This window comes from Zingiber officinale, chromosome 4B (genome assembly GCF_018446385.1).
Source record: "Zingiber officinale cultivar Zhangliang chromosome 4B, Zo_v1.1, whole genome shotgun sequence".
NCBI classification, from domain to species: Eukaryota; Viridiplantae; Streptophyta; class Magnoliopsida; order Zingiberales; family Zingiberaceae; genus Zingiber; species Zingiber officinale.
Genome location: NC_055993.1, coordinates 129,224,152 through 129,284,381, shown reverse-complemented (window position 1 = coordinate 129,284,381; position 60,230 = coordinate 129,224,152). Strand labels below are relative to the sequence as shown.

Here is a 60,230-nt window from a genome sequence, read left to right as displayed (position 1 = left end):
CAGGACCTAACTTAACTTGTTTGATCACATCAAAACACCTTGGGTTTCCAATAATACCCACCTATACCTACCTTCTTACCCACCTTAAGGTGGTCGGCCAAGCCTAGCTTGGAGCCCAAGCTAGGGCCGACCAAACCAAGGTGAGTTGGTTTGCTTAGGTGGCCGGCCCTAGCTTGAACCCAAGCTAAGGTGGTGGTCGGCCACAATAAAAAAATAAAAGGATTTTATTTTTAAAATCTTTTCTTATGTGGAAGCATGTTTTAAAAAAGAGTTTGAAATTTATATCTTTCCTTTTATAGTTTTCTACAAAGGATTAAGAGAAAAATTTGATATCTTTCCTTATTTGTAGTTAAAAGAAATATTTTAATTTTTATAAAACTTTCCATTTTTAACCATGCTCATAATTTCAAAGAGAGTTTAAAAATTATAAATCTTTCCTTTTATAGCTTTCTACAAAAGATTAAGAGAAAATATTTGATATCTTTCCTTATTTGTAGATTGAAAGAAAGATTTTAATTTTGGAGAAAACTTTCTTTTTTGTAATCATCTACATGTTTTAATAGAGAGATTTTAATTTATAAAAGTTTCCTTTTTATAACCAATCATGAAGGGAATTTTTAAAAAGAAATTTTATTTTTAAAATTTTCGGAAATAAATTAGGAAGTTTTAATTTTGTATTTAAAACTTTCCTGGTTTGGAGCTCAAGGTGGTGGCTGGCCATTGAAGTTTAAAAAGGGAATTGTTGTTTAAATTTTCCTTTTGTTGGCAAGGAGAATAAGGAAGTTTTTATTAAAACTTTCCTTATATGCCAAGACCAAGGAATATAAAAGAGAGGGTAGAGGTGCCTCACTTATAACCTAACATCTAGTATTCCCTCTCTTCTCTTCCTTGGTGTGGTCGGCCCCTAGTCTCCTTTTCTCTTCTTCTTTAGTGGCCGGTGGCACCCTCTCTTTGAGCTCTTGTGGTGGTCGAATTTTGCTTGGAGAAGAAGGAGAGAAAGGAGGTTTTGTTCTAGCATCCCTTGGAGCTTGAAGGTGTTGGTGCGGGTAGCACTAACGGTCTAACCCAGGTTTTGATGAATGACAAATAGGTTAAGTTAGTTTTGTTGTTGTCTGACACTTTGATCGAGTGTGCAGGAGAAGTCCAGACAGGTCGACGGGCTGACCGGATGTCTGGCACGAAGTCCAGCTAGGTCGACGGGCTGACCGGATAGCTGGCGAGAAGTCCAAGCGGGTCGACGGGCTGACCGGACGCTTGGCGAGAAGTCCAGCTAGGTCGACGGGCTGACCGGATAGCTGGCGAGAAGTCCAAGCGGGTCGACGGGCTGACCGGACGCTTGGCGAGAAGTCCAGACGGGTTGACGGGCTGACCGAACGTCTGGCAGGTAAGTGAGGTAAGTCACTGGAGGGGAGTGACTGCGAAGACACGTTCCCGGGAAGGGAACATTAGGCGTCGATCCGGCTTAGATCCATTTTGGATGTCTAAGTCGAGATCGTGACTAGATTCCGGTCTCGGAAAGACGGAATCTAAGTCATACTCTTTGCTATTACTTTGTTGAACTTTAATTGTGCTAATAATCTGTTTTACAGGATATATATTTGCCTCCGGACTAACGTTTGTCATGCAGGACGGATTCTGCGAGAAAACAGGGTCCGGGTGCCCGGAAGGAATCCAGGCGCCCGGAAGGGATCCGGGCGCCCGGGAGGCAAACTTTATCCTGATTGCGCATCGCCACGTGGAGCATCTCGGTTTGAACAACTACGTCACATTCCAGGCGCCCGGAAGGGATCCAGGCGCCCGGAACAGCATATAAAAGAAGCCCCAGACAGGAGCTTCACAATTCAATTCATCTGAGAACTCTTCTACTGCTGGTCTTGCTGCTCGACGTTCAGTGCGACGCCAACAACGCTCCGACAAAGTGCTCCTTCGGCTTTTATTTAATTTCCTTGTCGGTATTGCTTTATTTTCACTAGCATTTCCTGTATTCATTCTGTAATCATATTTCGACTTGTTAGTGATTGCCCAACGAAAGTGGTCAAGGACCACGGGCCTTTGAGTAGGAGTCGTCACAGGCTCCGAACGAAGTAAAAAACATTTGTGTCTATTTTACTTTTCCGCTGCGTTTATACTCTAAGTTTTCGAATCGATATTCACCCCCCCCCTCTATCGAATCTAACGGTCCTACAAGTGGTATCAGAGCAGGTACCGCTCTGATTTGGTGCAACCACCAATCAGACTGGGGGTGAAATTCTTTCTTTTTTCGATCTTCAGTTTTACACTCAAAACTCCAAACTAGTTTATAATTTTCTATTATTTTTTTTGGCTAAATTGGTGCAACACCAATCTAGATTTTTCTACTATTTCTCTCTTCCCGCACTACTAATCCAAGATCAAGTCTTGGGATTTTTTTTCGGTTATTTACCTGTGCACAGAATGTCCCAACAAGAAGGATTCAGCACAGTGCGACCTCCACTCTTCAACGGGGACGACTTTCCGTACTGGAAGAAGCGCATGGAGGTCTACCTCAAAACAGACTTCGACCAGTGGATGAGCATTACGAGACCCTACAAAATTCCAGTGGACAACTCCGGGAATCTAGTGGATCCTGAAGACTGGACAGCAGATCTGAAGAAAAAAGCATCAACAGAAAATAAAGCGATCAACACTCTACAGTGCGGATTGACAAGAGAAGAACTGAACAGAGTCGGTCCACACAAAAATGCTAAAGAGCTATAGGACAAGTTGATCGAACTGCACGAGGGAACGTGCGACGCTAAGGTAACAAAACGAGACCTGCTTTTAAATAAAATTTTTAATATAAAAATGCAGGAAGGAGAAACAGCGAATCAACTCCACGCGAGGATCAAGGACATCCTCAACGGGCTTCATGCGATATGCCACCAGATGGAGAACAGAGACTTAATAAGGTACGCATTAAACGCCTTTCCACGTAATAGTTTGTGGGCATCAATAGTGGATGCCTACAAAATTTCTAAGAATCTTTCTGAATTAAAATTAGACGAGCTTTTCTGTGAATTAGAATTACACGAACAAACTAATGCTGGAGCCGAGAAAGGTATAGCTCTATTTGCAGGTTCCTCCAAAGAAAAGAAAAGCAAGCCTGAATTTGAAGAAGAATCTGACCAAGACTCCGAAGACGAAGAACACCTGGTGAACTTGGTAAGAAAAATGTTCACCAGGAGAAAGAGGAGCTTCAGCAAAAAGGACCTTCAAAAGATCAGCTCTCCCTCAGAACAAAAGAACGTGACTTGCTACGGCTGCAACAAAAAGGGACATTACAAGAACGAATGCCCAAAACTGAAGTTCGACAAACCAAAGCCAACCAAAAAGAAGGCACTCAAAGCAACGTGGGACGACTCCTCGGACGAATCGGAGGAAGAAGAGCAGAAACATCAGAGCCACCTCGCACTGATGGCCCACAAAGAAAATGAGTCGGAAGATGAAGACGGGTCTGAACCCGAAACAAGCCACGAGTCCATACTCATTTCCGAAGGCTCGAATGAGGTATATTTTAATTTAAACAAAAAGTTTTTTAGAATCATCTCTTGTTTAAATAGTAAATTAACTAAAGTAGAAAATGAAAACAAATCACTTCTTGAGGAAAATCAAAACCTCAAGGAACAAATCAAAAATTCAAATCCAACTCAAGATCTAACACTTGAGGAGGAGAATCTATCATTAAAAAATGATGTTAAAAATTTAAAAGAAATGCCAGAAAAATTTACAACAAGATCAAAAAATTTAGACTTAATCCTAAATAATCAAAAAGCATGTTATAATAAAACCGGACTAGGATATAAGTCGAATTCAAATAAAACCTTCAAATCATTAATAACCCAATACAAATCAACCAATCTAGCTTGGGTTCCGAAAGCGTGTCTGACCACGCAAGTAGGACTTAATCAATATTATCTACCTAAAGAAAAAATACATTATATAAAATCGAATAAACCAAACCAAAATCCAAAATACAAACCTAAATCAAATTCAAAATCTAAACAGTTTAAAAATCAACAAAATTATCACCAAGTTAACCATAACTATAAAAAGAATCGACACAAGCCTAAAATCAAAATTTATTAAAGGCCAATAATTCAGGGGGAGGCTCCAGAATAGCTGGCACCTCCAAAACTAACTTACCCGACAGGGTAACCCAAAATTTACCAACCCGGCAGGGTAATTAAGATTAGTTAAAAAGAGACAAGTTTAACTTGAATCATGGTACTGGTGAAATTTTTGGATGATAGTACGTTAGGGAAGCTTGGGCATCGCATGTCTAGAAAGATATGGCTTCGATCTGGTGCATTTGGCTAAGTGGAACTGACCGAAGCTACCCTTAAATGAATCCTAACCAGTTAGACCAAGATTTAGTACTAAGTTCCGTGGATAGGACTATTCGGAAAACCTCGAAAGGTTGGTTACTTCTAATGATGTCCATGTGACTCACCAAGCTTAGAAGTTTATCCGAAGAATGCCTATTTGTGGAAACCAAAACTAAATCTGAATCTAACACACGTTAAACCAAAACTCCATAATTAAAAATCCAATTTCATCTCACGAAATCATAGGATTCCCTGATTGAAAATATAGATCGGGTGAGATGAATAAGGCTTCAAAAATTTTAATTTTAAACTTAAAAATTTTAATTTCAAAATTTTAATTTTAAACTTAAAAATTATTCTCAAAATTTTAAACTTAAAAATTAATTTCAAAATTCTAATTTTAAACTTAAAAAATTATTTTCAAAATTTTAAACTTAAAAATTATTTTCAAAATTTTAAACTTAAAAATTTTAATTTCAAAATTTTAATTTTAAACTTAAAAATTATTCTCAAAATTATAAACTTAAAAATTAATTTCAAAATTCTAATTTTAAACTTAAAAAATTATTTTCAAAATTTTAAACTTAAAAATTATTTTCAAAATTTTAAACTTAAAAATTATTTTCAAAATTTTAAACTTAAAAATTATTCTCAAAATTTTAAACTTAAAAATTAATTTCAAACTTAAAAAAATTATTTTCAAAATTTTAAACTTAAAAATTATTTTCAAAATTTTAAACTTAAAAATTATTTTCAAAATTTTAAACTTAAAAATTATTTTCAAAATTTTAAACTTAAAAATTATTCTCAAAATTTTAACTTAAAAATTAATTTCAAAATTCTAATTTTAAACTTAAAAATTTATTTTCAAAATTTTAAACTTAAAAATTATATTCAAAATCTTAAACTTAAAAAATTCTTTTCAAAATTTTAAACATAAAAATTAATTTCAAAATTCTAATTTTAAACATAAAAAATTATTTTCAAAATTTTAAACTTAAAAAATTATTTTCAAAATTTTAAACTTAAAAATTATTTTCAAAATTTTAAACTTAAAAATTATTTTCAAAATTTTAAACTTAAAAATTATTTTCAAAATTTTAAACTTAAAAATTATTTTCAAAATTTTAACTTAAAAATTATTCTCAAAATTTTAAACAAAAAAATTAATTTCAAAATTTTAATTTTAAACTTAAAAATTAATTTCAAAAATTTTAATTTTAGACTTAAAAATTTTAATTTCAAATTTTTTTTTCAAAATTTTAAATTTAAAAATTATTTTCAAAATTTTAAACTTAAAAATTATTTTCAACATTTTAACTTAAAAATTAATTTCAAAATTCTAATTTTAAACTTAAAAATTATTTTCAAAATTTTAAACTTAAAAAATTATTTTCAAAATTTTAAACTTAAAAATTATTTTCAAAATTTTAAACTTAAAAATTATTTTCAAAATTTTAAACTTAAAAATTATTCTCAAAATTTTAAACAAAAAAAATTATTTTCAAAATTTTAAACTTAAAAATTATTTTTCAAAATTTTAAACTTAAAAATTATTTTCAAAATTTTAAACTTAAAAATTATTTTCAAAATTTTAAACTTAAAAATTATTTTCAAAATTTTAAACTTAAATTATTCTCAAAATTTTAAACTTAAAAATTATTTTCAAAATTTTAAACTTAAAAATTATTCTCAAAATTTTAAACAAAAAAATTATTTTCAAAATTTTAAACTTAAAAAATTATTTTCAAAATTTTAAACTTAAAAATTATTTTCAAAATTTTAAACTTAAAAAAAAATTATTTTCAAAATTTTAAACTTAAAAATTATTTTCAAAATTTTAAACTTAAAAATTATTTTCAAAATTTTAAACTTAAAAATTATTCTCAAAATTTTAAACAAAAAAATTAATTTCAAAATTTTAATTTTAAACTTAAAAATTAATCTCAAAATTTTAATCTTAAATTTAAAAAATTAATTTCAAAATTTTATTTTTAAACTTAAAAATTTTAATTTTAAACTTAAAAATTAATTTCAAAATTCTAATTTTAAACTTAAAAATTTATTTTCAAAATTTTAAACTTAAAAATTATTTTCAAAATTTTAAACTTAAAACTTAACTTCAAACCTAATTTCCAAAAAAAAAAAAAAAAAAATCAAAAACCAGGGGCGGGCGCCCCTGGTTTTCCCCTCCGGGGCGCCCGGAAGGGGATCTGGGCGCCCCGCCCTAAAGCAACCCCGGGCGCCCGGAGTCCCCTATAAATAAGGGGCAGCAGGCGCCCCCAACCTTTGCCCAACCAATTCTCACTTTTGCCAAGGTTCACTCCGAACCTCAATGCGAAAGTACTCTAAATCAAAATTTTCTTGCGGTGAAGACGCTGTTGCGATTCAACCGAGGTCGTCAAGTCTATATTTGTCGATGGCTCCTCGGTAAAAATTCTTCCCCTCTCTATAAAATTTTATTAGAATTTGTCTTCTCATTTTTTCTTAGAATATTCTTTTATTTATATACAGTAGGAAACGAATAAATACTGGTGCTGGACCCTCCAATGCTAGTACAGACCCTAGGTTTCCCACAGACGAACTTAGGATTAAGTTTGAGTCAACCATTTATAAGGCCATTAGGACTACCTGCATAGATAGATCGTTCTTTCTAAGGTCTTGTCCCTCCGCTTTAGAGGTTATAGGCCACTATAACTTAAGGAATGTACCAGTCCAATAAACATAAGTCTGTGTGCCGAATTTTGCAATAACCTAGTGAAAGTAGACGATCTCACCTATACCACTAGGGCAGCAGGCACTGATATCACATTTTCCCCTACGACTATCCGAGAGTTTTTAGAGTTGCGTCCATCTACTTGTTCTTTTTTGTGCTATCCTCCGAGGGATCTACCATTCGGAGATCCCTACACACATATTACTCTCGATACGATTTATTCGTATTTTTTTGAGGGAGAGAGAGATCCCACTGTGACACAGTTTAGGTCAGTAGAACTTCGGGTCCAGGACTACGCTCTTTATAGGGTTGTAGTCCTTTGCATTTTACCACTGACTACTCGGGACATCGCTGTGATGCGTCCATTCCATTCATTCTTACTCTATGCCATGATTCATAGGTTAGACATTGACATCAGCCTACATATCTTCTCCACCATTATCTACTGAGCTGGATTCGTGACTGATAGACGAGTCCATATGCCATTTGGTCACATTCTGACAGCCTATATGTCCTCGTTGCACATTGATGTCACTAGAGGAGACATTGCCCATATGACCGAGTTCGATGTTATAGCAGCTCGGAACTTCTCCCTAGTCGGTATCCAGATAGATAGAGATGACGGGACTATGTCTTGGCGGAGGGGGCACAGCACCAGCCCGATCCAGACGCACAGATGGACGAGTTCATGCTCGCACTATTTCCAGAGGAAGCCGCACCGGCTCCACCACCGCCCCGAGCTCGAGCACCACGTCACGCTCCCCGCACTCTAGCCGACCGTATGGCCGGACTAGAGAGAGCTATGGCGAGTCTCCAGCAGGAGAACTCTGATTTTCATCAGGACATTCGGCGAGAGATAGCCGAGTTACGAGCTACCGGGAATACCCGACACACTGAGCTGATGGCGCTTCTCCGATCCTTGGGATCTGGACCACCCCCTTCATCATCTCAGTAGATCTAGTTATGACTCACTTCTGTAGCTACACTACCTGTAAAATATTTTGAATCTATCTAGTGATATTTCAGGCTTACATCAATTATGTGCTTAATAGACTAGGATTCTTTTTAAACTATTTTTAAAATAATGTTTTTTAACTAATAGGTTAAACTTGTTTGTTTTCGAAACTTTCCATTTTTAGATTTTCAAAAACAGTTTTGTCCTTAGACTAGTTTTGAATCCCTAGAAAGCATGTACCCATAGGACTAGTTTTTGAGCATCTCACCAACACCTTAGGCTTACCTTGCTTGTGTTTGACAGACATAGAAAGGGGTGAGATGCATAGGCCAACTGTCTGGACTTAAGATGCTTATTTCAGTGCATCATCATAAGTCTGGACGTTAAATACAACTCAGATATTAATCAGATTAAAGTTTATCAGTCAAGTCAAACATTGACTGCTTATAATCAACTTAATCTGACTAACCAAGTGAAAGCTACTATCTTCTGATAGTTAGTTAGTACCTAATTGGTTAGACAGCTGGTTAAATTTAAGTATCAAGTTCAGGGGGAGAAATTAACTTTGTATGTTTAAAAAATATTGTTTTAAAACTAACTTATTTTTAAAAACACCAGTTTTAAAACTAACTAAATTTTTAAAAAATGTTCTTACTTGTTTAATTTTTGTTTTGTTTTGAAAAATCGAAGTTGAAAATTTACCTTTTTGAAAAGTAAAATGTTACTTAAACATGAAAAGTAAATTTGAAAAACCTGATTTGAAAATTTTTACACGCTTGAAAAGTTAAACTTGATTAACTTTAAATTTATACCTTTCAAAATTCAACTTGTCTCCCCCAAGTCAACTTGATTTTTTCCTTGGATTTAAAAATTGTACCAAACTCAGATTTTTTTTCAAGATTAGCTGTGACTATTTTTTTTACAGTAACTCGACACTATGATTGTTTACCCTTGTTTTTTGATGAATGCCAAATGGGGAGGGTTAGGCGGTTAAGTTAGATAAACCAAATTGAAAACACTAAAACTAACTTTAAAACCAATGTACCTGATTTTTTCGTTCTTTCACTAACTTAACCAAGTTGTCATTCCATTAAAAAGGGGGAGATTGTTGGTGCGGGTAGCACTAACGGTCTAACCCAGGTTTTGATGAATGACAAATAGGTTAAGTTAGTTTTGTTGTTGTCTGACACTTTGATCGAGTGTGCAGGAGAAGTCCAGACAGGTCGACGGGCTGACCGGATGTCTGGCACGAAGTCCAGTTAGGTCGACGGGCTGACCGGATAGCTGGCGAGAAGTCCAAGCGGGTCGACGGGCTGACCAGACGCTTGGCGAGAAGTCCAGCTTGGTCGACGGGCTGACCGGATAGCTGGCGAGAAGTCCAAGCGGGTCTACGGGCTGACCGGACGCTTGGCAAGAAGACTGACCAGACGTCTGGCAGGTAAGTGAGGTAAGTCACTGGAGGGGAGTGACTGCGAGGACGCGTTCCCGGGAAGGGAACATTAGGCGTCGATCCGGCTTAGATCCATTTCGGATGTCTAAGTCGAGATCGTGACTAGATTCCGGTCTCGGAAAGACGGAATCTAAGTCATACTCTTTGCTATTACTTTGTTGAACTTTAATTGTGCTAACAATCTGTTTTACAGGATATATATTTGCCTCCAGACTAACGTTTGTCATGCAGGACGGATTCTGCGAGAAAACAAGGTTCGGGCGCCCGGAAGGAATCCAGGCGCCCGGAAGTCCGGGCGCCCGGGAGGGATCCGGGCGCCCGGGAGGCAAACTTTATCCTGATTGCGCATCGCCACGTGGAGCATCTCGGTTTGAGCAGCTACGTCACATTCCAGGCGTCCGGAAGGGATCCAGGCGCCCGGAACAGCATATAAAAGAAGCCCCAGACAGGAGCTTTACAATTCAATTCATCTGAGAACTCTTCTACTGCTGGTCTTGCTGCTCGACGTTCAGTGCGACGCCAACAACGCTCCGACAAAGTGCTCCTTCGGCTTTTATTTAATTTCCTTGTCGGTATTACTTTATTTTCACTAGCATTTCCTGTATTCATTCTGTAATCATATTTCGACTTGTTAGTGATTGCCCAACGAAAGTGGTCAAGGACCACGGGCCTTCGAGTAGGAGTCGTCACAGGCTCCGAACGAAGTAAAAAACATTTGTGTCTATTTTACTTTTCCGCTGCGTTTATACTCTAAGTTTTCGAATCGATATTCACCCCCCCCTCTATCGAATCTAACGGTCCTACAGAAGGTTGGTGGCCGAAAGTTGCAAGGAGGAAGGTGGTGGTGGTTCTCGTCTTCGTAGATCGTCGCCCACACGACGTCCAAGATAAGAAGAAGAATACGATAGAAGATCAAGAGATTGTTGCTTACAAAGAAAGGTATAACTAGTAATTCTATTCCGCATCATACTAGTTTTCTTTGTATAGATTTTGAAATACCAAACACAAGAGACATATGATTCTAGGTTTCAAATTTGTGATCCGAGTTTGTGTTCTTTTGTTTTGTTTGTTTTCGATCTTATGATTCGATTGTTCCTTTTGGTTAAACCTAGGGTTACTATAAGGAAATTAAATATTAAATTTCGTTGAAAGGCTTTATCTATGAAGTGGTGGATGCTCCCATACCCAAGAAGGCCTAGTGCCTCGTCATGTTTAACTTGGAAGCCAATCTCTGAAATTAATATTTAATTGAATTTGTAACATGGGTGTATTTGGATCAATAATGTTAAGTATCGTTTGCGATCCAAGTCTAAACCTCTAAGAACAGATAAGTTAAATTTGGAATCAATAATGTTAAGTTCCGTTTGCGATTCCTAATTTAATTTCTAAAGAACACAATAGGTTGTTAGGAATGGTTCAGGACTTGTACAAAATTTTTGTACAGGGGAACCGGTACGATATTTCGAGTATCAACCAACACAATGTTCATGAACAACGATCATGAACAATGTGATAGGACCTTTACTATTGGCTAGAGGGGGGGTGAATAGCCTTTCTTCGATTTTTCCTACAATCTTGTTAGCGGAAGCAAATGGAAATAAAGAGAATACAAGAAAACAAGAGAACAATGTTAACTCCTTTGTTTACTTGGTCTCCACCTCCTTGAGGTGACTAATCCAAGGCACACACCCACACAATCAAGCTTCACTATAAACTTCTCCTTCACGAATCACAATCGAAGGTGGAGAAACCTTTGCACAATTTTCTCTTCCTCTTTACAAGAATGGAGAGAAGAATCAGGAGGAAGAGAGTGAATATCTGTAGACTCGAAGATCACTTGATGAGCACTTTTTCCAGTTTTGAACAGTAGTCTATCTTCAAGTTCTGACAGTAGCTTTTATAGTTTTCCCGACATCAGTTGACTGGTATGTATATCAGTCGACTGATGGGCTTCAACGGCACTAAAGATTTGATAAGATTTTGAGCCGCCATTTTGTAACGGTCGTCTACCAGTCGACTGGTACCAACACCAGTCGACTGGTACTTGCCTCCAATCAGCCTGTCGACATTCTGTTCGTTCTGTGCCTTGGTATCAGTCGACTGGTACCTTATACCTTTGAGATTTACAGCAGTTTGTACAGTTCCAGTTTTACATTATTTACATACTTGAAATACTTCCTTAGCTTAGACTTCATGCCTCCAAGCACCTTCCCTCAGCCTTGCGCCCTTAGGATGCTTCCGTCTCCATGACTCCTCATCCTTGCGCTTGCCTTCAAGGGCTACCATTGACTTTGTCATGCTAAGTCTCTATTTTGCCAATAGATCGTACCTCTGGAACTTTCCTTGCCAAGTTTTCATACTTGGTCTTCTCTTCATATCTGCTTACTCAATACTTATGTTAGATCACAATTAATGCCTAACTTAAACTCATTTAATCAAACATCAACAATGAGTAATGTCTTGAGCAAGATTGCTCCAACAATCTCCCCCTTTTTGATGTTTGGCCAAATTTGTTTAAGTTAGGTCTTTAAATGTACCATAACTATAAAGCATGATAATATCCATGAAGCATATAACATGAAAGATAAAAAATATCCAACTTAAACTTAAACCATCCAAGTCTCCCCCTTTTTGACAGACAACAAAAAGATCCTAGAACAACTCCCTTGAATCCAGAATATCCACGAAGAGCAAGAGATAGAGATGGACACATGACAAATAATAAGATAAGACACAACCGGACATAGTGGAACTCACAAGACAGCAATAGAAAAATAGAGAAGTAGTCTGACAACCATCATAGAAAAATAGCAGCACATAATAAACGCTAAACAGATAATGTCATAACATCATACACCCATCATAGTCTGACAACCACGTGTTCGAGATAAACAAACGATATCGCTATCGAAACCAAAACATATCTCGACACTAACAAAAGAAGCAGCATCCTAGTGATCATCACTGGAGGGAGGAGGGGGAGGAGCCTGGTATGTCTGATCCCAGCGCTGCAGCATCGCATACACCTCTGTCTGACGCTGCTGAGACGCAGTCCAATCCTGCCGGAAACCACGAAACTCCTGAAACCCCTGGCGTACTGTCTCCTCCAGCTGAGTCAATCGAGCCTCGACAGTCATAGGGGCTGGATCTAGCGCCAGTGCAGGAGCAGGTACGTCCGCCTCCTCCTCATCATCAGAATCATCCGCCTCCTGAGCACGCCATACCATCTCCCCCCGGCGTCTCTCAATACCTGCAAGAGATAGCTGGCGGGCCCCTATCTGATCATAGTCCTTAGATAACTGATGCTGTTGACCCCTCATGACATTGATACCCCGAGAGGCAAAGAAAGAAGTCAGGATGTGGCAGTAAGGCATGTACAACTTCTCATGGATAGGACTAGTGAAGTGCAGGATGGACTCAAAGACGTGAAGAGCGATGTTGATGTCGAGCCGGTGCTCCAAAGCATACATCATGACCAGATGGGGCAACCGAATCTTGGCTTGCCCCCGAGTGACTATGGGTAAGATACATGCAATAACAATCTTATAAAGAATGTTACTGCGGGCAGACATACGTGTGGCATCGAAGATGCGCCGCAGAGGAGCTCGAGGGGCATTAAAGTAATACTGATGTATCACTTCAATCGACAAATGAGAGAATGAATCAGTGAAGGGCTCAACAACTGTAGGAAAACACGTAAAGGAGCTATCAGAAGCCCGACACTCTAAGAAGGATCGAAGAATGCTGGGAGAGAACTCAATGTTGACACCACCTACACAAGACACTCATGCACGACCTCCGCTAGCACTAGGATGCAGATTGGTGTAGAATTCCTTACACAAATCCAGATTTACCATATGCATGCAATGCACTAGCTTATCCAACCCAAAATATAGAAGAGTATCCATGATATCTGACACAATCTGAGTAAAATAAGTCTGATTCAGATACCGACAGGGTATCATGGCGAAATCAGTATTCTCAAACCGTTGTCGTGCGGCTTCGGAACGAAACCGATCCACCGAGGGAACGGGAGCGGACTGCCGGGAGGCCCCCTCACCAGCCCTACGTTTTTGCCTAACCCTAAGTGTATGAATGCAATACAAATGATCCAAGGACAGCCCCAAATGAAGAACACAGACAAGATCACAGCAGAAACAACATAGAACAACAGAAATATTAGGGTTTAAATCACAACCGAATCTTTGAGGAAAGCGTGGAAGAGAGATTACCTTCGTTCCATGGCTGAGAAGAAGGTGTAGGCAAGGGAAGTCGGTGTGGCGAGGAAATGGGGAAAGATGACAGGCTGTGAAACACGGTAGGAGAACCAAACGGGCAAAGAGAGGAAGCTAAGGGTAGATCGAGGAAGAAAATGAGGTTTACGAGGCCGGAGAAGACCTGCGGCGGTACTCACGCGACGTCGGGACGCAGGCAACAGCAGGCGGCGGAAGGAACTAGGGTTTCCATCGGGCCGCCTGCCGCGCGGATCGTTATAACAATTCGGGCATCAGTCGACTGATGTACATATCAGTCGACTGATGCCTAAAACATAAACGCACAGAATGGTTCTATTCGAAAAAATCACTGTTACCAGTCGACTGGTATCTGTACCAGTCGACTGATACCAACTTTTGCCCAATTCTTATCCGAATTTCAGAAACTCGCAGATAATTCTACAGACCACAAAAAAATCTCAAATTTTGTGGAGAGGTCTATTTGAATCATGTCTATTTGGGAAAAATGTACATAAAAATATGTCTATCACAAATCCCAAGATTGGCACACACTTCAAAAGTAATTAGATTATGTAGTATACCCTTGAGTGAAAATTCCAATTAGGACTTTCCTATAGTTTCTGTGCCTATGTTAGAGCAAGGTTCCTTTCCTGTATGTGTTTATATGGTATTTTGCATACCATAGAGTATGATATTTTTATCTTGTAAGAAAATATCCAATCATGTTCAAAGAGCTATGTACACATTAATTTTGCACAAGCCTTCCCAATGATTGGTCCAATTAAGGATCAATGTGACTAGGTGTCATAATGGCTCAACACCATGCATCATAACTAACATGATGAACCAAATGCATCTTCTTAATATCTCACATGTTGTCTAAATACAAGCAAGGCACCCTAGGTCTTTGTGAGATACATTAAGGTATGTATTTAGCTTTTGAATTTATGTGATCATGAAAAGCTAAATCTATTATTCTACAAGGCACAAACCAAGCTCTCTTCTAATAGAGATAAACTCCGCTTCGGGTAATGGTTTGGTAAAAATATCAGCAAGATTAGATTTGGATTCAACATAAAGTAGTTCAATGTCTCCTCTTGCCACGTGATCTCTAATGAAGTGGTGTTTTACCTCAATGTGCTTTGTTCTAGAGTGATGTACCGGATTTTTGGTTAAGTTAATGGTGCTCATATTATCACATAAGACCTTGACCTTGGAATAATGTAGCTCATAATCCTCTAAGGTATGCATCATCCAAAGTAATTGGGCTACACAACCACCCATTGCCACATATTCGACCTCGGTTGTGGACAATGCCACACAAGGTTGTTTTCGACTACTCCAACTTACAAGAGAAGGTCCAAGAAATTGACATCCACCGCTAGTACTCTTTCTATCCAATTTGCAACCTGCATAATCGGAATCGGTATACCCAAATAAGTCAAAATTTCTAGTTCTAGGGTACCAAAGCCCCACATTGAGAGTGCTCTTGATATATCTCAAAATTCTTTTTACCGCTACTAAATGTGACTCTTTAGCACATGATTGGTATCTTGCACACATTCCTACCGCGAATAATATATCTGGTCTACTAGCGGTTAGATATAGCAAACTACCAATCATGCTCCTATATTGCTTTGGATCCACTAACTTTCCTTCTTGATCACTATCTATCTAGGTGTTTGTCCCCATAGGGGTAGTTGCTCCTTTAGCATTTTCCAACCCAAATTTCTTGAAAAGTTCTTTAGCAAATTTGGATTGGTACACATAGGTTCCCTCATTTGTTTGTTTTACTTGTAATCCCAAAAAGAAACTCAATTCTCCAACTAGACTCATTTCAAACTCGCTTTCCATGTGTTTAATAAAATCATGAAGAAGGTCATTATTTGTTGAGCCAAAGATGATATCATCAACATAGACTTGGGCAATGAAAATGTCTCCACCTTTAGACTTCAAAAATAATGTTGGATCAATTGTTCCTCTTCTAAAGCCCTTGGAGATTAGAAAGGATGAAAGTCTTTCATACCAAGCCCGGGGTGCTTGTTTTAACCCATATAATGCTTTCTTAAGCTTATAAACATGGTTTGGGCAATCTATACTCTCAAATCTGGGTGGTTGCTCTACATACACTTCTTCCTTAATGAACTCATTTAAGAAAGCCGATTTTACATCCATTTGATGAAGTTTAAAACCCATGTAAGCGACATATCCTAATAATATTCGGATGGACTCTAATCGGGCTACCGGAGCATATGTTTCATCATAATCAAGTCCTTCTACTTGATTGAAACCCCTAGCTACCAACCTAGCCTTATTTCTAGTGACTCTCCCTTGATCATCCAACTTGTTTCTAAAAACCCATTTTGTTGTGACGATTGTACTATCATTAGGTCTTGGAACCAACTTCCACACATCACTCCTTTCAAATTGATTCAATTCGTCTTGCATTGCTAAAATCCAATCCGTATCAAGTAAAGCATCATCAATCGTTTTTGGTTCAAGTTGTGATATTAGAGCAACTTGACTAGTATGATCCCTAAAGTAGGATCTAGTTCTTACCCCTTGTGCTATATCGCCAACTACTTGATTGATAGGATGATCTTGATGGTGCCTTAAGGTCCTTGAGATACTCAAATCATCATCTTTGGAAAGGTCATTGTTTACATTGTTTCTTTCATCATCCGAACCATCTTTCCCTCCCCCTTGATCAATACCCCCTAAATGTAGATTTTGTAATCCTTGAGTAACGTCTTGATTTGGTTCACTTATATCCTTATCAATAGGGGATTTCCTAGGGTAAGTACTAGTGGATTCATCAAACTCAACATTGAATGATTCCTCAATCATTTGAGTCCTTTTGTTGTATACTCTATATCCTCGACTAGTGGATGAGTATCCAACTAAAATTCCCTCATTGGACTTGGCCTCAAATTTTCCTAAGTCATCTTTAGTATTAAGAATATAAACCTTACAACCAAATACTTTAAAATAATGAATTGTAGGGATTTTTCCATTCCATAATTCAAAAGGTGTTTTACCTAAAAATTTATGGATCAAGACACGATTTTGAATATAGCATGCGGTATTAACCGCTTCGGCCCACAAGTAGCTAGGTAAAGAGTATGCATTAAGCATGGTCCTAGCCGCCTCTTGTAAGGCCCTATTCTTTCTTTCCACTATACCATTTTGTTGAGGTGTTCTTGGACAAGAAAATTCGTGCTTATAGCCATTTTCCAAGCAAAATTTAGAAAAGTTCAAGTTCTCAAACTCTCCACCATGATCACTTCGAATTCTATCAATCTTGAGATTCTTTTCGTTTTCTACCCTCTTGGTAAACCCAATAATTGTTTCTAAAGTTTCCCCCTTTTGTTTCAAGAAATAAACCCAAGTATATCTAGAATAATCATCTACTATCACCAAACAATATTTGTTACCTACCAAAGAGGGTGTTCTATGACAATCAAAAAGATCCAAATGCAATAACTCTAATGGCAATGAAGTGCTAGTTAAAGTTTTACCTTTGTGTGATGACCTTGATTGCTTACCCTCTTGACATGCATCACACAATTTGTCCTTGATGTACTTGATCTTTGGTAGTCCCTTTACTAGCTCTATCTTGGCTACCTTGGCTATGTTTCTCATGTTGATATGTCCAAGTCTTCTATGCCATAACCATCCTTCCTCTTCTTTAGATATTAAACACTTAATAGGAGGATTAGAAGCATATGAAAGGTCAACATAATAAAGATTTGCTTTTCTAAATCCGTTTAGCACAACATTCTCAAAATTTTTGTGCTTAACTAAACATTTATCGGGATGAAATTCAACATTATATCTGGCATCACATAGTTGGCTAACACTAAGCAAATTAAACCCCATACTTTTAACCAATAGGACTTTATGAATGATAATTTTAGATGATACCTCAATTGTACCTTTACCTATAATCTTGAGCTTTCCACTATTCCCAAATGATATCGTTCCCTTCTTTATATAATTTAATGTGGTGAACTTGCTCACATCACCGGTCATATGTCTTGAGCACCCGCTATCCACAATCCACATACTTGCATCCTTCTTTTCCTCTACCTAAGAAACATAAAACACACAACTCTTTGGTACCCATGCACTAGATTCGGAAATATCATTCAAATATTTCTTAGGCACCCAAGCTTGTTTTACCTTCCCTTTAAGATTTTTTATAACTTTGTTCTTAAGTGCATCATTCCTAGTGCCATTGATTAGAGACATATAAGCAACTTCCTTTTCTTTAGGTCTATATCCTATTCCGACTTTGTTGTAAACGACTCTTTGATCTCTAATGATCATATCTAGATACTTGGATCCATTTGTGAATTTTTCTAAACATGCTCTTAATTCAATCACATCATTCTTCAATTTTTCATTTTCTTCCTTGAGCATATTTGACTCACTAGACATACATGCATCAACTTTAGTGGTCCTAAGCTTTTCCTTCAAGATTTTTACCTTAGATTGTGATTTGACAAAAGCATTTTTGAGGTGAGCAATAGTTTTATAGAGAAATTCTACTTTGGGAGATTCTTTTACCTCATCATCATCGCTTGATGATGATTCCTCACTTGATGACTCTCCATTTGATGAGTCCCCTTCACTTGATACTTCTTCTTGACTTGACTCTTCTTTGTCATCTTCAAAAGCCATAAATGCCATATGTCGAGTAACATGGCATAGCTCATCTTCATCCGATGAGTCAATGCTTGGTGTATCCCATGTAGCTTGAGCCACCATGGCTTCCTTCTTCTTTTTCTCCTTCTTCTTCTTCTCCTTTTCTTCTTTCTTCTTTAGTTCCGGGCAATTTGGCTTGATGTGTCCTTTCTTGTTACACCCATAACAAGTGACATTAGTATTAAAACTTGAACTTTGACTACTTTTACCTTTTGAGGGTTGAAACATTTTCTTCACATCCTTTCTTGTGAATTTTCTTGATCTTCCCATCATCTTTTTAACATAGTGAGTCACTTCACTTGCCGACATTTCATCATCACTATCCGATAATTCTTGTTCGGATTCGGATGATGAGGATTCTATTTTCTTTTCTTTCTTCTTTTTCTTTTCCTTCTTTTCTACAATAAGAGTCATACCTTTCTCTTTTGAAACCATATTAGCTTGTTCATGAAGTTTAAATTCACAAAATAATTCATCAAGCTTAACTAAGGAAAGGTCTCTAGAAACCTTATACGCATCAACCATTAATGCCCATAAGGTAGTTCTAGGAAAGGATTGAAGAACATACCTTACTAGGTCCCGATTTTTAATTTTCTCACCTATTACATGAAGACCATTCACTATCTCCTTGAATCTACCATGCATTTGACTCACGGTCTCATTTGTCTTCATAGTGAAAGTTTGAAGTTGCCCCAACAAGAGATCTCTCTTGGCTCTCCTTGATTCGCTTGATCCTTCATTCAACTCAATGAGTTTTTCCCAAAGCTCCTTTGCGGAGTTGAATGGTCCTACTTTGCTTAGTTGCTCCTTTGAGAGTCCACATTGTAGGGTTGTTGTAGCCTTTGCATTTGCTTGAGCCTTCTTTGCCATCTCTTTTGTCCAATCCTTGGTTGAGAGAGGAGCTCCCGACCCATCCTTTGGCATCTCGAATCCATCTACAACACTAAACCAATTTTCAATGTCATTCATTAAATAATACTCCATCCTACCTTTCCAATATGCAAAGTCGTTCCCATCGAAGAAGGGTGGCCTTGCGGTGCTATATTCCTCTTGAAATGCCATTTTGATGCTTCGGTTGACGGTGAGGTCTTCCGATGCGAACCTTGCTCTGATACCAATTGATAGGACCTTTACTATTGGCTAGAGGGGGGGTGAATAGCCTTTCTTCGATTTTTCCTACAATCTTGTTAGCGGAAGCAAATGGAAATAAAGAGAATACAAGAAAACAAGAGAACAATGCTAACTCCTTTGTTTACTTGGTCTCCACCTCCTTGAGGTGACTAATCCAAGGCACACACCCACACAATCAAGCTTCACTATAAACTTCTCCTTCACGAATCACAATCGAAGGTGGAGAAACCTTTGCACAATTTTCTCTTCCTCTTTACAAGAATGGAAAGAAGAATCAGGAGGAAGAGAGTGAATATCTGTAGACTCGAAGATCACTTGATGAGCATTTTTTCCAGTTTTGAACAGTAGTTTATCTTCAAGTTCTGACAGTAGCTTTTATAGTTTTCCCGACATCAGTCGACTGGTATGTATATCAGTCGACTGATGGGCTTCAACGGCACTAAAGATTTGATAAGATTTTGAGCCGCCATTTTGTAACGGTCGTCTACCAGTCGACTGGTACCAACACCAGTCGACTGGTACTTGCCTCCAATCAGCCTGTCGACATTCTGTTCGTTCTGTGCCTTGGTATCAGTCGACTGGTGTGGGTACCAGTCGACTGGTACCTTATACCTTTGAGATTTACAGCAGTTTTACATTATTTACATACTTGAAATACTTCCTTAGCTTAGACTTCATGCCTCCAAGCACCTTCCCTCAGCCTTGCGCCCTTAGGATGCTTCCGTCTCCATGACTCCTCATCCTTGCGCTTGCCTTCAAGGGCTACCATTGGCTTTGTCATGCTAAGTCTCTATTTTGCCAATAGATCGTACCTCTGGAACTTTCTTTGCCAAGTTTTCATACTTGGTCTTCTCTTCATATCTGTTTACTCAATACTTATGTTAGATCACAATTAATGCCTAACTTAAACTCATTTAATCAAACATCAACAATGAGTAATGTCTTGAGCAAGATTGCTCCAACACAATGTTCACGAATCATATTCATTAATAAAAATCTTTTCAATATGCTAAATAAATAATAAAATAAATAAATACATTTAAATTATCAAGCTCAATAACCAATTAAACAACTAAAAGTTTCAAACAATCAAACAATCTTAAATTGAGAGCTTGATAACATCTAAACAAACCAAGCTCGAACCAAGCCAAGCCAAGCTTGAATTGAAAGTTTGATAACATATAAACAAACCAAACTCAAGTTAAGCTTCAAACAAGCTCAAGTTCATAAAAAATAAATCAAGCAAAGCATGAACACTCATTTCAAAAGCTTGGTTCATTTTAAGCTCGGCTCGACTCGGCTCGGCTCGGCTTGGTTATCTTATCAAACAAGCTTGAACACCCCAAAACTCAGCTCGGCTCGGCTCGGTTTATTTACAGCCCTAACTGTTGCTCCGCTTTCTTCCACTATTTTGGTAAGTGACTTAAGCGTCGGAGGGCCAACGTCGGGAATCTCTTTCCTAGCTCGGCATTGATGTTACTTGTTTCACAGAATGGAGCGAAATCTACAGTTAGTGGAGCCGCCACATCCCTAGTTTTCCACATTTCCGCTTTCGAACAGGATAATACGCTATAATTAGAGATGAACTGTGGGTGTTTAAGAGATAACCTGAATATCTTATCGTGACACCATAGCTAGCTCGGGGATAATAATTTTAGAAGAATAATATTGTAGTAGCAAGTAGCTGTTACATAACTATTGGTAGGAATGATAATTTCATCCGAATCTGATGGGTAATTCGACATCTGACTCGAATGGAGAAGAATATGGAGGAAATTTTTATACCCGATTATAGTAAATGAGTATTTAAGTATAAGTATTTTGGATATGAGTATATATATATATATATATATATATATATATATATATATATATATATATATATATATATATATATATATATATATATATATATATTTATATATATAGAGTTTGTCTCTTTATCCGGTCATCAACACGTATCTCATTTTCTTTTCTATGAGAAATATTCGCCCCGATCAAAGGAGTGCGAGACGAGGAAGAATTAGTTTGTCTATTTATCCCGTCATCAACATATATCTCATCTTCTTTTCTATGGAAAATGTTCACCCGGTCAAAGGAGCGCGAGACGAGGAAAAGCTGATAAGTACATTGAAATAATTTTTTTTAAAAATGAAAATGATAAGGAGTAATAAGATGATGGGTAGGATATGGATAGCCGAAACTTTGACGGATATGAAGATGAGTATAAAAATTAAATATCCGATATGTATGGAAATAGGTATAAATATAGATATAATAAATAAGAATAAGCACGAAAGATATGAAATCCTACTTAAATCTTACACATGGGTTGGTAGTTATATTGACAACCTTTTAATTTTTTTTTTGAAAAAGGTAATTCTTTTATGATTTATATAATTTAGAACGTGCTTTTCATTTTTTATCCTAATTTAATCACATTCATGCTCCATAAGATTTCTATTTACTTAATTGTAATGTTTGTAATATTTAAATTTATTTATTTATCTATCAAACATTTATTTAGAATTTTATCAAGTATACGCTCCTTCGACCTCTGTGTTATCTTCCCTTCGCTTTTCTCGAGAGCCATACACATATATAAATACCGGATACGAGTGGGCATGGCCACCTCCACCACCATTTCGCTCCTCTTCCCCTTCCTCCTCCCCTCATCTCCCGCTGGATGAGTTGGGCGGAATCGGCGGGCGGAAGAAAAAGCAAGCTTTGAAGCCGAGGATTCCAGTGCTTCTTGTTGCTGAATCCTACCATCTCTTCTAGCCTTTTCGCCTGATGCGCCAGCTTCAGATCGGTGAGTTGTGAATTCTTTCTTCTTCCCTTTCGTTTTTTGTTCTGGTCGATTTCGTTTGTGTGGTTCGGATTCTGATTTATCTGTGTTGCTGGGTTCGATTTGGTAGAGGATCGGTCTCGAGCTTCTTCGATGGATTTATTTTTGTCAGATCTACGTCATGACTGGTGTTTTCTACTTTACTTCTCGCCCAAGCTACCAAATTTGTCCGGAAATTGGGGAGGAAGTCTTGGACTGTTATTCGAGATTTGATTAGATCCAATTCGTATGGATGGCATACTTCAAACTGAAATTTTTCTACGTTTCGTGATTTTTTTTATGTGAATTAGAGAGCTTTATCTCGACTTTTTGCGTGTATGTTCGTAATTGATGAAATTGAACCTCATCCATAGAGATTGCCACAGTCGAAGATTAAAGACGTCTAATTTGCAGAAAAGAGAATGCAGCATTCAGATCCTGGTAAGCTGTTCATCGGCGGGATTTCTTGGAGCACCAACGAGGGCAGTCTCGTGGAGTATTTCAAAAATTATGGTGAGGTGGAGGAGGTTGCGATCATGAAGGACAGGAACACTGGCCGTGCTCGTGGTTTTGGGTTCATTGTGTTCTCAGACCCAGCCGTAGCGGAGCGAGTTGTCATGGAAAAACACATGATCGATGGAAGAATGGTAACTTTCTACCCTTTGCTGACCCATTCTTATGCACTAGTATGTATATAAGTGGCTGAGTGTTCTCGCCTACTTAATCCCATCTCAATAAGTTCAAGGATCTGTTAAGTGTATAGGGTGTCTACTACCCAATTCCTTTTGGGGTGAATTGGGATGATCCTGGCTTCTTTGTCTAAACTCGACCAGATCAAGGATATTTGTACTTTGTGTACAACGTGTCTCCTAGATGCCCAGGCCTCAACATAAGCATCCATGTAATCGATAATACTTTACACAAATGTGTATACTATTTGTTGCTTTCAGCTTCAGAGGATCCTTGTTAAATCAGCAAGCTATTAATGAGCTAGCTATGATGACTACTAGGTTGATCAATTTGTCAGGTTGAGGCAAAGAAAGCTGTTCCAAAGGATGATCAACAGATACTTAGTAGATACACTACTAGTGCCCATGGTTCTCCAGGTCCTGGGCGTACCAAGAAAATATTTGTTGGTGGTCTACCATCTACTATAGCAGAGAGTGAATTCAAGAAATACTTCGATCAGTTTGGAACAATTACTGATGTTGTCGTGATGTATGATCACAACACCCAAAGGTCTCGTGGATTTGGTTTCATCGCCTATGACTCAGTGAATGCTGTGGATAAGGTGCTTTTTAAAACTTTTCATGAGCTGAATGGTAAGACTGTTGAGGTCAAGAGAGCTGTCCCCAAAGAACTATCCACAGGACCAAAAATGCGCTCTCCTATCCAGGGATATAACTATGGCCTGAATAGAACAAACAACTTTGCTAATGGATTTACACAGAGATATAATCCAAGCTTGTTTGGTGGCTATGGGATGAGAATGGATAGTAGACTGGGTCTTCCTAGTAGTGCAAGGAATGGCTTCCCTTCGTGCAATCTTAATTTTGGTATGGGTATGAATTTGGAGCCAGATATGATGTCAAGCGTCGGAGGGAATTCCAGTTTTGGCAACAATATGGGGTATGGGCATGGTCTGGGCCCTTATTACAGTGGGAATTCCACTAGGTTCAACAGTCCTATTATTTATAATGGGGGCAATGTGAACACCAGTTTTGTTTTTAGCTCAATTCCTCGTAATGCATGGGATAGTGGAAGTCTTACTTATACTTTAGACTCTGCAAGGTCCAATGCCTGTATGCCTCTTGGCAATGGGTATCTTAGTGGATTGAGCAACAACAATCTGATAAATTGGGGTGGTACTGCTCCTATCTCATCTCAGGTTGGGGGGAACATGTCAAGTTATGCTGATGGGAATCTCAGTCATAGAGGCACAAACAACAATTTTGATCTAGGTGGTGGAGGGATTGGAAGGAACAATATTTCCAATGCTTTGAAAATTTCCCACACTGCATCAAGTGGTGGATTTGAAGAAACCTATCCAGAACTCTATGATGAAAATTCACTTTATGGAGATCCAACTTGGCGATCATCATCTTCTGATCTTGAAGGTGTTAGTTCATTTGAACATGCACTTGATAATGTGCCTTCGGATATCATAGCTAAGGGCTCTGGAGGTTACATGGGTAATTATAACATCACCAATAGACAACCGAATAGAGGTTAGTGGTTTCTTTAACTTCAACCATTTTACTTGGTTAAGCATTAGGTCCTCAAAAGAATAAGAAAAACCTTGAGCATGAGGAATTATGAGATTTCAGCTGCTAAAGACACACTTATTAATCAATTGATTGTTCCAAGACCCCTACTATGTTTTGAGTTTTTAGCCGTTAGGTTTATGTATTTTGTTATTTCATAAGTGGAAATACATAATCTTCCTTTTGTTTTGACGTTTGCAATAAATGCTGATAAGTATCTTCTTGAGGAAATGTGTACATAATGAAATGTACTTATATGTGGTGATAAGCAAAATCTCTAATTGCCGAACCTTCGCTATTTCTTTTGTATTAGTACCCAATCCTTTGCACAATGAGGTATAAAGGATTGCTTGTGTGGTGGTGTAGTCATTATTGGGCCTCACATACTGCCAATTAGGGAGTATGTCGGGCTATGAATTGAGAGTTTGGGTCTTGACGGGGACATCAAGCATTAAGTAGGGAGATTATAACACTCTAATTTAGTCTCGCATGGTGACTTGTGGGTTAATAGAAGAGCTTTATAAGCTTAGATGAGTGAACTACTTATTAACTTGGGTTAAGCATTTGTGGGTGAGTAATTGTTGTACCTGTAGAATAATGGGCCAACCCTTCTCATGTATTATCATTTAGCTTCGTAATATAGCCTCCACGGGCTTACACAGTTGGTACTTGCATGTGGTGTTGCTGCAATACGTCATGAGGTTGATTCTCAACATGTGCGAAATGCATAGCGGGTCACCTAACCCCATGCAAAGGGCTACTGTGTTGGGCGAAGCCTCTCGTGATTTTCCTCCCTTCCAGATCACATGGAGCAGTCTTGGAGGGGCCCCCAAGGTGAGGGTTATCACCTTGTTATGCAATTTAGCTTCATAACATAACTCCTCAAGCCATTCAATCTAGGAAACCATTGTGCTTGATTGACCATAGTTTTGCATTGCCTGTCATTAAAATGAACCCTCACTAGTCCACTAATTTGCTTCATGATTTCTATGCTAACTACGTTTACCTGGTGATACATGATAATCTGCATTGGTCAACCAAAACTATTGCTCCTGCATTTCAAAGGTTGGAACCTCAACAGGTTGTTTAAATGAAAACATGTTTAAGAGGATGCTAACTACGTTTACCTGGTGATACATGATAGTCTGCATTGGTCAACCAAAACTATTGCTCCTGCATTTTCAAAGGTTGGAACCTCAACAGGTTGTTTAAATAATAACATTTTTAAGAGAGGCTTCACCAATTCCAAAAATATTTACTAGTTAATGATTTCCACAATAAGGCAGTATAAGGGCATCATCAAATCATTTTTCTAGGTTCTAGTAAAGTTTTCTTAGGTCTTCGTTTTTCATTGCAATCAGTTGTTCTGTAAATTCAAATTTGGACCAATTATTTGTTTTATTGTCTACCTCTATGTGAAAGTGTTGTTCTTGGCCATCTTATGAGAGTTGCTCGAACCTGCTTTGTATCATTTCATAGGTGACAAACTTATAAAACATAAACAAACATCAAGTATAAGTTTTATTGAGCACAAGTGATCAATAGTTGCCATCGGAAGATCCATAAATGTTAGTTTGTTATGAGCACCACAGAGTTTAAAGGAATGAACATGCCTGATGATGCACAGCATCCATGTGTTAAGGGAACTTTACTATTCCCATTGATTCAACGCAAAGCTATTGGAAACAATAACGTCTGAGGTTGACTTGTGAGAGGAGAGGCTAAACTAGGGCTGCAAATGAGCCGAGCTCGAGCGAGCGAGTTTCTGAATTTGAGCTTGAGCTCGGCTTGGCCATTTAATCATGGGCTCGAGCTCGACTCGAAAACAGTGAATTTAAATGTAAAAACAAATGCACACAAGCTGGGATTCAAACCTTCAACCTCTAACAACCTTATGAAATACTCTAGCCACAAACACCTCCTCAACTTATTACTTAACTTTAAAGTAGTAATTATTTTAAATATTAAAATATTAAATTAGCCGAACTCGAACAGGCTCGATGAGCCTTCGATCCAGTATTAAATGGGCTCGAGATCGGCTCGAATATTAAACGAGCCGGCTCGAGCTCGGCTCGAGTTCGGTCAACTCCGAGCTCGAGTCGAGCTTTGACCGAGTCGCTCGCTAGCGGCTCGCGAGGGCTTGACTCATTTACACCCTTAGGCTAAACTCCATCCTTTATGTCGAAATTTGTTCTGACATAACAGAAGCATATAAGAGATTACATATACGAACTGAGTTGAGTCCTCAATATACCTCAATTGACGTTGTTGTACACTTCAAAAACTACGAACAACTCGAAGTCGAGATAATAGTCATGTGTATCGAACTATACCACTGCTTCACAACATCTCAACCCTCGACCCTGTGATCTTCGACTGCGAATGATCTATTTCTCCGCAAGCGATCAACAGCAGCCTCGCAATCAACAGCAACCTTCCTGCATCCACTTTCCGACACCTCTCTTAATGTCCCAAGGCCCTTTATATACTCATTGCATATCAAAGGGATAATGGGGAGGGGAAGATTACAGATAATGTGTCATGATCCTATGATCCACCTTTGCATGTTAATATGCCCCAGCGTGGGCAATACCAACATCTCCCACTTACCCACGAGGGCTTGTCACGTCGTCATTAATCATAACTCGTGTGATTCATCATATCACCCCACTGGGCTTTCATACGGGGTTGGATGTTATGCGACTAGCGAATTCACTTGCAAACAAAACTTCTCTAGACACCTGTTAGGATACTTGAGTAGTCATTGTTAATACCAAAAATATAAAAGCTCATTGTACCCCAAATCCTAGGCTAATTACATCCATCGAGTTACTTTCCTTAGTGAAAGTAATCCCTAAATTTTGCTCGACTTTGTATCACTATTATGTTCATCTCTACATAGATGATCATAAAAGATCGGTCGATAATTAGAAGATAATGATGCAATGTCGATTGGTCTTTCTTTACCTAAACTCAAATCTATCAGTCTCAACCCAGCTACTTTCTTAGGCATGTCCCTCAAACCTCAATTTATCTTTCAAGCCATCAATAAACAACTAGAATAGCAAACACTGAATTGAGACCTCAAGAAACAACCGAAAGTAATAAGGGCAAATGAAATCCCACCTCAAAGATGTCGGGTCTCACACAATAAAGCTCAGGGATATCAGGTCTTAAGTAATATAGCTCCCACTATCCCTATTCGTTTTATCACAAGTGGAATGAAACACGAGCCACAGTGTTATTCCCTCATCTCTCAAAGGGCATATGTCAAATTTCTCTAATATTGTGTAGATATGAGACTCAATCTACACATAAGACTCTACCTAGAGATCTCAGAGAGAGTACTTCAAAGACAATATCACAAATGGCAAGTGATATCTAAGATCTCATAAACTGGCTTCTTAGAGACAACATGGATGTGGGCATGTTTATGTCGGTCATGTCACATATGACCTCATCTTGAGCATGTATCAAGGCGATTTAAGTTCTTGTAGAACTACTCTCATAACCTTTTATAGCTACAAAACCGTCTCATGTCCACTCTTAGAGGTGGTCACTCGTGTGAGAGAGTCGACCCTACCTGCCTAGCATATCTATTTCACACAACATGCATATGATAATCAAAGTAACTGCATTATAAGATGTGAATATGACTGAAAAATGCTCGAGTATCATAATATAGTTAATTAATAAGCATCAATGTCATCAATAATGTACAAACAAAGAACTGTCATAAGATACCCAAACTCAATGACTCTCTATGTCCTATAAAGTGATTTTGAGATATGGGTTTGGTGAAGGAGCAGCTACCATGTTGTGTGTCGAAAAATGTACTTGACTGTCACTTCACCCTCCTCGATGATGTCTCTCACAAAATTATATCTAGTGTCTATGTGTTTAGTTCTACTATGAAACTTAGGGTCTGGAGTATAAGCGATAGCAACCTGATTATCACAATAAATTATTACTGGCCTCCCACTATCCGCTACTATCCCTAAGTAATCTAATAATCTTCGAAGTCAAACACTTTCTTGAACTACTACTGAGCAAGCCATGAACTTAGTCTCAATTGTAGATAAAGCAACACAGGTTTGTTTCTTACTTCTCCATGAGATGCCCTCACCATTAGGCAAGAAGCTAAAACTCGATATTGATTTTCGCTTGTCTAGATTGCCTCCCCAATCAACGTCCGAGTAACCCAAAAGGCACAAATTGCCTCCTTTGTAACACAAGGATAAGTTTGTAGTTCCTTTAAGATATTAGAAAATCCTTTTCATGGCTCTCCAGTGACCCCTTCCAGGATTAGGCTGATATCTGCTTATCAGACTTACTACATAACATATGTCCGGTCAAGTACACATTATTGCATATATAGGACTTTCAACTGCATTGGAGTAAGGTACTTTATTCATTTCCCTTACCCTTTATTCATTTCCCTTACCTCTTCCTGAGTGCTAGGACACATTTCCAAGTTTAAGGCTTCATCTTTAGCAATCAAATTATCTATGGGATTACATTCACTCATCCCAAAGCACTCAAGAATTTTCTTAATGTAGGTCTTTTGTGAAAGAGCCAACATTTTTCTCGAGCGATGCCTCTGGATCTGTACTCCGAGGATAAACTCAGCTTCACCCATATCTTTATTAATGTTATTCTTAGCCAACAGTCTATCATCCACATACAACGATAGAATCATAAAAGAGTTATATGACTGTATTAGATAAACAGAATTATAGGATCAAAAAGGGATTTAGATATCTCCACAATAGAATGATATTGTCCACTTTGAGCCTAAGCCCTTATGATTTTATTTTTGGGCTCTACCCAAAAGTTCTCATACCAATGAAAATATCTTTCCCTTATAAATCCATCATCTTTCCCATGTATTTTCAATGTGGGACTTTGTTTGCAACCTTGCAACCCAACAATCCCCTCCTCAAACGAAGGACCATAGGCTTCCCACGTCTGACCTGCCCCTCAATCCACCCGACTTACTAGGACTTCTTGCCTGGTATCTAATCCTCTTGATCTGGACACGGGAGCCCCCAATTCTTTTGTTGAAGGTCAATATTCTACTCATATGGCTCAATTAGAATATAACTCTTGTGTACAGTAGACGGTTAGACCTTCTAGCAGTCCGGACTCTGACAAAAAAGGATTTAGATATCTCCACAATGACATGATATTATCCACTTTGAGCTTAAGCCCTCGTGATTTTATTTTTGGGCTCTACCCAAAATGTCTCATACTAATGGAGATATCTTTCTCTTATAAACAAATGATCTTTCCCATGTATTTTCAATATGGGACTTTGTTTGCAACCCAACAACAATGATCCTCCTCGATCGTAAGATAGCACATCCTCGTGAAATCTTAGGTACCATTGCCTGGATGATTGTTTTAGGTTATATATTGACTTCCTAAGTTGGCAGACCTTATCTTCCTGACCTACTAGAACAAACCCAAGGGTTGTTTCATGTAGATCTCCTCATCTAGATTCTCGCTAAGGAAAGTGATTTTAACATCCATTTGGTGTACCTCCAGATCCAAATAAGCAACAATCGCTAAAATTAAATGAATTGATGTAAACTTGACTACTGGGGAGAATGTCTCCTCATAGTTAATATTCTTTGTTTGTGTGTAACCCTTGGCTACCAAACAGGTTTTATACTTCTCGATTAATCCATCAGCTTTCCTTTTGATTTTGAGAATCCACTTGTTTCCAATGACCTTTCTATCCTCAGGTGAGTCAACTAGGTCCAGACCTTGTTGACTTCCATTGATTCCATTGCTTCCTGCATGACTTTAACCATTGGTCCTTTGCTAAACCCTCGAGAATCTCTCTGAATGTCCTTGGTTCTTCGTTGTCCTCTGGAGTTACAATGAGAATCTCATCCTTAATCGAGAAATGACGACGAGGTACCTTTTCCGGATAACTCCTACAAGGAGAGAGAGTCACCACACTTTCAGATGGACCACTCCCATTAAGACCAAAATCCTTAATAGCATCTATCCTGCTGCTAGGTTCGGCTAAGCCACTAGGCTCATCCATCTCGTAGAAGGTTAAGCCTCGATCAATTTCACCTCTTAGGGAAATCATTCTCAAGAAACTTAGCATCACGAGACTCAATCTCAATGACAGTCCCGTCTGTATGTTCTCCTAGGAACATATGTCCCTTGGAGTGGACACTTCTTTCCTCGCGGGCTTAACTTGCCGTATTTGTGTGAGGAATTGTAAACATACACGATGCAACCACATAGTTTTATTTGCTCAGGTCATGTTGCCTTCCTATCCAAAGTTCGTATGAGGTGCTGACTACCGACTTTGTTAGAACATGATTGAGGGTGTAGGCTACAGTTAATAATGCACCCCCCAATGAAAGATGGGTAAATTGGCATGCACCATCATAGACTTCATCATCTCCAATAGAGTCTTATTCCTTCTCCCGGCGACTCCATTTTATTGTGAAGTAGTAGGAATAGTTAATTGTCTTGTAATGTCTCTCTCAAAATATAGTTCTTTAACTGTTTAGATAGATACTCATGCCCCTGATCAGTCTTTAGAGTTTTCACCCTCAAGTCTAGCTGATTTTCAACCTTACTAATAAACCTCTTAAAGCACTCTAGTGCCTCAGACTTGTGCACGATTAAAATAGACATAACTAAAATGCATGTAGTCATCTATAAACGTAATAAAATACGTAGCTCTGTTTCTGACTCTCACATTCATGGGTCCGCAAATGTCGTAATGAACCAACTATAATGGAATCCCAGCTCTCATTGATTTTCCAAAAGGCTTTCTTGTCGTTGTGCCTACTAGGTAGAACTCACACATGGGCAACTTGACCTTGGTTAACGGGCCCAATAGATCACTAGTTACTAACTTACCCATTCTCTCTCTTGTCATATGTGACCAAGTCTGCTATGTCACACAATCACATCATCCACTATACTATCATATGCATAGATAATTGGTGAATAAGGATAAGCAAATAAAATTAAATTTAGTACATAGAGTCTCTCATGGACTAAACTGGAACATACTAAAGAGCTGTCATAAGAAATAGAAACTTTAGAGTTTCCTAACATCACACAATATCCTAAATGATCTAGACATCGGACAAATACAATATTATGCCTAATCTCCGAAGCATATATGGCGTCATAAAGATATAGGACTTGGTTGCTTTGCAGCAACAACTTGCATGTACCAATTCCTCTCACTACCACATATGCTTCGTTCCCCCATATATTACCTCTTCGTATGGGGACTCAGACAGCGGACTTCACAAATGTGCTCCTATCACAAACTACATAGTTTGTGGCTCTTGAGTCTACAATTCACAAAAAAGAAGAGTTAGTGAACATCACACTAGATGACACATAACTCATATCATGTAAAGAAAAAGGATGTACCTTTTGCTCACTACATTCGCGTGTGAAATGCCCAAGCTTAGCACATACGTAGCATCGAACAATACTCTTATCAAGTTCCTTCTTTTGGTATTTCTGTCCTCTCTCGTCGGTCTTCACAAATGGTTTACTCTTGCCATGGACTTCGACCACCTTCTCATGCTTGCGCAACTTAAGCTTTGTACCTTGGGAGTCCTTGCTCGACTTTGCAATGTAAGCATGGCCTAAAGTAGACCTGGTCATTTCCTAGCGCTCCTCCTGAGCTCACAATGCCTACTCACATCCATGAAAGATGAAAGTACTGATATTCTCAGTGTGTGAGAGATAGGTCTTAATAATATCCTAGGAGTCAGACAATGATTGAATTACACCCAGTACCTGAAGTTCATTAGACATAGGCTCCCCCAAATTTTTCAGAGAGCAATCATACTTAGCATATACATTAAATGCTACTTCATAGTATGATTGTGGCTCTTGTTGTTTGCAATGAACTTATAGGTCAGCATTTTTATCTTAGGGATTGACGGGATGCCATGATGTTCTTTGAGAGCATGTCATACCGACTTAGCGGTGGGATACTGTTCATATATTTGGATCAGTTCATTGTACATCTTGTTAAGAAGAATCACCCTAGCTTAGCTATCTTTCTTTTTCTAAGTACGGTATACCTCCTGATCCCGTCTCGCTTGTGACGTGATACCCTATCCGGGGTCCACCATTTCGTGCATAAGAATCTCCCAGAGTTCTTGTTCCTCGAAGACAAACTGAATCTTTCGATGCCAAATATTGTAGCTATCACCATTCAACTTGTCTCCCTTGACGAAATCCATTATAACAAATTTTGTTGCAGTCATATTTCTGTCACACATAAAACAGAGATATTAGTAACAATTAATACCCAATTACATAATTTTGTGTATCTTAAGAATCATCAAGACTTAAATGACTCGAGTACAAACTCCAAAACAAGCGTATGAATCAACGAACACCATACACCACAATATGAAATTGCATCTCACCATTTGAACTTAGATTCACTACACACAATCCCACTATAGTCACCTTTAAATCAAACCAGCCGGTCTAGTTCAATTACCCCGCCCGGTTCAACTCAAACCAACCAGTCTAATTCAGTGAACCAGATCGATTTTTTGTTTTTTTATTAAGAAAATTCAAACTTTTTCTCATCTTCTCCGCCCCGACGAACCATCAGCAACAATTGTAGTCACCGGCCACAACCGCATTTGTTAGTGTATCGATGCAATTGTCGGCCACAGAAGTCAATCGCCAGGCACAGAAGTCGATCCTGTTGGGGCTCGCAATGCGCAGAAATCGCGAGATGCGGTTTTTATTTTTTTCCGTGACAATCTCTGCCACGATGAACACGATTGTCGAGCATCGGCCTCCCGATGCGGTCATCGACGTTCACCGGCCATGGATGTCGATGCTAGCCTCATGAGGTTGCCATCACCCACGATTCACGCTTTTGCTGCTATAGTTTTTGTCGCGACAAACATTGTTCACCGGCAAACAACTCGGCGCTAGCGCGCGATGCGATCTGCGTCCACTCCCCTTTCAAAGTCAATTGCAGAACTCTTAGCCGAGGAGGACATCATCGAGCTCAACGACCAAGAACTGTTCCTTGTCGACGAGATCAGCGACGACACCATCGGCTCCAATGGTCTCCCGCATAGGAAGCTTCCATTTAACTTGGCTGTGATACCAATGTCAAAATTTGTTCCGACATAACAGAAGCATATAAGGGATTACATATACGAAATGAGTTGAGCTCTCGATATACCTCAATCGATGTTGTTGTACACTTTGAAAACTACGAACAACTCGTAGTCGGGATAATAATTACGTGTATTGAACTATTACCATTGCTTCACAACATCTCGGCCCTCTAATGACAACAAAGATAGTTGTCATGTTTGGATTACCATACAAATCATATTTATTATTATTTCTATATTTATAATAATATATGACCATATTCATGATAATATGTTACTATATTTATGATAATATATTTCTATATTTTATTATTATATTTTTCATATATTATCTTGATAATATGTATAAATAGACGAGTTAATTTATGACAATTATCAATCAATAATAAAGAAGTAATTATCTTCTCTTTCTTTGTCTATCTATTTTTTTCTATATCTATGTACTTTTACATTATGTATTTCGACATGGTATCAGAGCCATGATCCTTCGTTTCTTCTCATTTCTGTTTATGAAATCTACAAACATACCAGATTTCTTCTCAACATCGTAATTTTCACATGCAATTCCTTGTTTCTTTTTCACCCTTTTACAGCAAGGGTACTCCATTGTCCTACACCGATCTTCTCTTCGACGTAACGCTTCTTATTATTCTTTCTCTTTCCTTATCACGTTTTCTCATTAAATCACTCTTCCTCTTATTAAAAAAAAAATCAATCTGCTCTCTTCTACAGTTTGCTATCTTTTTCTTTTCCTTGAATTCCGTTTCTATTATTCTATCTTTTCCCTTAAAAAAAAATCAATCACCACTTTGTTGCAGTCGGACCGGATATTCGCCACCGCCGCTGCCTCCTCTCCGCCATCGAAAAGTTGCTGCAGTCGGCACCGGGACCAGATCCTCTGGTTCACAAAGGCATTGGTGGAGGGCAATGACCCCCCACCTGTTAAGAGGTGGGGGCCATTGCCTTCCACCAATCCCCTTGTCCTGGTCCAAGAGCGGACCAGGACAAGGGGACAAGAGGATCCCATCCCGTCGTCACCTCCAAAGGACAGCTCCTGTCACGTCCCTTCTTCTATTGGACCCCGTGGTTGTTTTGATGTGATCAACCAAGTTAGTTATGTCCTGTTTGTTTTTGATCCCTGTGTCTAAGTGTGCAGGAGCTTAGGAGCGCAGGAAGTCGAGCGGAAGACGCAGCTAGCGAGAAGGACGACACGGGAAGGGAGCCGACGGGCTCAGTGCGTCCGAAGGACGAGAGAGCTGCGAAAGAGTACACCAGTGGGCGAGAAGAATGTGCGCGACGTTCGAGGGACGTAAAGCCGAGACGGAAGACTGCTCGAGGAGAAGGCCGGGAATTGGGCTCAGGTGTGCCCTATTCCGGTTGGCCGCAATCACCCAAGCGAGCAGAACCAGAGCAAGTCAACCGGGAAGTTGACTTGACAAGTGTTTGGTCGACCGAAAACCATGATCGGTCGACCGAACCCCTATCATCAGAAGCCAGTCATTGGTGACACGTCAGCAGCCATGTCAGCAACCAACCGTTGGCTGATCGGTCGACCGAATCTTCTGATCGGTCGACCGAATCGGAGATAAACCAGAGACTTAGTCGAGCATGCTGATCGGGCCAGCTCAGGGAGAGACCGTTGGCTGATCGGTCGACCGAACAATAGGATCGGTCGATCGAACGCAAGCTCGATCCATACAGACTGCATCTGGACGGAAGGCTGGGCAAGTACGCTGGTTCGGTCGACCGAACTTGGGAATCGGTCGACCGATCTCTCTTGAGTCAAATCTTGATCCCGAAGATCAGGTGAAATGGATAAGTCTTGGAACCCCTATATAAAGGGGTCTCGAATAGCTATTCTGATTAACGAAAATCAACTCTGTATTTCATTTCCAAGCAACGTGTAAGAGCTTTCAAAGTGTAAAAGACTTCTCCGTCTTCAGGGAAGGAGACTCTATTAGTGCATCTGTTCAACCGCCTTGGATTAACAACCGTCTCGATTGTAACAAAGTCAATTCGCTGAGCCCCTTTTTCTTTTTTGTCATTATTACTCTATTTTATTGTTGCTTTATTTTGAGTTGAAAGTTTGAGGAGGGTACTTTTGTTTGCAGGCAATTCACCCCCCTGTTGTCGGCCCCGCTACACCAACATCTTGTGCCGCCGACCATTCAATTTATTGCAAGCAAAGCTCCAGCCAACCACCCCTTTGCTGCCGCCAACCAAATCTCCTCCACTCCATCCTCGTCCAAGTGCTGGCCAGCTTCTCCACCCGACGCCCTTCTATTTCTCCCTTCTCCTTTTCTTTTCCCTGCAAGCAATATAGTGTTTTTTTTTTTTTGGTGCTGGTTTCTCTTTTCAATTGTCGGCTATTCCGGTTCTTTTCCAGTTCTGTATTTGCTGGTTTGCTTATCCACGAAGCAGCTTTCCTTATCTATTTTCAATCATCGGCTTTATCTTGTTGATTTTTCAAGAGCCCGTGTCAATCCCTTCTTCGCATCTTCCCAGCTAGCAGCCTCCCTTCCTCAATTCCAGTACCATAAAAGCATCAGATTTCTACAACAGCAACAACGGCTTTCATCTTTCATTATCAATGGTCACGATACAAATTAAGTTTGTCATCAACTTTGTTTTAAAACAAAATGTCTGATATATCTTGTTAAAAATCTATAGAGATTTCTCCTCCATCTCAAAATGCTTCTTTTCCTATTTATATGGTTTTTCCTTTATCCATTAAACTTGATCGGGATAATTATTTTCTTTAGAAGTTATAATTTTTTCCTTTGCTTTGTGTTCATGTCTTACTTGGTCATGTTAATATACTTCATTCCAACCTCAAAAAGATGATCCATCTTATGATATGGGATTTAGGAAGGATCAATTAGTACTGACTTGATTAATCTTATCAATTACTTAGTCTATACTTCCTATGCTCATGGGGCTTAACACCTATCGTCAAGTTTGGGAAGCTCTGGGACAGTTTTTTGCATCCCACTCTTAAGCACGAGTTCTTCAACTTCGTCTACAATTACAGTCTGTACAACGAGGAGATATCTCTATTAATTATTATATGCAATTAGTCAAGATTATCACTAACAATTTAGCTGCAATTGGATATCCGGTCTCTGATCTAGAACTATTAATGCATGTTCTTGCAGGTTTAGGCCTCAATATGATAATTTTGTTCCTAGTGTCACGATTCACATGGATCAAGTGTCGCTTGAAACACTTCACGGTATATTATTCTCTCATGAAAGACTTCTACATATACAATCTAAGAGAATGTCAGATTCTCTTTCATTGTTGGCACACGTGACTATCAAAGCTCCACAATCTGATCATCACAATCAGCCTCATCCGCAATATCATTATCAAAATCACAATGCAGGAGGTAGAGGTCGGGGTCGAGGCCGAGGTAGAGGATGTTGCTAAATTTGGTTCAACTACGGTCATTATGCTCAAAAGTGTTATAAAAGATTTTATTCAAATTTTCCAAGAGGTCCTACATCAAATCAATCTTCACCCTTCTCTTAGCAATCTACATTCCAATCATCTCAATCAGGAGCATTCTCTCTTTCCGTTCCTCCTAATATAGTTTCATCTATTCTTGGAACCCCATGATGGCACCCGGACCCTGGAGTGATTGATCATATTCCACCAGAGTATGATATTCGCACGGAAGATTTGTCATATCATGGACCTAATATGGTGTAAAAAGACAATAGCTCATGATCTTGTTGTACTCCGAGTAAATATTAAATTCAAGTCCTTATCTTTTTGTTTGTTTTCTCCCTATTCCAAAAAAACACTCCACCATTCTCTCTTTTATTTCTACTAGAATCTTCTACTAGAAAATTTCTTCTTAATATCTTTCTCTCAAAATTAGCAACAAGTTTTCCATCTCTTTCTTCTCTTCTCCTCTCCTCTTTATCTCCCTTTCTTTCTTCTCCTCTCCTCTTTTACAACAACAAGTTCATTATGGCTGCCTTTCCTCGATAACTATTTTTTTAGCCCTCTTTTGACGGCCAGATAGCAAGCTTTTTCTAGGATTTTCTCAGCACACAATTATAGATTTTCTTCCTCTGCTAAAGCATATTCAGCCACCAAAATGTAACATTCTCTCTCTGCTGATCCTATTTCAATGACAAATCAGATTCCAGCCTTCAAACAATAACTGCTCATCTCTTTCTAGTTGTTTCTTTTTTCATCAAAGGCAAAGTTCAATAAATCTGTCATTTCATTGATTGTATTGGTGGACTTTGCTCTAAAAGATAAGATTAGTTATTGACAACTAAACTCAACGTTCAAAAATATTCTGTTGAGTTTGTCGGGGATAATGACAACAAAATAACAGTTTAAGAGATTCAGAAATTGATTTTAATTATTGATGATTTACCATGTTTAGATTGCAATCCAAACTATATTTATCATTATTTCTATATTTATTATTTATCATATTTATGATAATATATTACCATATTCATGATAATAAGTTATCATATTTATAATAATATATTTATATGTTTATCATTAAATTTTTCATATATGTAGAAATAGACGACGACTTAGCCTATGATAATTACCAATAAATAATAAAGAAATAATTGTCTTCTCTTTCTTTGTCGCTCTGTTCTTTCTATGTCTATATATGTACTTTCATATTATGTATTTCAACACCCTCGACCCGGTGATCTTCGATTGTGAACGGTCTACTTCTCCGCAAGCGATCAACAGCAGTCTCATGATCAACAACAACCTCTTTTCATCCACTTTTCCACAACTCTTTTAATGCCGCAAGACCCTTTATATACTTGCTGCATATCAAAGGGATAATGGGGAGGGGGAGGTTACAGATAATGGGTTATATGATCCCAAGATTCACCTTTCTATGTTAATATATCCCAACGTGGGCCAACAGTTTATTTCTATATCACATATTGAGGCTTCTTATAATATACATGCATACGAATATAAGTGCTTTGGCATTTTGGATTCGATCGGGCTCCCTCTTGACCTTAAGCAAACTTAAGATGCTCCTGTTAATTACATGTTTTACCACAGTGCTGAGTTTGCCTCCTGGTGCGTAGTGTTTCCACTTAATGAAGTTATTAAACGAGTCTGAATTTTCTTTATGCAAAGCTTTGCACACTAAGAACACTTTCCTTGTAAAGATTTTGTTTTTCTAACATTCTCCTTTTTCTAATGGTTCAGGAATTGATATGCTAAGATTTAAGACCATCAATAGACGAACAACTATGTAGTGATGAGAAGCATGTCTTTGGAAGATCAGGAAAGTGTTTGGAAAGAAGGGGAAAAAAAAGATTTACGAAATTCAAAATAAATGCCATGGCCCAAGGTTTGGAATTAGAGTTTCTTCCTTCCGCATGTCAATTAGGTTTTGGTTCTTCATGTTTGATTGAGATGCAATCTTGTTGCTGGATGCATGTAGATTTTTTTTCAGATCTATGCAACTGATGTTGCAAATAGACACCCAGACGGAGTATTAGTTCTAAAGAAAAAAGAAAAAACAAGAAACTAATTTTCAGGTATTTCAATCTTCTTTCGCTTACTTTCTCGTTTATGGTTTATTCACATGTACCACAAATTTGTTATTTTGTTAGCTGGGAACTTACGAATCTTTCATAAAATATTCGTCTATATTTAACATTAACGTTGATAAACAACCTAATATAACCCTCAATCTTTTTCATCCGGATTCTAGACCACGATTTTATTTAAGAACAATAATAAAAAAAAAGGGTCCTTATGTGCAACAATTTTTACTAGTTCTTGTAAAGCTGTCCTCGAGTATACTGTTCGATATTCATATCTCTTGTCACATGTACATCATGAATTGATCGAGCGAGCTATAGCAACTACGATTTTATAATTGTTGCACATATTATATTAACTACGATTTCATAACTGCTACAACGTAAATATTAGGTGAGTATATCGAATCCATATTATAGCAGTTACGATTTTGTAGTTACTGTAATGTGAATTTCAAACGTGTTATAGCAGCTACGATTTTATAATTGTTGCACATATTATAGCAACTACGATTTCATAATTGCTATAATGTATGCTTAACGTATTTAAAAATATTCACATTGTAACAACTACAATGATTCAACTCTATTCACTTACCATTCACGTTGTAGCAACTATGAAATTATGACTGCTACAACGTGAATATTAGGTGAGCAGGTCGAATCCATATTATAGCAGTTGCGGTTTCGTAGTTACTGTAATGTGGATTCCAAGCATGTTATAGGAGCTACGATTTTATAATTGTTGCACATATTTTAGTAATTACGATTTCATAAATACTATAATATATGCTTAACGTATTTAAAAATATTCACATTGTAGCAACTACAATGATTCAACTCTAGTCACTTACCATTCATGTTGTAGCAACTATTAAATTATAACTGCTACAATGTGAATATTAGGTGAGCAGGTCAAATCCATATTATAGTAGTTATGATTTTATAGTTACTGTAACGTGAATTCAATCTGCTCATTTAAGATTTATATTATAATAATTATAATTTTGTAACTACTATGACATGAACATGAATAGGGGGTGGTGGGGGATGACACGTTCTTTTGGTTAAAATAAAAAATAAAAAGGGTAATTCTGATTCTTAAAATAAAATATATAGAGAGATGTGTTTTGATTTTTGCTTTTATTTAAATAAGTAAATTAATCTAGAAAGACAGAAAAAAAGATAAACAAGAACTAATTAGCATTGATAAAAAAAATATAAAACTTATTTATATATAGATGGTAGTATAATAGAGTTTAGTAATCGTGCACAAGTGATTCCCCTTATAAAAAATTAATTTAATATTATAATTTGTCTTAGTTAAAAAATTAAGAAAAATATGTTTTCTAATGTTGTATGTATTTATAAAAGTTTCTCTGCTCCTAATATTGTCCATTCTAAGATATGAGACTAAAGATACTCTAGATTCCTAATTGATTAATAAAAAAAATCTTAATAATACGTCATAGCTGAGTCGAACTCTAAATCCCTGATTGATTAATGAGAAAAATTTCTAATAATACATAGCAGCTAAGTCTCGAACTATAGCCACAGCTGAGTCTGGAACTATAGATCCCTGGTTGATTAATGAAATTTTTTTTTAATAATACACAGTAGCTGAGTTTTATGGTCAGTTTACTTGGGAGAGCGAAAATCAAAACTAAGGAAAAATTTTCGCAGTGGAAAAGTTTTCGTCGTTTACTTTATTAAAATTTTCAGATAGAAGAGAAATGCAATTCATCAACGGATAATTTTGGAGTCAAAATCGATCATCTTAAAATCGGACGGAAAGCAACCAATGGGAAAAACATGATACATGTACCCCTTTTCATTCACAAAATTACACCATATACCAAAAAATGACACATATACCCTTTTTAACTCATAAAATTACATCATGTACATAAAAAAATGACGCATGTATTATTTTTTATTTACAAAATTACATTGCATGTATCCACCTTCCTCTATCAAGATAAACAAATATGTAAAGAAAGGAATTTCTTCATCATTTCTCTTTTCTTCCTTCGGGGATAATTTTTCACTATAAATTTCTTTCCCTTTCTCATCCATACTTTAGAGTAAACATAGCATTAAATTCTAAATATCTGATTGATGTATCTGTGATCATTCCTAGTAAACTTTGAAATTATTTTCGATGTGAAAAGTAAAAATGACATTAATGTAATTTAATTTTGAGCATGGAAAGTTAGTTAGTAAAAGGTTCATATTCTTAATAAAATAGTAACATAAAATGACAATTATAATAATAAGTGATTATGGTCATTTTGTGTTACTCATTGTCCATTAAATTATGTGATAGAAGATAAATCACGAAGGCCGTCTATATTCGACAGTCAAATGATTAAGGAATCAAATAAGTATTTTTTTTCAAAGACATATGTTCATCAAAAATGGATCACTACCCTATTATGATAAATCTATCACTTATAACTTATATATTATTATTATTATTATTAGCAGCAGCAGTAGTTGAATTTAAGTGGGTATCTCTAACATGTCTATGGTCCAAGTATCCATTTAGAACACATTATTTATTATTATTATTATTATTATTATTATTATTATTTTCTCTTTTAAAAGAGAACTAATTGTCATGTAAAGAAAGTCAGAATAATCCTTCCAAGTGAACACTCTTTTCATCTCCCTTTACTTTTCCGTCCAACGAAACACCTACCGAGACTAGGATTTAACAACACGGCCGAGTTAGAACGGTGCCCTACGAACCAAACCAAGAAGTAGCTGGCGCGCCCGGCGATCGCCGTCGAGGCCAGGCGCAGTGTGCATCGGAATACTAGGGCGACTTACGGAGGCTTCTCCGATTCCGAGGAGTGAAACCTGAAACTAGGCAGATGCGGAGGAATCATTTCGGCAAGTTTCTCGCGCTCTGCTTCTCCAAGCGATGCAACTCATCCCCCATTGCCTCCTCCCCTTTCCATGGCTGCTCCATTCCTCACTCCTACCGAGCTTCTCCTTTCCCGCGTTCGCCGCGTCCCGACGCCGACCCGCCGATCGCTTCCGCCTTCGCCCCTGGCGGCCTCCGTCTTTTCTCGCAGCCACCGAAGGCGGTCCCTTTCTGTGCGTCGACTCTCGTTGGCCTCAAGGGTCTCGTCGTAGAGGGTGCCTGTGCGCTCAAGATCTCCTTCCAGAGGCGGTCCGGGTTTGATCCCAAGCGTCTCCTCTCCTTGCCGCAGCAGTTTCTCTGGTAAGCTATGTCATTCTTCGCCTGAATAGTGAAATTTTGATCGGTATCTTTTTGTTCTAATTCGTCAATGACGCTGCTCCCCTTTGAGAATCAAGTTTGTCACTGTCAAAATCAGAAGTCGAGCAGATCAAGCAAAATAATTCCTTTCCTAACAGTTACGCTGCTTGAATGATTCGAAATGTCATTGAGTTTGTGCTGTCAATGTGTTCAAGATATCTGAGTTTTCCTTTTGAACAAGCTTCCGCAATTTTTTCTGAAAAAAAAATTGTGCTTTTTAAAATAACAGGAAAAGATTTATGCCTGTTGGCCATGGAGACGAAGTTGTTTATGGCCTTCTTGGAGCTAATGTTGCTGTTTTTTTGTTATGGAGGATTGTTGATCCTTCATTCATGGGGAAGCATTTTATGGTATCTACTTTGCTTATTCATGAGGGTTGCTGTTTTTCTATTCACACATTTGCAGCTCACATTTGTGGTAGTGCTTTCATTCTTTCTGTGAATGAAATGGAAATTTGATCTTTTCACTCTTACATTCATTGAGCAGATTTCTCTTGATAACTTCAAAAGCGGTCGCTTGCACACGTTGATTACTAGTGCATTCAGTCATTCTGATTTCCACCACCTCCTGACTAATATGATTGGTCTTTACTTCTTTGGCCCAAGTGTAAGTCCTTAATGCACAAAGGCTATATTCATGTTAAGATTTTTCTGGTTTCTCAATGATGTTGTTTAATTGTGTTAATAATGTTCCTTAAGCATTTATTTAATGATTAAACCAAACTGAAACTTATTTGAATGTTCTTTCTAATCTTTTGTTGATGATTGATTTTTTTTTTTCTTCATTCAATATCAAAATATTAATTCTATGCTTGGTGAAGATTTTGATGGATAAGTATAATATATATACTTACACTTGGAATTTAGAGTCTAACTTTAGTTTCATAACTTGCTCAAAATTCTTGATCAATTCAAAGTACTTTTCTCTAGCATTGCCTACAAGAATTTACTTCATTACTAGTTTGTCTCCTAATGCAGATCTCTTGAAGTGAAAATTGAAATCATCAATTTGTGAGAACATAGCAAAAAATTTGTTTTCATTGATGAAAGTTTGAAATGGCTAGGGTTCATTGATTTGGATAACCAGAATTGTTGACATTCAAACCATAAATCTATAAAAGATAGAATGTGATTTTTGGAAAGGTTACCCCACTTGTATAAAACAAACTTACAAGTAAGGTTGCTTGAGAATACAGGGAAGATAACACATCTTTTGTGCAGATGATTTTAGGCTTTTGCGTTGATAACAATAGCCATTAGATTAAGCCCACCAATAAACTTTATGTTTGCTCATATTTTTCTGATGGATTTTGGAAGATAAAATGTCGTGTATTTTAATTCAACTGTAAAAGTAAGTTTTTTGTTACTGGCTAGTTTTGTATTTTTTAGGTCTTTTTGACTGGTATATTGCAACTCTATTGTAATATCTACTAAGCACTGATGCACTAATGTCTACTGAACAGATTGTCAGCCTATTTGGTCCTGAATTTTTGCTGAAGTTATACTTAGGAGGTGCATTAGGTGGATCAGTTTTTTACTTAGCACACAAGGCATTCATGGTGCCATCTTCGAAGGTAAACATGCATTGCTGCTATTATGACTCATATATACCAACATGACCTCAGATGCTTCCGTTGATTTCATTTGTTTTTACCTTATAGTCTTCTTATTAAATCAATAACCTTGTAAAAGTTTTTGTGTTGATACATTCAGGGTTATCGAGGATGGGATGAATCAAGAATTCCAGGACTGGTATGTGTCAACTCTAGTCAAAACATACAAAATATGTTGCATATACATTTAGCTTAATGCTGGATGTATATCTTCAGTGTTTTTATGCACCTATGGGTGCCTACCATTTTCTGAACTAGTGTTGTAAAACCCTTCCATCATAGCTAGAAGCTTCATCTTAACCAAAATAATGGAAAAATTCTTGGATTTTTCATCATTGAATAGAAAGAAATAGGAGAAGTTGTCAATAAACTACAAAAATATTCAGTTATTCATGACATTTATTCCCTAGTTGTCCAGGTGCAGCTATATAGTGGAAATTGCTATATCTGTGTGTTTCCCGTTGCATAACTATATCATCACTTAGTATAAGTGTTGCAAGCAAATTTTTAAACTGTTAATTTCATTTTAATACAAGCAACTAATATCTCAGTTTTTTCCTCTCAAATTTGTCTTTCTTTGTCATGCAGGGTGCAAGTGCTGCTGTAAATGCTATAATTCTTCTTCATGTGTTTCTCTTCCCTAAAAATATTTATTATGTAAATCTCATTATACCTGTTCCTGCAGCACTGTTGGTAAGTCCATACTATTTGCTTTCATGATACGAATGTTCATTGCAAAAAAAAGGCCTAATGATGTGTGATCACAGGGAGCATTCTTGATTGGAAGCGACCTATGGAGGATCAAGAAGGTATGTGAAAAGTGAGAATAATATATTAGACATAGCATGTAGAATCGAACCTATGAATTAAACCGCCATATGAATTCCAGAGGCTTTGAAGGTCCTCTTTCACGTTGACAAGGCATATTAGTAAATTGAGCTGACTCAAAACATATAGAACAATAAAATAGATATGATTCTCAAATAGAAGTGGTAGTTGTATTGCATAAAGTATTTTATGCAGAATTAAACAATCATTTAAAGAAGCATGAGCAATGGACTTAAACACTCCATGAATGTTCTTTATCATTAATTTCCTTCTATTAATCTGGGAAGACGCATTAGTTCCTTTTTCCATTCATATATAACTGCGAATTTCTTCTCTTTGAATTGTATATATATATATATATATAATCGTCAACCAGCTAAGCTCAAGTATAATATTGAGTAGAACATTCTTTCAAGTTCAATTAAGAGACAACTACCCATTGACCTCCACCTCATTTTTTAGGCCATTTACCATGTATTATTTCCTTGTTTTGTCAATTCGCAGGGAGAGGAACACATTTCAGGCGCTGCTCATTTGGGGGGTGCCGTGGTGGCTGCGTTGGTATTTGCTAGAATTAAGCGCTGGATTTGATCAGGAGAATGCCCTTCAAAATCCTCTCTCTTGTTTTCAGTTTTTATGCATTTTAAAAAATCCTGATGCATGCGTATAGGTAGTGCATGACACTGCCAGTAACTATAATGCTCATCCATTTGTTTTCATGAGATTAAATAGCAAGAACACATCTGATATTGTTTATGCAAGGAATTCTCAGGGAATAGAATGGAGGACTAGAATAAAAATACTTTTTATTTGGTTATTTTGTCTAAGTTTAAAATATGTATGGTTTGTCCATTTCACTTTGTTTATTCAAAATATACTTTCTTTGATGAACTAAGCAATATTCTTTGAAGAGTGTACGGTTTTTTATCTAACAGTGTAGTTAAATTTTTGAAATTATTAAATTGCGCAGGTAGTTTTAAAATTATTAAATTATATATCCATTTTTCTATTATTCCTATTGGTTGATTAATTTTTTTATCAATTAAATCGATATTACATGTTGGAACATCATAATTTTGAGTAAATTAGTTGGTTAATTTACTTTTTGCCTTTTCTTTTAAAATTAAAGTTAATTTTAAGTAAAATTAGTTGAGGGATGAAATATCTCTCATAATTATATTCATGTCCTTAACTATAAATTTAATTTAATATATTGAGAATAATAATTTTTTTTAACATATATGTTTGAAAAATTAAATTTATGTTTAAAAAATTATTTACTTTTAATATATTAGATCAAATTGATATTTGAGGATATGGATATAATCAGGAGAGATAGATAAACACAAAAATTAGTTTCATGTCAAGCCGAGGTTATTTGGTCCATTAATCGATTTTATTCAAAAACATTTATTTTCAAAAAATCATTGCTTTTAATATATTAGGTCAAATTAGTATTTAAGAATAATCCTGTCCGGAAGTCGAGAAGATGGATGCTAGAGACGTGGCGCTCTTGCTGACCTCCGATGGACTTCGCTCCCGCCTGCAACACAAGTAGCGTTAGTGTCGAGCCAGGGAAGAGGTCCCGGCGATGGTCCTCCGACGCTCAAGTCAGTTCCGGTGAGGCAATAAGCAAAGAACTATAACGCACAGTAAAAATTGCGAGAAAAACATATCTCCATCGATGCCTGAACCCCCCTTTATATAGGGCTCCCATAGTGTGCGTGCATGCTTCTTAAAGTGGGCACGCTCTCCCTGAAAAGATATGTCAGTAAAATGTCTCTGACACAGTACCTTAACGGGTTGAGCATATCTCTGAGGTGATAGTGGAAGCTTCTGCCGTACGATCCTCTGTCTGACCATGCCGCCCGTCGACGACACTAACTCCCAAAAGGATGTCGAAGGATATCCTGCTGCGTCTGTTGTTCGGCCGAACAGAATGGCCGCTCGGCTGAAAGTCCCCTGTCCAAGTGTTGTCCTTTGCTGGGCCGAGCGAGATGGTCGCTCGGCCGAAAACCCACTGTCGCGTCGAGAGGTAGAACTGCTCGGCTGATCAGCCTTGGTCCATGTTGTCCGTCGTCCGCCGAGCGAAAGAGACGCTCAACTCAGCTTCTACGCGTCCCTTGAGCGTCGATTTGATTACTTTATGTCGGAGATGGTGGGTCAGTGTTTAACCCCTGGTCGGGCTATGTCCCACCCGACTGGCGAAGATCCTTCGTCCGTCGATCGTCTTGACTCTGACCTTCATTGACCTCCATCGTGGCAGCGGGGCGAGGCCTCTCCTTATCACCGCATCATAAGCCTCCCCTTCAAGTCTAGTCGAAGGAGGCTGTAGTCCGACTGACTAGACCATCATGTGCGCAGATTTCCTCCCGATCGGCCTCCATCCCTGTATGGACTCCGATCAGGATGGACCCGATCCTCGTTGATCGGCCTTCTGAAGCTCACCGCTCGATCATAAGCACGCTCCCTCGATCCGATCAGACGGACAAAGACTTGTACTTGTAGAACTTTTCCTTCGGGCCATCTCAGGGAAGTGTGGGCTAAGACGACGTCACCACGATTTCTTAGGAAGCGTGCAAATCCCCTCTCATTAAGACAGAACATATTCCCATGTCTGTCTTAATTGCCGACTCATGATAGCACGCCACGTGTCACGCCTACAGCCGCCGCACGCTTAACATGACAGCCATTGATTATTACGTTTGGCGGTTTGAATTCAACGGCAAGATCTAGTCCTAGGTTTCCGCGACCTAGATCGGACGGCTCCGGTCGGCCGAGCCTGGGGTATATGAGCCCGATGCGTCGCTGCCTTTTCCATGCTTTTGCTGTCGTGTTTCCGACCTTTGTGCTCCTGCGCCCTGTGCTCTCCAGTGATTCTGTGTGTGTTGTCCTCCGGTGATCCTTCCTCTCTCCTTTTTTCCAATAAGCTCTCCTCCCGTCACCTTCTCTTTCGGTCCTTCTGTTTCTCGCTGGTTCGGTGATCTTTCGATGACCCTTTTCTTTCGGTCCTTCTATTTTTTGCTGGTCCGATGATCTTCTGGTGACCCTTTTCTTTCGGTCCTTCTATTTTTCGCTGGTCCGGTGATCCGCTTCGATCGCCTTTCCTCCATTTTGAATTTGTCTTAGCGATAGCCAGCTCTTCGCAGCCGTCGACCCCCGTCCTCGGACCGTGGTATACCACCATGGAGTCTAGGTTTGACGAGGGTGACGCGGAGGGCCTTAGGAATGCCTTCGAAATCCCGTATGACCACGAATTATTTTACCTTCCTCATCCGATCACCCAAATACCTCGCTGCTTGGATGCATCTGTCTGTTTAGGGATCATTTCTCGGTCGGTCTGTGGTTCCCTATCCATCCCTTCATCATCGTAGTCTGCAAATACTTCAACATCTCCCTCCCTCAACTCGTACCGAACTCCTTCCGCCTTCTGTGCGGCATAGTCGTCTTATTCCGGCTGCACGACATCCCTCTTGTCCCTCGAATCTTCCACTATTTTTACTACCAAAAGCTGTCCGAGCCGGGGACCTTCCTTTTCCAGTCTAGGGTTGGCTTAGTGTTCTTTGATAAAATGTCAACCTCCAATAAACATTGGAGAGAGTATTTCTTTTTCCTACGTCTTCCCGAGCGGCCGGAATTCTCGACTCAGTGGCAGCTCGAAGTGGCTCCTCAGCCCCTACTGAAGAGTTACAAGAGCCGCTCAGACTATTTGGATGCTACAGCAATGCTGGCTGGTCAGAAGTATTCCACAAGTTGCTACTTGAGGGTGTCCTCTACATCTTCGGCCTAAGTCCGATCCGCACCCTGCTGCCGACTAGCCTAGGTAAGATACTACTTTACATATTCCTTTAATGCTAACTGATTTTTCCTTTTATCCCACAATCGAAATCATGATGCGTGCGCGGATGGCTGGCAAGGTGAAACTCTCAGACATCATGATCGAGGCGACGACTGTCGAGGAATTGGCGAGCCGAGGTGTGCAGCCGGTCGGCTCTCACAAAGATCCGCTCGGACTGAGCGAGGAGACGCTCGTGGAAGTGGACGAAGGCGCAGCCAGCCATGCACTGAGCGGAGGGGCCACCCTGAGCTCACAGCCTCATACGGAGCGGCACCCCATCATCCCTGTCGAGGAACCCTCAGGCTCTGCCTCCTCCGACGTGCCACTGACCAGGCGCAAGAGGCGCCGAGTAGAGTCGTCTTCGCGCTCCACTACCTCGGGCGCGTAACCGGTTGAGAGGGTCGAAACTTTGACTCCGACCCCACTCCCAGCAACTTTGGAGGCATCATCGTCCGATCGGACGCCCTCCCTGATCGAGCTACCAGAAGGGGCCGTGGCGGCATTGCCCGTGGCCTTCCAGCCACCACCACCAAAGCATGTGGCAGTCAAACGGTCTGGCATCTCACCGGCTTCCGGTCGGGAGGCCTCATCCCACTCGGCCCCGAGCGACCGATGATCTGTTACGACGATCCTCCATCTACCAATGGAGGACTATAGTGAGCCGAGCGTCCAGTCCCAGATCCCTGAGCACCATATCCTCATCCAAGGACTGCTTGTCGAAGTCTGAGAGGATGCTCGGGCTCGTGCGATGATGCTACCTTCTGGCGCCATGACCAACAGTCACACCCAAATAGCCACCGGGGTAAGTTTGTTAATGTAAACTCATGACTTACCTCCGTTCAACTACAACATTTTTCTCTTTTGCAGTACTGGGTGGAGAGTCTGACTATGTGCCACAGGCTCGTATTCTTGGAGGACGAGTTCAAGAAACTCAAGGTCTCGAGCGGCGCCTCCTCCTCCCAAGGGCCATCGCTCTCTGAGGTCGAGAAACTGAGGGTCGACCTGACGAAGAGCAATAAGCTTCTGGAGGCCGAGCAGAAAAATCTGCAGATCAAGAGGTGATGCTGGCCCGGCTCAACAAGTAGGTCACCACCTTAGACAAGAAGATCGAGTCGGCCACTGCCAGGAAGCAACGAGCCATTGACGACCTCAAACTGAAGAACAAAGAGGCCCGAAATCTCTCCCAAAAGCTGAAGGAGCTTGAAGACTTCTTGGTTGCCGAGCGGAGCAGCCGCTCGGTTGAAGAAAAGTCCTTCCGTGACTAGATTGCCTCCAAGGATGCTGCGTTAGCCGCCGCCAAGGACGAGCTGGAGGGCTCCTGCGCAGCGCTGCAGATCTACCAAGACGCTGAAAGGAGTAGGTTTGAAACCATGAAGCAGACCTACATCCGTTCGGACGCGTTCTGCGACAGGTTCACCAATCGTGCCCTTCGACTGTTTGACTTGGCTATTGAAGGGGCGATCGGTCAGCTTGGCGAAGGGGGCCACCTGCCGACTGTTATGACTAGTAAGGTCATAAGCCGGGACAAGTTGACCGCCGCTCTGCCAGATGATGTGCTAGATTACTTAGAGTGAGGCTGAGGGCTCGTTTTTTTTTTGTAATTTCCCCTTTTTGTAAACCTTTTTAAAGTATTAATGTTTGTCAGGCCGTTCGACCAAGCTTTTCCTTTTTTCGGTTTGTTGTCCGGTCTTCTCTCCTTGGCATTGCAATCTTGTAGTTTTTTCGATCGGCAGTAGCTTGTGTGCATGTCTACTCTATTCGCCTTTCTTTCCAAGTTGCGAAGCTTAAGTATTTTAGCACACTTTACCGAACGGGCAGTTCATCTGCAAATTCGGGAGCTTAGGCAACCCTTATCCACAACCAACCATTCGACAACCCATGTCGACTCGGGTCCATTGTTGCTACTTGGTTATTTGATGAAGCCTCGGGTTTAACGTCGCCGCTCGACGATTCGAAGTAGGATCGTGTTTAACGTCGCCGCTCAACGATTTGGTGAAGACTCGAGTTTAGCGTCGCCGCTCGACGATTTGTCGGAGACTTGCATTTAAGGTCGTCGGTCGACCGTTGATGGAGACACGCGTTTAAGGTCGCCACTCGACCGTTGATGGGGACAAGGGTTTAAGGTCGCCGCTCGATCGTTGATGGAGACAAAAGTTTAAGGTCGTCGTTCGATCGTTGATGGAGACACGCGTTTAACGTTGCCGCTCAACGGTTTGGAGTAGACACGCGTTTAACATCGTCGCTCGACGATTGATATATACTCGCACCCAGGTTTAGGGTCGCCGCTCGACCGTTGATAGAGATGCACTTGAAACTTTTTTATTTAAACTTTGCCCTACACTCAGTAAACACACAACAACTACGAAATGCAAGATTCACTTGCGCACCTCTCATCCAGCCCTGTGGGGTTGAAGATGGTTCGCGCTCCAGGGTCTCTTGAGCTGCCTCCCTCCTTCGTCCTCCAAATAGTAAGCGTCCGAACGAAGCTTCCGCACGACCTTGAACGGTCTCGCCCATGGTGCCTCGAGCTTGGCGACGTCACCGACCGACTTCACTTTCTTCCATATGAGGTTGCTGACCTAGAAGGACCTTGAGATTACTCGTCGATTGTAATTCTGCTTCATACACTACTGGTAAGCCGTTATCCGAGTGGTGGCTTTTGCCCTTGCTTCGTCCACTAGGTCGAGCTCCATTAACCTCCGTTCGGTGTTCCCTTCTTCGTAGTGTTGCACCCGATCGGACTCTACCCTGACCTTTACGGGGACAACCGCTTCTCCACCGTATATCAACTAAAACGGGGTTACGCCAGTCGCCTTTTTCGGAGTCGTGCGGAGAGACCATAGCACGCTTGGGAGATCGTCGACCAAGTTGCCTCCCACGTGGTCGAGCCGAGCGCGCAAGACCTTGAGGATCTCCTAATTAGTAACTTCCGCTTGCCCATTGCCTTGGGGGTAGGCCACCGATGTGAAGGATTATTGGATGTCATAACCTTCACACCATTCTTTGAGCTCTCGATCGACGAACTGCCTCCCATTGTCAGACACGAGTCGACGTGGGATCCTGAACCGGCAGACAATGTTATACCAAATAAATTTGTTAACCATCCACTCGGTGATTCTTGCAAGTGGCTCGGCCTCTACCCATTTTGAGAAGTAGTCCACCACCACCAACAGAAACTTGCGCTGACCGGTTGCCATAGGGAAAGACCCCACGATATCCATGCCCCATTAGTCGAACAGGCTCGATACCGTGGACGCTTTCATTTCTTCGGTTGATCGGTGCGGCATGTTGTGGTACTTCTGGCAAGATAGACAAGTTGCCACCGTTCGAACGGCATCCTCCTGGAGGGTCGACCAGAAGTATCCAGCCATAAGTATTTTTCGAGCCAACGCGCGGCTGCCCGGATGACCCTCGCAAGAGTCTTGGTGTACCTCCTTCAGGATGTAATCGACGTCTTCCGGTCCGCCGCATTTGAGTAGGGGTCGGGCGAAGGCCTTCTTAAAGAGTTAGTCGTCGATCAGTGTGAACCAACGGGCTCTCTTTTTTATCAAGCGAGCATCCTCCGGATCGGCATGTATAGTTCCCGAACGCAAGAACTCTGTTAGGGCCATCCTCTAGTCATTCGGTAAGATGATTCCCTCCATACGGTCGATGTGGGCCACCAGTGAAATTTGCTCGATCAGCGTTAATGAACTGGCCAGCTTTGCTAGCTCATCCGCCGCTTGATTCTCCGATTGGGGGATCTTCTGTATCACCACTTCTTGGAAGCTAGCCTTCAGCTTTTCAAAAGCCTCTGCATAGAGCCTCAACCGTGAGCTACTTATTTCAAAGGCCCCGAATAGTTGCTGGGCAGCGAGCTGGGAATCCGAGTGAATGAGGACTTTATCCGCTCCCACGTGCCGAGCCGCTTGTAGGTCGGCTGTCAATGTCTCATACTTTGCTTCATTGTTGGTAGCTCGGTAGTCCAGCCGGACGGACAGCTGCATCTGGCCCTCTCGAGGTGAGATGAGAATTAAGCCGATCCCGCTGCCCTGCCGAGTGGACAAACCATCCACATATATTTTTCATGTTGCTGGCAGCTCGTTACTCTGGACTTCTATAACAAAATCTGCTAAGACTTGAGCCTTGATTGCCACGCGGGGTTGATATTGGATGTTGAACTCACTAAGTTCGATCATCCCCTTGATTAGCCGCTCAGACGCCTCTGGATTGAGGAGGACTCTTCCCAGAGCATTGTTAGTCATCACTATGATTGAGTGCACTAGAAAGTATGGGCAGAGCCTCCGTGCTGCGAGTACCAGTGCATAGGCTAAATTTTCGAGATCGGTGTAGCGAGATTCAGCATCTTTCAATATATGACTCAGAAAATATACAGGTTGTTGATCCTGGCCGTTCTGACTGACCAAGGCCGATCTAACGACATGTTCATTGGACGACAAATATATCCAGAGCGGCTCACCCGCGATTGGCTTGGCTAACACCAGTAGTGAGCTCAGATATGCCTTCAGCTCCTCCAACGCTTGGTCACACTCGGCATCCCATTGGAATTTTGTGGCTCGGTGCAGCAGTATCTTGAAAAATGACAGGCTCCGATAGGATGACTTGGATATGAACCGGGACAATGTCGTGATCCGACCAGTCAGCCTCTGAGTTTCCTTCAAATTCCGAGGCAGAAGCATGTTCTACAAAGCGTAGACCTTGCTGGGGTTGGCTTCGATGCCTCGCTTGGTTACAATGTAGCTTAGGAAATGACCACTCTTTGCACCGAACAGATACTTACTCCAGTTCAGCTTTATCCCGTTCCCGTATGCTCTTAACGTCCGGCAAGTTTCGTTGATATCTACTCATAGGTCAGTCGCTCAGAGGGATTTGATGAGTATGTCATCGACGTATATCTCCATATTACGACCGATCTACCGTCGAAACACTTTATTCATTAGCCTTTGGTAAGTGACCCCAACGTTCTTCAGTCCGAATGATATAATGTTATAGCAGTATGTTCCGTCTGCCATGATAAAGTTGACCTTCTCTTGGTCCTCACGGGCAAGCGACACCTGATGATATCCTTGATACACGTCGAGCATACAGATCAGCTCGCAGCCCGCCGTCGAGTCCACCAGTTGATCTATCCTAGGCAACAGATAGAAATCCTTCGGGCATGCCTTGTTTAAGTCACGGAAGTCGATGCAGACCTGCCATTTGTTGCCCGGCTTGAAGACTAGCATCACATTGGCTAGCCAGCTTGGGAATTCGACTTCCCTGATGTGGCCGGCTTCCAATATCGTTTCTATCTCCGCCTGGATGATCACGTTCTGCTCCACACTGAAATTCCTTTTTCTTTGTTTGATCGGCCGAGCGTCCGGTCGGACTTGCAGCTCTTGCTTGGCCACGCTTGGGGAGATGTCGGGCAGCTTATGTGTCGACCACGCGAACATGTCATGATTCTTCTTGAGGCAGACGATCAATTCCGCCTTCTGCTTCTCCTCTAGGTCGGCAGCCACGAAAGTCGTGGCTTCCGATCGGCTTGGGTGGATCTGCACCTCTTCCTTTTCTTCATATACCAAGGTGGGAGGTTTTTCGGTAATACTGTTTACCTTTAGCCGTGGAGCCTTCCGTGCTGCTTTGGCCTCGGCCTTGACCATCTCCACGTAGCATCTCCGAGCGGCCAGTTGGTCGCCCTTGACCTCGCTCACCTGGTCGTCTACTGGGAACTTTATCTTTTGGTAGTAAGTAGATACTATCGCCCGGAATTCGTTGAGGGTCGGTCGCCCTAAAATGACATTGTAGACCGATGGTGCGTCCACAACTATGAAGTTGGTGGTCCGGGGCCTCCTCAACGACTCTTATCTCAGTAAGATGACCAGTCTTGCTTGGGCGATCGGCAAGACTTCATTGCCCGTGAACCCGTAGAGTGGGGCCACCATAGGCAGCAGTTCATTGCGTTCGATCTGCAGCGGATCAAACGCCTTCTTAAAAATGATGCTCACCGAACTCCCCGTGTCATCGAAGGTCCGATGAACGGTGTAGTTGGCGATCACCACCCGGATGATCAAAGCATCATCGTGAGGGATTCCAACCCCTTCTAGATCGTTGGGGTCAAAGCTGATCTGAGGCCTTTCGGTCTTATCCTTGCTGCATCCGACGACATGGATCTCCAACCACCGGGCGTACAACTTCCTAGCCCTCTTAGAGTCTCCGTCGGTCGACCCTCCGACGATCATGCCTATCTCCTCTCGAGAAGCGTTGTTCCTGTTTTCTTCTTCCCGGGCAGACGACCTATTTCGCTCGGTCGGGATCCTGGAAGGATTAGTTTCCTCCCTCCATTGATGAGGGTGATGCTCGGGCTCCCGTCTCTCTTCTCATCCTTCGGTCGAGCGACGACGATATCATCGGTCAGGGGATGGGGAGTGACGGCGATATCCCTTGGGGGTCGATCGGCTGACGATCGGTGTTAGTCCTCGGCAGTTCCGTGTGTTGTGCGTCGCAAACTAGTGGATCGAGCAAAACATAGGCATTCATACCTTGCCCTTGGATGCCTTGGGCCGACCAGATGCCACGTGTTGTACGACGTGCACTCTGGTCTCCTGATGCAGTCGTGCTCCTTCAACCCTCAGTCCTTTGGGCAACATATGGCTGCTAGTCGATCGACGCCGAATGCTCGGTCGACGCCTCCTTCTTTCTCGTTGCTTGGGCCTCTTCCACGTTGATGTATTCGTTGGCCTCTTTCAACATGTGGTCGAAGTCCCAAGGTGGCTTCCGGATGAGCGACCGAAAGAAGTCCTCTTCGGCGAACCCCTGAGTGAAGGCATTCATCAAGGTCTCGAACGAGTCCGAGGGGATATCCATGGTCACCTGGTTGAAGCACTGGATGTACGCTCAGAGCGCTTCCTTGAGCCCTTGTTTCAGGGCGAAGAGGCTGATGCTCGTCTTCTGGTAGCGTCGGCTGCTGGCGAAGTGGTGCTGGAAGGCGGCTCAGAAGTCTTTGAAACTTCGTATCGAGCCGTCTTGCAACCTTTTGAACCAATGCTGCACCGATCCGGAGAGAGTCATGAGGAAGACTCTGCATTTTACTCCGTCCGTGTACTAGTGCAGTGTAGCCTCGTTGTCGAATTGATCCAGATGATCATCTGGGTCGGTTGCCCCGTTATACGTCCCGATCGCCAACGGGGTGGAGTGCCGAGGTAGAGGGTCTTGTAAGATCTCCTCTGAGAACTGTCTGTTAATCCGTTCGAGGGATGTGGCACTTCGGGGCGCTTTTCCTTTCCTCACGTCCTGCACGGGCGCCTCCTCAGAAGATGGCCCCCACTCTTGATGCGCTTGGGCTATCTCCGAGGGGGTTTGGAACAGAGCCCAATGGAAGGGGGTCGGCACGAGAGGTGCTTCCCCTTAGGTGTCGGTCGACCTACGATTCTATCCCCATACGGAGAGTTTCTCCGCTCGGTCTTCTTGCCCCGCTCACCTATCGGCCGCCGAGGTTGCTGGTTGTGGTGCTGACCGATCAGCTATCACTTGTTGTTATTGCTGCTCCATCATTTTTGCTGTCCATGCTTGCACGAGCATCTCCAACTCCTCTTGCGTAAGCATCACGGTGGTTAGCCGTCCAGCGTCTTCCATTTCCTTGGCTCGGATTCAGATGACATACCCATAGACGATGCCAAATATGATCCTGTTCGGAAGTCAAGAAGACGGATGTTGGGGACGTGACACTCCTGCTGACCTCTGATGAAATTCGCTCCCACCTGCAACACGAGCTGCGTTAGTGCCGAGTTGCTTGCCACCATCATCGACCAGTGTCGCCCCCTCCTTCCAAGCCGTTGGTCTCCGACTAAAGCGTGGCCTCCCCTCTCCTCTCCTGTTGTCACCCACAGTGCACGTCACCCTCTCCTGCCGAGATTGGCGACGCCTCCTCCATTCAGCATTGTCTCCAACGTCCTATGCTTACTATCGCTTGCGGTCGACCCTTATCATCGCGGTCGGCTTCTAATCCACCCTATGGTATGCATTCGAAGTCAATCTGACATCCAATACACACTATCATACACTTCCAACGTCGGTCCGATATCTGATCTACTATTGTCGTATGATTTCAATGTTGATTGGCCCTTCGAGCCCTCTCTGTCATTATGTTTTGACCTGAATTGTGTGATGTTTTATGCCCCGACCTTCATGCCATTTTGCATCACGTCTTGCGTGCTGATGTCTTATCCCGGTATGTGTGCCGGTGTCTTATCCTGGCCTACGTGTCGGTGTCTTATCCCAGCCTACGTGCCACTATTATCTCCCGGCCTACATGTCATTATTATCTCTTGGTCTGCGTGTCGTCTTCCGGATCCAGGTCGCTTTCAGCTCCGTGTTGCCAAACACAACTCCATATCCGACTCCCGTTAACCTGCACTTCCGGGTCATTTCCGGGTCATGACAACTCTAGCAACGTCCCATCCGAGGGCACCCCCTTGGGCCAGGGTACGCTCTCCATTCATACGCATTTTATTATTATACGTTTTAGTCTGTTACTTATATATTCATTAGATCTGCCTCGAGCATCGGGGTACCAAGTGTTGGTGTGGTTAGCACTAACGGTCTAACTCAGGTTTTGATGAATGACAAATTAGGTTAAGTTAGGTTTGTCGTTGTCTAAACACTCTGATCGAGTATGCAGGCGAAGTCCAGACAGGTCGACGGGCTGACCGGATGTCTGACACAAAGTCCAGCTAGGTCAACGGGCCGACCGGATAGTTGGCACGAAGTCCAAACGGGTCGACGGGCTGACCGGGCATTTGGCACGAAGTCCAGATAGGACGACGGGCTTACCGGATAGCTGGCATGAAGTCCAAATGGGTCGAAGGGCTGACCGGACATTTGACACGAAGTCCAGCTAGGTCGACAGGCTGACCGGATAGCTGGCACGAAGTTCAGACGAGTCGAAGGGCTGACCGGACGTCTGGCAGGTAAGTAAAGGTAAGTCACTGGAGGGGAGTGACTGTGAGGACGCGTTCCCGGGAAGGGAACTTAGGAGTCGATCTAACTTAGATCCATTTCAGAAATCTAAGTTGAGATCGTGACTAGATTCCGGTCTCGGAAAGACGAAATCTAAGTCATACTCTTTATAAACTGTGCTAATACTTTGTTTTGCGGGATATACATTATATATTTACCTCGGACTAACCTTGTCTTGCAGGAGAAGGAGTTTCTGGAGAAAGGTGATCCGGGCGCCCGGAGGTCCAAGCGCCCGAAGGCAAGTTTTATCCCCTGACGCGACGTCGACATGTGGAGCTCATTGGTGTAGGATCGAAAAGAATTTAGATATCTCCACAATGACATGATATTGTCCACTTTGGGCCTAAGCCCTCATGGTTTTGTTCTTGGGCTCTACCCAAAAGGCCTCATGCCAATGGAGATATCTTTTTCTTATAAATCCATGATCTTTTTCCATGTGTTTTCAATATGGGACTATGTTTGCAACCTTGCAACCCCAACAATCCCCCCCTCAAACAAAAGACCATGGGCTTCCCACGTCCGATCCTCGACCCGCCAGGTCTTCCTGCCCCTCGGTCTACTCGACCTACTAGGACTTCCTGCCCCTCGGTCTACCCGACCTACTAGGACTTCCTTGCCTAGCCGCAACTAGGACTTCCTGCCCCTCGGTCCACCCGACCTACTAGGACTTCCTGCCTGGTGTCTGGTCCTCTTGATCCGAACATAGGAGCTCCCACTTTCTTTGTTCGAGGTCAATATTGTACTCACATGGTTCAATCAGACCATAGCTCTTGTGCACAGTCGGCGGTTAAACCTTCTGGCAGTCCGGGCTCTGATACCAATTGTAGGATCGAAAAGAATTTAGATATCTCCACAATGACATGATATTGTCCACTTTGGGCCTAAGCCCTCATGGTTTTGTTCTTGGGCTCTACCCAAAAGGCCTCATGCCAATGGAGATATCTTTTTCTTATAAATCCATGATATTTTTCCATGTGTTTTCAATATGGGATTATGTTTGCAACCTTGCAACCCCAACAATTGGTTGGGCTTGCTACGTCATGGTCGAGGCGCCCTGAAGGTTCCAGGCGCCCTGAGCATCATATAAAAGAAGGGTCAGGGGTGGAGCTTCAACAAAAACTCAGAATTGACAATCTGCTTCCTTGTGCTCCTGCGATGTTGTGATCTCCAACAAGCTTTCCTTTTCTGTTCTAATTCTTTTTATTGTCGGTAATTTTCTTTATTAGCAATCTTGTACTGAATTTGTAATCTATATTCGAATTGCTAGTGGATTGCCCAACGAAAGTACTCAACGAGTACGGGCCTTGGAGTAGGAGTCGACACAGGCTCCGAACCAAGTAAAAACGAATATGTGTTAGCCTTGTCTCTTTTCGCTTATATTTTCCGCTGCGCTTAACTCTTTTCGACATTTTTTTTGTTATCGATATTCACCCCCCCCTCTATCGATTCTTCACGATCCAACAAGTGGTATCAGAGTAGGTACCGCTCTGATTTAATGCAACCACCAATCAGGCAAAGGGGGTGTTTTTTAAAGAAAAATTTAGATATCGTTGATCTTTAAAATAAACCTTACACCTTTCATTTTTTTCCCTCCAAATTTATTTTTGAAAAATACATCATCATCTTTTCACCATTGCTTAGTATTAATAAAATATTACATTTTCAAAAATTTGAAATAATATTTTTTATTAATATTTTATCATTTTTTTTAGTGAAATACTATATTTTTTCCTTCAACACTGCTAATCCAAGACCAAGTCTTGGGACTTTTTCTCTGTTTTCTTGTGTGCAAGACCAATATCTCTTCAAGAAGGACGGAACCCCCACAAACCACCACCATACGATCAAGATTTCAACTACCGGAGACGATTAATGGAATGCTTCTTAGGAAGCTTAGATTTCAATAATGTGCTGATATTGAGAAAACCTTCTCAAGACTCAGAACTGAACAAAAATGTAAGTAAAATTATTTGTGATATTTTACCTAACAATGTTTTATGCAGACAAGAAAAGTATAAGAATGCATATGAGCTTTGAACCCAGTTGATCAAACTTCACAAGGAGCCGTTGGAGTTAGACGATCAAGTCAAAATTGAATCCAAACTTGAGTCAGATTCAACAGAAAAGCCTACTGAATTAGGGGTATTGACCCCCCCTCTATCGATATTCACCTCCCCCTCTATCGATTCTTCACGATCCAACACCAAGGACCGGGACAACCCGGTCACTGGCTACAGGTATTATTGACCAAAGGACTTCTGATGACTTGGTCAACATAGAAGCTATCTCAGCATACCACCTCCGGGACGTCGCGACTCGATCAACATTCTATCCACCTCA

General features: G+C 40.5%; 2 protein-coding genes across 4 annotated transcripts; both read left to right on the top strand.

Moving 5' to 3' along the window:
- The first annotated feature begins 22,132 nt into the window (after nt 1-22,132).
- On the top strand, nt 22,133-39,355 carry LOC121976682 (heterogeneous nuclear ribonucleoprotein 1-like). Of its 3 annotated transcripts, XR_006110677.1 has the most exons (5): nt 22,136-22,349; nt 22,779-23,011; nt 23,392-24,592; nt 38,989-39,133; nt 39,227-39,355. XR_006110677.1 is itself a non-coding variant. In XM_042528957.1 (4 exons), the coding sequence occupies exons 2-4, from the start codon at nt 22,787-22,789 to the stop codon at nt 39,036-39,038; spliced, it is 1,476 nt and encodes a 491-aa protein (XP_042384891.1). In that variant the 5' UTR covers nt 22,133-22,349; nt 22,739-22,786; the 3' UTR covers nt 39,039-39,336. The 3 variants fall into 3 exon arrangements, 2 of the variants coding, with proteins under 2 accessions (XP_042384891.1, XP_042384890.1); XM_042528957.1 differs by having other exon boundaries at nt 22,133-22,349; nt 22,739-23,011; nt 38,989-39,336; XM_042528956.1 differs by having other exon boundaries at nt 38,989-39,335.
- A 2,691-nt stretch (nt 39,356-42,046) lies between these two features.
- LOC121976681 (RHOMBOID-like protein 12, mitochondrial) lies at nt 42,047-45,872 on the top strand. The gene is made up of 8 exons (XM_042528955.1): nt 42,047-42,558; nt 42,845-42,965; nt 43,102-43,221; nt 44,078-44,188; nt 44,328-44,366; nt 44,816-44,920; nt 44,995-45,036; nt 45,560-45,872. Exons 1-8 carry the CDS (start codon nt 42,206-42,208, stop codon nt 45,644-45,646), a joined length of 978 nt encoding a protein of 325 aa, XP_042384889.1. The 5' UTR covers nt 42,047-42,205; the 3' UTR covers nt 45,647-45,872.
- The last annotated feature ends 14,358 nt before the right edge of the window (nt 45,873-60,230 follow it).

Coding starts and splice junctions, on each gene's coding strand:
- LOC121976682 (XM_042528956.1), top strand. Junction 23,012..23,391: donor ACATGATCGATGGAAGAATG/GTAACTTTCTAC, acceptor TCAATTTGTCAG/GTTGAGGCAAAGAAAGCTGT. Junction 24,593..38,988: donor CAATAGACAACCGAATAGAG/GTTAGTGGTTTC, acceptor CTAATGGTTCAG/GAATTGATATGCTAAGATTT.
- LOC121976681 (XM_042528955.1), top strand. CDS start 42,206: ATGCGGAGGAATCATTTCGGCAAGTTTCTCGCGCTCTGCTTCTCCAAG. Junction 44,367..44,815: donor AATCAAGAATTCCAGGACTG/GTATGTGTCAAC, acceptor TTTGTCATGCAG/GGTGCAAGTGCTGCTGTAAA. Junction 45,037..45,559: donor ACCTATGGAGGATCAAGAAG/GTATGTGAAAAG, acceptor GTCAATTCGCAG/GGAGAGGAACACATTTCAGG.